This window comes from Thalia democratica, chromosome 5, assembly GCF_965202585.1.
Source record: "Thalia democratica chromosome 5, ktThaDemo2.hap1.1, whole genome shotgun sequence".
In the NCBI taxonomy this organism is placed as follows: Eukaryota; Metazoa; Chordata; class Thaliacea; order Salpida; family Salpidae; genus Thalia; species Thalia democratica.
Genome location: NC_139169.1, coordinates 56,147,074 through 56,219,162, shown reverse-complemented (window position 1 = coordinate 56,219,162; position 72,089 = coordinate 56,147,074). Strand labels below are relative to the sequence as shown.

Here is a 72,089-nt window from a genome sequence, read left to right as displayed (position 1 = left end):
TTGAAACTTAGTAAACGATACGAAAGTTAGTTGTTTTTTGTATTATAAATAAATATACAAGTATACATATAGTTTTATAAATTGACATATTTTTTTACATATGATTAACAATTTATATTTTTTTGTTTTAAATTGTTCATTATATAACATGTTTTTATCAAAAAATTAATTTATTTACTTTCTATAAACAAAAGTATTACTGATGATCAAATTTAATCAAAAAACTCAAACTGTGAAACATATGTAAAAAATGTATTTTTTCGTTAACTAGATATTTATCTCAAATTTTAGTCCAGCACTATTAACTAAAATGTTTCTAAAACTACAAATACGAGTTTATTGTTTAGTATAAGGTTTCACTTGCTTAAAATAATCTGAATATTTAATTGTAAAGGCTACTTAATTAAAAACAGCTGTCTTCTTATTAAAAGTTTTAAAAAGTTGAAAAATCGTTTTTATAACTTTTGCTTCCTCTTTAAAACTAAAAAAGAATCATAAACACTAAGAATACTCAAATCTCTGAGATTAACTTTAAAAAATATATAATATTTGTTTTTATAAATTGTTGTACTTATACCAGTGTTGACAGAATACTTTTTAATAACATTATTATGTTATCAAAACCTATTTGCTAATCATAGTATTACTTAATTGGTATTAATTTAGTAATAGGTATACTTAACTACACTTCTTAAATCACATGAGTTTAATACTGCTTTGTAAATAATAAAACATTATTAAAGGAGTAGCTACTTTTAAAAAAGTATAATAATTACAGTAATATCTACGTAAAAAAAAATAAGAAACTAACTGTAAATATATTATAAAATAATTTGTTTAAGTATTCTTAAACGAATTGACAGTTCTAAAAATCAATACTACAAATAGGTATACCAAAACACGTCAGTAATGCTATTGTTCTGTAGTGCTGACTTTAGTATTTTTTCAAAAATAACTTGCATGACTCTTTTTCAAATTTATTAGTGATGTGCTAATCATATTTAAAATTTAAGTTTGTACTTTATTAGTTTTGTGATAAATTGAATTTTAATATAAAACACTTTAAAACCGACATTTAAAATATGAAACTTACAAACAATTAAAAGACTTATTATGAACAATAATTTTTAAATATTGTTGTTTTTTAAGTTCAAGTAATTTAAGTTTCCTATTTAGTTACTCTTTAAAATATTTCCAAATTTAATTGAAACATCATTTCAATAATATTTTGCTATAAAACTATTTATAATTGCATAGTCCAAACACTTGATACTTTTTGAAAGAAATCGAATCATATTTTTCTATGATTTAAGGATCTAAGCAATTTAAAAAAAGGTATTGATCACTTTTTAAGAAACTTATGTTTTATACTAGAAAATTTTTGCATTAACTTGGCAAAATCATCCGATTTTGCAAAAATTGATTTAAGTTGGTCTTTTAATTTTGTTATAGTCATACTATACAGCAATATAGCATTTAAAGTGTAATGTACACACATATGTGTGAAAAAAAAAATTCAATTGAACACAGAAGTTTTAAAAAGTTTTAAAGATTTTTTAATCAGTTATTTTTCCACTTAATATTTGCTGTTTTGTAGCTTTAAACAGGTATCAAAATACTATGTAGTATTTAAAAAAAAATTGTTACAGCAGTTTTTTATTAGTTATAGTACTCAACTATTATATAGTATATCGGAGATTTTTTATAATATTAGAAGTTTAGTATTAGTTTATTTATACATAATTTACAGTTTAATTGTAAACGTTTTATATTTTATTACTTTTAGTAAACAAAAAAAAAAAAACAATTTTAAAAACTCAAAAAAGCGCTTAACTGTCTTGATTTTGTTTTTTAAGACATAACTTTAAAACTAGATCAAAAGTAGTTTACATTTGTAAACAATCAAATAATTTTAAGCACACATTATATTCTATTTATTAGTATTGTGTATTTTCAATGTTTTTATAAAAGTAAATGCAGTATACAACTGAATAGAATAATGTAATTTTACAAACATGCATATCTTCTACAAAGAGTTAAATTAAAATTATGAAATTATTCAAGACAATTTAAACTATCGTTTTAGTTTCGAAACTAATTATCTAAAATATAAAGTACAAACGAAAATTTCATATGTTTTGTAATTAATCTAATATAAGTTTCAAAGGAATGGTAACTCAATATGCAATTAAAAAAAAAGTTACGTCATCAAAACTTATAACTTAATTGTATAAGAGCTAAAAAAAGTCCTTTAAATTAAAATAAAACTATTTTTTTAAAACTTAAGGTTAAAAAGGACTGTTTTTTTTTTACTGTTGGCCTATCTGTTTTTCAAAAAACTGTGGTTAAAACTCTTTTTTTTAAAGTAGTAGCAAGCCAAGTCTAGGAAAATATGATATAACGTAACAGAGAAAACTAGTACGTCATAGCGTCACGCGGTATAATTACTTTAAGGAGTGAATAAGGCTAATGCATGATCTATGACGACTTAAGTTTTCCTATGCTAAGATAATAAGAGATTTTTTAGTTTATTTAATTTTTGTTTCATAATATTTGCTTTAAAGTTAAATAGGTTCAATTTTAGGATTTTTTATGTTATCTTAATCTTGTATTTTATTTTAGCATTAAGTTTTGTAGATAACTAAAAAATAGCTAAACTTTTGCTCATTCAACTCTTTTTTTTAGTCTTTTCTAGAGCTCCAGTTAATATTTTTTTTTGCTAAATAAACGAGTATTTAATTAATGTGTTTAAAAATTAGTCAACAAACATTAAATTATTAATTTTTAAAATTGTTATGAATTATTTTGATGAGGTTTTCTAAAACTTAAAATAAGTTTATCAGTTTTTAAAAGCTTATCTGACATTTTTTTATGATAAAGTTAAGTTCTTAGTTATCTTTATAAAATGTAAAAAATAAGATTATCTAAAGTTTATTTGATAATGCGATAATCATCCACAAAATCTGAAGTTTTTTTTTTGTTAGATATTTTTTTAAATTAGTGTGTACAGTTTAAAGTATATTATAAAACAACATAAGTATTGAATATACAGTTTTGAAAGCTGTTTGCTATTAGCGAGGCGTGGCTCAACATCAGCCAATTGCAAACACAGCATGTAGTTTTCAAACAATTTTTGTACAATTAAAAAGAACAATTGTATAAGGTATTGAAAAATAAGTTCTAATGTTTTGATAATTATTTACTTCAGTTGGTGTTGTTACACATCTGCATTATTTGAACTACCTAATAAAAATTTAATAGACGTATAAGTTTTTGAGTATACTTGTAGTGTGCAAAAGTTTAAGCTTGAATCAAATCAAAACTATAAGTGCAATTTGTTTGTTCTAAAAACTATTAAAAGCTAGTATTGTAATCATTAAAATAATATAATTTTTTATTAAAGAACAAAATGAAAACAAACTAGTATTAGTATGTGTTAATATGGGTCACAGCAAAATTTTATTTTCAATCTGACAAGTGTTCATCAAAAATTATATTTTCATGGTTTTAGCAATTAGTTTATTGACTAATTTTATCACTTAGTTATATTTCCAAAACTTTCAACATAATTTTTTGTAAATTTTCATCATCAAAAAGTAGTCAACTAAACTTCAAAATAGAGCAAATAGTTTACTTTAAAACTGTTAATTAAGATCAAGTAAAAATTAACCTAAATGGCATTAGGTTTTATTTTTAGATTTCTCATAACTTTTTTTATTTAAATGATAAATAAAAACTTGAACTCACCCAAATTTGTTTTACTATCTATCTTTCTTTTTTTGCAAGTCCAACATTTTTAATGTCTTTAAATTTATAATAATTAATATGTAGTCAGTTAACTTTAATAGAAAAAATCGAATACTTAAATAAATGAATTCAAAAATATAAATTCAAAAGAGTAAAATTGTTAATCAAGAACCTTTTTAGCTGCAAAATAAAATTTATTGACCTTTGCAGTGCGTCTGTTGCGTCACTAAACGCTTGCACTTATAAAAAATTCATGAATCTTCTCATGATGCTTGAAAGTCAACCAAACAAATTTGTTTATTTTCTTAGCTTACTTGAAATATTAAAAAGCTTCTAAAGGTGTGACGTAGTTTTTGTAATTATAAAAAAAAATTGTAGTGGTATAAAATCTAAAAACACTGCAATATTTTTTTATCTTTTGCAACACTTTGTAAATCAACTTAAAACAGAGGTTTCATAATCACCTCAGATTTATACTATGATATGAATAAACCTATTTTTAACAAAACATTCTAGTAAGAAGAGTTAATTATGACCCATTCAACATGCTATACAGTTTTTTTTCGTACTGAAAGTTATTTTCGTAAGCATAAAAAAAAAACTAATATTTTAGATAAGATCTGTTAAAAAATAATAAAATTTTTTGTTATTAACTACAACTAACAACATAGAGATAATAATTATTTTAAAACGTTTCACACATACAGGTGTATCAGTTTAAAGTTTTTTTTTAGTTTTAACTAAAAGAGTAAGACTAAACTTAAAAGATAAATAAAACTACAACTAGATTTGAATTCCTAGTACTATATAGTAGTTCGTAGTATAACTATATGTTATATGTGATATTTCTTAATTCTTTATTTAACTGACTTAATTTTCTTATCAAACACCTTTACGTAATAAAAAAAGTTTAAGAAACTAGTTTCACATAATTAAACACACATGTTTAAAATAAAAAGTATATATTTACTACTTAAACTGGTTTAAATGTCAAAACTATGACAGACCATCGTTTGAATTATCTTAATAGGTGAAGGGTATTGATTAATTTCTCAAAAAGTGTATTTAAAATGTAATAATAAATTGATTTGTAAATAAATAAAAACAGTTTTTTACAAAAGTTTTTTATTGGTTAAAAACAAGTTGATGGCAGACAATAATGTTTGAACGCCTGTTTCGCAGGGCGTAGTTTGCCGAACTTCTTAAACAAGAAGTTTCTAAACTCATTGACATTAGCAGTAATACTTGAGACATTAGCAGTAATAGTAAACTTGTCAATATTAAAACATCACTAAGAATGATGTTTTAAAGTAGAACGTTTTAACAACTCTCAAGCTATACTCTGAGGTAGTATCAGTTTATTTCTGCCTCAAAAGTTCAATATAAGTTCTTATTCTAAACGCTACTTATCAGGACCATGCTTAAGAAACTTTAGGCATAACCGTAGTACTAATTTTATTTTTATATTTGTACAAAGCACAAATCAAGATCATTTTGCTTTGCAATACAGTAAAAAAACATCTATAAAGTACGCATCTTGAATCCAAGCCTTTGACCTACAAATTAGTTTCTGGTATCTACACTACATAACCGAACACGACCTAAAAAGACTTTGAATGCATTAAAAACACAAGGTTTTAAACTTTAATCAACCATCTTAAGATCATGTTTTTGTTCACTTAATTTTATTCGTTTAACAAAGAGTACAATTTTATAAAACTCATTAATCCCATTCATTTGCAAGATGCGTGCTTTATGCGATAGCGTACCTTGTCGGTGTTCCTGCTGTAATTCATAACGTTTTTTTTTCTGAAATCAGGTGATCAAGTTAATGAGTAGAATCATTTAGCTGAGTGGTAATTATATTATAAAAAAAACGCTTATAACATGTTCGAGTTATGTTTGGTCTATTATATTTTATCCTCTAAAAAATAGTCAACAGCTTTTCACAAAGTATCGGGCCAAAATTACTAGAAAATGTTTTTGCAGACCGAATTTGTTGAAAAAAGTAATTATTTAGATTTTTTTTAAATAAATAGATAAATCAAAATTTACAAAAACAAAGTGTTAATAATATAAATCAATTAAAAAAAAATTCAAAAAATTATTCTAAAACAGCTCAGTTGTTTAGCAAAAGTTTTTTTATTGGTAAAAAACAAGTTGATGGCAGAAAATAATGTTTGAATGCCTGTTTCACAGGGCGTAGTTTGCCGAACTTCTTAAACAAGAATTTTCTAAACTCTTTGATATACACAATTTGAAGATTGTAAATTTTTTACTTACGTAAAGTTTTTCACTAACAAATATTTTCAGACAGGTTGTATCTATGATTCTCCTTATATAAGATAATTGAGTCAAAAATTACTTTAGTGAGGAAAATTTTTTAGGTATCTTAAATGTGGTTGTTGAAGATTTCAGAAAAGTTTTAAAAACAAGTAGAAACTGTTATATTATGCAAAAAATAATATTTGTATAGTATTTAGTAGAAAAAAGTCCTCAAATGAAAGTCTTTGATCGTAATTTGTCATTTTTATTGAAAAGTTCGATTAAAAAAGATTAAATTTAAATATTACTGAATTTTTGTTATAAACTCCCTTTTAAATTTTATAAAGAAACGTTTAATGATAACAGATAACCTTAACTGATAAAACCTAAAATTGCTTTTATGAAAAAGAACTTAATCAAATATGTTATTGATAATTAAAACAAGATAAAGTTGTTGACGTTTTATAAGAGTTTACTTAAATTATTAAATCTAAAATATGAAAATACTAAACTTTCTAAGACATTGCGAAAGCTCGATGAAAAAACGTTATTATACACACCAGGTCTTTTGACCAAAGTTTTGAGTCTTTTCATTTTTTATTTGTTCAATAAATGTTGACAAAAACTTGAAAAAGTAATATTAGTTTAAAGAAAAACTCACAGTTAGCTTTAAAATATTGGCATTTTATTTTTAGGCAGTACAGAAATCTCCAAATTATTTAAGTATGTATTGACCTTCTTTCAAAATTTATATAGATTTAATTTTTAACGTTAGACTTGAAAAATTCTGTTTCAAAATTATATACCTGAAGACTTTACATGCAACATTAAAAAAGGTTGTTTAAAGGCATTTATAAGCTACATAGCAACAAGTTCGCGTTGCTATGGGATAAGCGAAATGTTTATAAACTTGGTTACTGAGGTTTGTAAAAGTGCATATGACAAACTTCAAGTGGCATTTAGCGTTATGAAATGGAAAGCTAGACTGTGAAAAATTCAAGCGGTTGTTTATTTACAAGCCTGTGTCACATGAGTGGTGACAACAAGTCACATGTGCAACATGGAAAAAAAGCGGAAAGGAGTCAAGTGCTCAGCATCCGCTGGTTGGGCCTTTTTTTGTGCTTGCAGCACGTTTGCCGTTCTTGTTCGAAATGAAAGTTTGGTTAAAGTTTACCAGTGCTACGCAAGCAAAAATTTTATACGATTCACCTAGTTCTATTTTCAAGTTTTTCACGTAAGTTGCAAACAAACATTATTTAAATGATCTTTGAGAAATATATTTTACAAGATTAAATTTTATTTTAGTTAAGATGCGTTTGCTTGTGTTTTGATAAGCATTTTAACTTCAGTGTCATAACAGTTTTAGATCATTTAGTTACTTACTTATTTTTTGAAGTTTTACTCCTTCCTCTGTCCACTAATACTTTCCCTTACGCTGAAGTTTTCTAGTTTGTAGTTTTTAGCTGTCTTTTTATTTATCAAAGCATTTAGTTCAGTGAAATCAAACGTACTTTTAAGCCACATAAGTAATCTCAAACTAATATAAATTCAACTTACTAAGTCCACAACTCGCTTACATAAATACTAGTCAAACTTAAAACATCACTATTTAGTTTATATTTGTTTATTTAAAAGCTTAGTTACAACTGCACAAAGTTGTTGTTGAAGTACTTTTATGTAACTTTTTGAAGCAGAACTAATCAATATAAACCAAGTACAATTATAGTAAAATTTGTAAAATATCATTTTAAATATATAAAATGTTTTTAATTAAGTAGAGTACTTTGAATTAAGTAATTCTAATGTTTGTGAATAAAAAAAAGTATATAATGTTTTAAATAAATAACTTTTGTTTTAACAGCTTTGTTAAGAAAACGATACTAAAGTTTGTTACGTTTTTTTTATGTGACACTGTGAGCTGTATCTAAAAGTTTTTCTAATATTTTTTGACTAATTATTTATCTACAATTGTTACTAAATTTTATAACTTGTTTTTTTTTTTTTTAAATATGTATATACTAGTTTTGACTGTAAAATATCGGTCAATTTACTAAATAACAGCTTATCTAAATAATATACGTGCTAGTTTTCTATTTTATTTCTCACCGATACTAGTCAAAAACTAAATAATAAATTAGCACGTACACAATTGGAAAAAATAAAACTATCTACACATAAGTAAGAATGTGACTACTTTATTGTCAGTTTGCCTGAACTTATTTTTCATGTTGTATCGCTCTATAGAAAGTGGGCTTAATACAAACTTTGACGTAAAACACTATTCAAAACATACTTTTTTTTACATCTTTAAATTAAAAGTTTTCGCAAAGTTAGAATTCTTCTAGTTTAATAATATTTTTGCAAATTAATTCTTTATTAATGTATAATATTCTTTATTCTTTTACTCTTAATTAATTTTTAGTTGTTGAAATTTTTACTTAAAAGTATTGCAAAAACAACATCTTATTTAAATAAATCGACGATAATTGAATCTTTAGCACATTTTTGTTTAAGTTACGAAAAAAATACTTTTAAAGTACAAAAAATATAAAATTTTTCATAGTATAACTTTAACATATCTAAACATTAAAATGAAATATATCTATTAGGAAGAAAGTTTAAATGTAAGAAAAACAATAGAAGCTATCAGGTTCGAAGCGTGTAGTGGAAAGTTGGAGCTGTTGTTTCACCTAGTCTCCCACAGATAACCGGAAGGTTCTTCGTGCGCCAGGTCCTAGGACCAAATATTTTGAGTGTTTTTTTATCGTTTAATAAACTATAATAATAATCATAATAAAATAAATAAAAATATTTTTACTTATAACTTCTTTTTTTTTGTTTGTATTATTGAATTTATTTCATTAATTTGTTTATTGTCTAGTGTACAAGTTAATACATTCAATCTTCAAATATTTGGTATGTCAGAGCTGCAAGCTCAATCTTTGGCAGCTGCATCTTAAACATATATAAACTTTCAATACAATTTTTTTTAAATAGCCCAAATGCTGGGTCTGATTGAACTGCTGTACCATGTGAATTAAAAACCATGATCTTGCGTCGTTGAATATTCATTACAACGTGAGAACAATAAAACAGGTAGTGACAAATTGAGCCTGAGCCCGGGTGATTCAAGCAGGAGCAAATCAAGCAGGACCGGAATAGTTTTTATTTAATAAATAGTAGATACTATTACTAATAAATTAAAACTTTTGCATTTAACAGTTTTATTTTAGTTTTTTAAGAAAACAAATATACATTAACGAATTTATTTATTTTCAATATAAAAAGGTCTTGAAGTACTTCAAAATGAAAACCAAAGTAAGTGAAAATAACTATTAAATGCAAATTTTCTCAAGTTATTTTTGTCATTTCTGCGCACCCCTTACAAAAATACAAATTAACGCCACTGGAAGCCTTCAATAGACTCATATTGTAAACATTTTAGGTCTATTAGTAGAAAGTAAAAAAATAGTTATTACTTTCTATTTTTTAAAACTTTAGTAATTTAAACTATGTTTACGCTAGCTTTTAAATTTTTATGTATTTTTGTATTGATGTACAAATTTAAAAGTTAGCTGCTAACGTAAAAGCTAAAATTTGTTATTACTTTTTTGAAAACCCTTGTAACTTTTTATCAAACGACTATAAACTTATATTTAATCATAAAACACGCTTTAAAGCATATTTATGATTTAATAAAAAAGTCAGTATAAAGTTATATAACTTTTTTACAAGAAGTTTACCTCCAATTAAGTTTTAATTGGAAACTTTAAACTGCTATTCTAGATCTATAAATGTTTTCTTAATTATTATTATTATTGGAGTTTATTGTGCAAAGATGGACTCGGGAATTAAAACCTGAGCCGCTCAAACAATACACACGAAAATAGAAACAAACAAATTACATTCAATTAAAATTAAAAAACTAAACATAACATAGTAAAAAATTACAAACAAATAGTCCGGTATGATCAATTATAATTTTTTATGCACAAAAACAAAACGAAATAAATTTTCATATAAAAACTTATGCATTGACTATAAAAGATTACACATTTACAAAAATTATATATAACAACTTATAATCTGTAATCTGTACTTTATAATGTAAACAACGCAGTAAGCTGTATCTTTATATATTCTTTTTTAGTAACTTAAAGAATATGATGAAACACTTTATGCGTATAAGAAATTACAAAGTATAACAGTAAATAAAAAATTCCTGCTTGATTGGTATAATATCCTTTGTAGTTTTTTGATATTTGGTTAGTAAACGACTTGAGTCATTCTGGTTAGATAAACTATTATAACACATGTTTAGAGAAAATCCGGGTTCTGTTTTAGAAGTCAGAGTATGGTATTAAAAGTTATATATCAGTATATTTCTTTAACAAGTTTAAATGGTAGAAATACTTTTTTTTAAATGTTATAAAACCACGTATAGGAAGTATACATTTAAATTCATGATAAAACTACTATATTTAATACTTGCATTCTTTGTTGTTTGAAAAGAATCATTGTTATAAATTTCTCCATGATGTTAAATGTAACAAAGGCTTTTTTAATTTAGAAATAGTAGTCAAACAGTTAGTTGAATTCTAATCAAAACCGATCGAAGTTTATTAACCATTATGATCTAAAAAATTTAACTCACAAATAGTTGTTTAAAAACAACCATTTTAACCGCTTTTTCATAAAATTTATATTGCAAATTAAATTAAAGGCTTTTAATAAAACTAAGCAATTTGTTTAAAGGTACTAAAGGTCCACTTTTCAAAATCAATTAATAAAGCCTTAAATTTAGTTGACTTGTGTTTATTTTTGTGTTTATTTTAGTTATTAAATGTTGCTTTTTGTTTGGAATTCGAAGTATGCAGAAGAAACTGCAGCTTTGTTTTCTTACTTATTTTTTAACAATGAAGTGTTTACAGTTGACTGAACAACTTTGTCAAAGCCGTCAAATAAGTTCCTTTATTGAACAGAGCCAAAAAACGACTTATCACCTCTATATTTATTGTAGTATCAAAGTGTCCTATCCGTTACAATTACAATCATGAATGTATCAAACATCAAAAATTTGTTTCTTGAGCTTTAGAAATATATAGACAGATCCAAACCCATCAGCTGCTATTCGGTATCCCCTGCACACATGTTAAAGAGAATTTGTAGTAAGAAAAAATTTAGACTATTTCTAACTTTTCAACTATTCATGAGACTTCTGACTGTGATGATAATTTTAATGTCCTGTTAAAGCTAATAACAATCAAAGTTTTACCGAGTAACAATAAATTAAGAATTTTAAGACTATCATACTGTTAAAATTTTTTTTTACAAACAGAATATTTTTTATTTAATTTTTTTTAAATCTTATGAAAATAAACGATTCTAAAAGTTATAACTGTTTTAATGCTTGCCTTTGAAAACTCACAACAACTGATTTAATAAATAAATTTAGTGAGAAACATAAAGCTAAAGTGATTAAATAGTAAGTTAAACACTAAACAAAATGTTTTAATTAACAGTATTTATTTGTGAGTATAGAATTTCTCAAAGACTTTAAAAAAAAACATTTAATGATATACAAGATAAGTTTTTTTTTTAATATATGTCAGCTAGCTTGAGTTTTCTACGGTTTGTGATCCTATTTTATTATCGTAAACTTTTATAATAAAAACTAAGATCTGTGCAAAGTTATTTCTTGTGACTATTTAAATATCTTACTAGTAGTAAATAAACGCTTTAAAAGTAATAAAAATCCAAAAAGACTCATTTTATCTACTATGATTCTATAAAGCTCAGGTTGATCATGTTAGCCCATCAGCTTGTAAAATATTTTTCTGTACACAAAACGTAGCTCTATAAAGTAAACTTTAAAGACATTTAAAAATTACTACAAAAATACTATTTTTATGCCATAGAACTGATATATTTTTAAGTTAAAAAAAAACTATTTTGAAATGATCATTTAAATAGCATAACTTTGTACCAGGGGCGAATCGTGATGTAAGACGCAGTTGCCCTACTCAAATAAATGAAAGATAAAATATGCTTTAAGAAGTCCTCGACAAGACATTAAAAGGTATCCGTGGTGTGCGACTCGATAACCGAAAGGTTTTTTTGTGCACCAGGTCTTAGGACAAAATAATTTGAGCGCTTTTTTGTCGTTCAATAAACGATATATATAACGTTTTAGTTTTTTTAGTGAAATAACTTTCATATAAAACTTCAAATTAAATTATGACCATTTTGCTCATAACATTGGCGAGTTTTCTGTACAGCTCAATTAATTTGGAAAAAAAAAGTATCAATGCAGAATTACAATAATTATGTGCGCATTAATTTAGGTTGCGACTTTAAAATTTCCCTACAACAGTACAAGTATAAGAATCATTTTACAACCTAATGTAAACATGTTATGAAAACATAACTTTTGTTAAAATAACTAATAATATTAACTCTGTGAAATACTCTATTCGACTGCAAAGAAATTATAAATTTTAAATAGATACAAAAAAATATTAAAGAATAGCAAACTAAATTTTTATCAAAGTAAAAAATGTACACTTATAACAATAAAAGTGAATGCTAGCTTCAGCATATTTAATTCACTACAAACTTTAACCACCTAAGCTACTCAAGCTACTCAGACTAGTTTATTATTAAAAAAACTCAAAGTAGTTTCTATATTTTTGAAATCCATCCTTTCTTATAAATTTTGATTACTATGATTCTTTTAAGTAATTAAGCTTGATTTATAGTTAACTTTTTAAGTTTTAACCTCTCACTACTTTTGTTTCAATTACTTTACATAATAAGGCTGACTCAGGGAAGCTTGACATAGCTCAGGCTGTTCATGGTCATCAGGCCTGGGTTTTGTTGAAAAAAGTGTCATATTATTGAATAACATTTTTGTTATCTTAAGTTTTTGTTTATACTAGATAATTGCAGGCAAACTAGTATTTTTGAAAATCAAGACAGTTTTTTTAAAAACAAATTTCCATAGATGGTGATGGCGAGTGTTTTATTTTGAAACACATTTATCCTATTGATAATTTTTCTATTAACCTGTGTCATAATTATCCAGCTTTTTAAACATGCTTGTAAGCTTAAGTATAACAAAGGAAATAGTATATCCAGTCAAGCGATTGAAAGTTTAATTAAGTCTTAATATAACAAAAAAGTCACTCAGATACAGTGTTAAAGCATTTATGATTTTCTAAAGACTTTGATCCATTAATTTTAACTAATTAAAAAAAACAACAACAAAATTTAAAAAGAGGGTATCAAATTTTTTGATACTTAATTGTACTTAATTTTAGACAATTTTTTAGTACGCAAATGCTTTATTGACTGAAGACTATTCACTGCTTATAAAATATGAAAAATTCAACAGAGTCAAAGTTCCAAAGTATGTACCTGTTAGCTTAATTTATTAATTTTCTTAATACAAATAATAATTGTTTTTATTTAAAGTTATTAAAATATAATGCACAAATACCAAATTACTTTTTCAGTTTTTACAGTTTTAACTGATAAAATAATATCAGATTTAATTTAAACTAATAGTATAAAAAAGTGTTTCGGCATTAAATTTGACACAAAAAAATACATTGTTGAACGTTAAAAAGTTAAAATAAATTAAAATGTTTAAAATTAAGGTTATGTTAAACTAATAATAGGTTAACTTGAACTTTTTTTTTATCTCTAGTTTAAAAACTTCAGTACTATACTAATTTATTTTTAGTACGAAATTGTAATGTAGTTTATTAAACTCAAGAGAATTGTATTTTTGAGCTTTTTACGTTTCTAATATCTACAATGTATATTTTCTACTTAAACAGAAATTAATTTACTTTAACTTACTCCAAACTTTCTACTTCAAAGTTTTTAAAAGTGTCATTATTATTAGCTTAAATAACTAATTCAAAAAGTTATTTTACAAAAAGTTATTCTACATGTCCTTATAACGAATGTATTAGAGAAAATTTTTGAATTTCAAAAAAAAAATTGAGAACTACAATATTTTTAACATATACTTATATTTGATAATACATTTAATATTACAATGCCTATTTTACCTTAAAAGGTGTTTAAGCATTTCAAAAAAGTTATTTAACAACCTAAGTATTACGTTTTTGTCGTTTGTTAAAAATTGTAGTTCCAGTAATTTATATTTTAGATGTTAAAATGTTTGCAACAACAGTATCATCTACCTAAATTTGAACTAAATATTGTTAGTAAAATGTTTGATTAATGTAGTAAGATTTTTTTAACATGTAAGTTGCAGACTATGGCAGTTATGCTAATGTTTTTTTTGTGTTATACTATGTTACTTGGGACTAAATAAAATGTAAAACTTTAGGTCCTAACAGGTGAACTAAAAAGTACACCTAAGGACTTAAAATTTAAAAACGTAAATGTTATAAATGAATAAAAATTAGCATAGATACCTTCGTTGATTTTTTTTACTTTGAAGCTCTATGGCAACTTTAAGTTTTATAAAAACTTTTTATATAAGTCTTTGAAATTAAATCATATTTTAAGTAAAAGTAAGAAGGATATTTTTTATTTATTTTTTTGTAACTATAAAATATTAACAATGAACCTTGCTAGTTTCTACTAAGAACCTGACCAAAACTAAACACTAAAGTGTTTCTAAAATTTAATTGTTTTTTTTTTATCCTAGTTTGTAAGAAAACCCTGATTTATTCAAATTAGCTAGAAGAAGTTAGTTAATTGGTAACATTTATAAGGATACATTTATTTTAATGATTCTCAGTTTTAATTAAATTTTAAACCACTTCATTTTAAAAATTTACTAAAGTTAAACTTTTATTATCAACTCTTTAAACTTTTAAAATATTGAATTTTTTAAATCAAATAAAAAGTATTTCTTATTAGGAATTGTATTCTGACTAATTATAAGTTTTGTTTACATTTAAAAATGTTAACTAGTTAATCAAATAACTAGAATATGATCGGTACTAACTTTTAAAAATTTGTGTAATAGAAAAATGTCTTAGATTTTTGTTTTCTTTTTTTTTGTATTTCAATCCGTATAACTATTCAAGAAATAATTGATATTTATACTATTTTTAAATTAGAGCGATTTTATTTTGAACAAATATACGTAGAGACAAAATTAACAAAATGAAAACAAAATAAAAACACAAGCTAGTACTTTAAGCTTTAAAAGACGCCTATCATAGGTTTATTACATGAGTAATAAAACTTATAAATTGTATTTAACAATAAAATTAAGTGCATTTAAGTATTAAATAGTGACTGTTGTGGTGTATTTTTTGGCGATAGCTATAAAAATTTGTCGTGATGTTCACTGCTAAGAAAGCTTATCTTCAACACTTTTACACAGATACTGGTGTGTGTTTCATGAAGTTGACCCATTCTGTAATAATTTAATTTTTTATTCTAGTTAAAGCTTTTTATATCTTTTAGTGATACTTTCAATATAAAAATCAAAAAAAAAGTTTTTAAAATTCTCAGTTACTAAAAGTAAGTTTATTTTATCCTTTTTTTTTTTGAATTGATTAATAAATGTCAAAACCGCTCAATAAAATTTTGTAAAAATCAACAGTTGGTTTACATCTATTCGAACTGGTAGTTTAAAATATACAAATATATTCTTTAATTTTTAGCTATGACTTTCAAAAAAAATTACTGGTTTAATATTAATTAAATACAGAAGAATAAATTTTAGATTTTTACAAAACAAAAGTAAGTGAACTTGAAAACATATTTTAAGTATCATATCAGGGATATTAGACTAGGGTGGGGCACCGTACAGTCTGCGAGTCAGATCCGACCCGTAAATTCTTAGAAAATTTAAGTGGAATTAAACCTTTAGAAGGAAGAACTTTTGCCCGCGAGCATGTAAATTCGGTCCGCTAAACCACATTTTAAAACTCACTCTGTTATTCTTGAACTCGAAATGAACAGCAAACTTACATTAGATATAGGAAAAAAGGTCACATAGAATTAGTATTTTGTTGAAATTAGTTGGATAATTGATTAAGTTTTGTGAATTAAGTGAAATTTAAACGCTCCTTCAATCAAAAGACTAAACTGTTCTACATCTGGCCCGCCAACTAAAAACGTTGCCGTTTTTTTTTTTACAAAACTAATCTTCTTTATTTAAAGGAATTAATCTACAAGAATTTTATATATTTTTCAAAAAACTAAAAAAAATTCGACGTAAGGCTGAAATAAATTTTAAAACTCCTGAAATATGGCTATTTATAGTAGTTATTAATTTTCTTTTTTTTATCACTCTAGTTCAATTAGTTAAACATTAACGTATATTTTTTTTTCAGTTTTAAGCTATAAGAAAGTATAAACACTATATGTTAAGTATAATTTGGATATTTTAAACTATGGAAAAAATGTCTTGTAATTTAAGCAGAACTTCTATAGGTATAAGCTTTTAAAACCGGTCTGTAGAATATTATTGTTTAAATGTCCGATTGCATAATTGCTTTAAATACCTTTTTTATTAGTAAAATAAGAGTTTTATTTTTTGTTAAGCTTACTGTCAACTACGATATTATACTAAAGCTTATGTGAAAATATTCCTCTTTTTATTTTTGTCCTTTGATAGAAATCGATTTAAGTAATTCTACTCTGTGATACTTTTTCACCGTCAAGTTCACCACTCTTAACTAATTGTCAATTTTAAACCTTCGTAGTCGAGAAATCCGTCTTGGTTCTTGTCTCCATCATGCATCATCTCATCAATCTCCCATTTTTCAACATTTTCTCCTGTTCCTACAAGAGCTTCCTGGGAAAATAAGTTAAATTTCAAAACTTGTTTTTAATATTGTTTCAAAAAAAAGGAGACGTTTTAAATATCATATTTAATTATTGTTTGGGTATTTTACTATGTCGGTATAAAATACGGTTTTATATAAAGTTTGTACTTTGTTCACCTTTTTTAATTTATAAACAAATACATCAATTTGATTTATTTTTAATGTGTTATAATAAAATATTTTAAATTAAATAAAAAAATAAATAGCCAAGGTAAAAACACAACTAATTTATTTTTTAATTACTACTTCCCTGTTAATTTAAAACTTCTAGAACAAGCACTAATAAAAGTCACTAGCATTTATCAAAAATTTAACAGTCACCTTTTTTAAATTTATCATTAACATTACGAGCTGAAAAGAAACAGATTAACTTGTGTTTTTTGAAATATATCATGTACCTAAAAATAAAATAAAAATTCAGATAATTTAATTTTATTAATAATCCCATACTAAATCGTAAAAAAAGAATTTGAATTGTTTAAGTTAGTATTATTATACATATACATAACTTTTTGATTGTATGAGCAGACTTTTAATAGAGCAAAATTATGGTAAAAGTAGTAAACAAATTCGTTCTCACTTTAAGCTCATCCCAGTCAATGTATCCATCCCGGTTGAGATCAAACAAACGAAAAGCCTCAGCAAGTTCTTTCTCGTCCCTCTCAGGCACCTGATTTTCTTGCTCATTATCAGCTTGCAACTGCCTAAACATCATGATACAGAACTCATCAAAGTCTATTGTACCACTATCTGTAGAATTGCAGTTGATAAAGTCATTAAAGTAATTAAAAACAATGTTTTTTCTAACCAAGTAAAACAATTACATATGAGGTTTAACATTTGTTCTTCAGTTTTATTTTAACTATTTTTGTGAAACATACAAAAAAATTCTTAAAACACTTTCATATTTAATTAAAAAATTTAAAGAAATAAAAATGTTGTAAATAACTGTGTTTTTGTAAAGCATAAAACTAGATTAATTTAATTACTTAACATAAACCAACCGTATTAGAAAGCAAAAATTCAATTGTTATACTTCAATAATTTAAAAGCAAAAAATCTAAAACAATAATGAAAAAAGTTATAAATCAAGCTGGCTTGAGATGATATATTTGTTACATGAATAGAGTTAGGTACATCTAGGCTGAAAAGTTGGATGGAAACTATAACTTACTGAATACAAGTTTCAGTAACTAAGGTACGGTATGCGTAAATACATTTAAAAAGTTGAAAAAAAACTTCTTTAAGCTTTAAAGCATTGTAACATATAATTTTTATATTTCTAAAAAAATTAATTTTTTAAAAAACTGTTACAACTAAAATTAAATGTAATGAATGGATAATCAAAATTGAACGCACCGTACCTCTTTGTGTCGTAATGCTACATATACTTCGTTTTTTCATTTTATTTATTACTTTATATTTAATTTATAATTAAACACATTTGCAACCACTCAAAAATGACCTATTTTTTGTCGAACAAAAAATTCAAAAGTTTAAACTTTAATAAACAATTAAAAGTACTAAATTTAAAAACAACAAAAATTTTCTTTAACAGAGAATACCGAAAAATGATTTGTTTTGTACGCGATAAAAATATTAATTTTTTTTTAAATTTACTAAGTACTGCAAAAAAGTTTCTAGCCCTCTCTAACTCGTTAAATAAAAACACCGCAGAAGGGTTAATAAAGCCTAATATTAGCCATCCTGCTATTTTTTTAACCTCCTTCAGTTGGAAGAGCGGCCTGTATTTGTTCTGGCATCTGAATGGGGTTGCCTGTTAATCAAGGTAATAGAAAAAGCAAATATTGTGTGTTTTGTACAATAATTTTTTAATTTTTCACAGGGTGGCCACTCGTTGAAAAATGGTTCAAGAAGTTTGTTACTTTTCAAAGTAATTAAATTATTAGTTTTCTGCTTTAGACTAAAAAAAATAGTTAGTTTAGAGTAAGAAAATGTTGTTTGAACGATAAAAATAACTAACTTTTATAGCTAAGGTTCCCACAAGGTTTTATTTATCTTAAAAACAATAATTTTTCGTATTGTTCCTTGGATATGCTTTTTTGTTGCATTATTTTAGCACATTGGTATGTTTTTAGCTAATCAAAAGTTTAAAACTTAAATAAGGTCCAACCTTGTTTTTTTACGATTCAGTTCACTTTGTGTATTTCTACCCAAGTCATTTTACACTTATTTTATTGCAACTTAAATTTTTTTTAAGTAAACTTTAAGACGTAACTGATCATAATTTTTGAGTGTAAGTGGTTTATTAAAAAGAAGATCAAACTAAATAGGTAACAAAAATAGTATAAACGTTTTCAGTTTTTAAGCAACCTTCTTAAACTTTTTCAAAGATAAAGTGAACTTGTTTTTTAATCTAAATAAATATAACTGTGAAAAATCCCATTACTTATGTGTACTGTTTATTGAAAAATAAAATAAAATACCATTTAAAACCTAGTTTTTAAACATGTGATGAATATATTATATGTTGTTTTTCAAAACTTACGCTGAAAAATTGTTTTTTACAAGTTATGATAAAACTATTACCAAAATAAGCTATACCTATAAAAATTAAATGAAGTTTTTATATAATCTAAAAAGATATTTAAAGCTAAGAATAAAATTTACTTATAAAAACTTTTTTTTATACTTTGACAGCTTTTTATGACCTTATAACATATTTAATTTAAAGTTTGTAATAGTTCAAAGATTAATCAAGCATTCAGGCATTAAGCTAAGCTAAACTTTTAAACAGCCAGTTTTGTTATAAAAATCAATAAATATATAATTGAAAAACATTAAAGTTAAACTTCGTTTAATTTTTATAGTATTTATAAACCTAATGGTATAATATTTACTGTGTAATATTTTGTTTACACTTAATTTTATTCTTTTTGGTATTAAAAAAAGAGATTTTCAAACTTTTATTTTACTTTTATTGCTTAAGGGTAAAGCTATTAAAAATTTTTTCTTAGCACTAAAGTTTCTACTCAACCATAAAATCAAAATAATTTAACTGCATATGAATTTAAATTCTGTTTACAGAAAGCTATTATCAATAATTGTTATCAAAACTTAAACTTTTTATTAAACATTAAATGAATACTAAACAAAATGTTAACTAGTTTTTTCCTAAATACACCAATCTTCAAGAAGTTGTGCTAGATTTTAGTATTTCATCTAAGAAAAAAAAAAATTTTGTGGTGATTAAAATTTAAATACCTAAATATATAGTGGCCACTCTGCATTTAAAAGTTGGCTTTAAAAAAAAATAAAAAAAGATAAGTAATCTAATTTAAAAACTTTTTTTAAGTGTAGATCGTTTTCAAAACTTTTCAAACGTATTTATTTAGTGAAGCTTTTCCAGACTGTTCAGCCATTTATTTATTAGAAATTGTTTAGTAGCTACTCCTCGGAAATAAACTGTCAACAAAAGCTCTTTTTCAAGAGCTATACAGTTAATTTTATGTTAACCAAGACTTTAAGGAAGTCTTTTGCATCAAAACTTCAGAAAAAAAGAAGCCAAAACTACATTAATCAGTAAACTAACCGTCTTCATCAACTTCTTCAATCATCTCCCTGAGCTCAGTCTCATTTGGAGCTTGCCCCAGCATTCGCATAACTTTTCCCAGCTCTTTGGTTGTAATTGTACCATCTTCAGAATCAGTCACGAAAATGTCAAAAGCAGCTTTGAACTCTGAATATTTGGTAATTATTTTTATTTTATTTAGTAATAATCTTCTATTTTCTAGTCTATGAACGACAAAAATACGCTCAAAGTATTTGATCTTAGGACCTGATGCGCAAAAAACTTTTTTGTTATTTTTTGAAACAACCCATAACTAAATGATTGTACAATTAAAGCTTTCACTGCTTTTGCATGTAAACATCTTTTTACAATAATATGACTTTTAATTGAATCTTAATATTTTTTCTTATACTATTGATAGTTTTAAGGATAAATTTATTAAATTAACTTAATTTAATAATTGTTGAATTGATTTTAAATAATGTTATCAAACTCAACTTATACAAATTATAAACAAATAAACATAGTTCAAATCTACTATCAAAATTTCAATAAAACCATTAAAAAACAAATTTCTAACAAACTCATTATATTAATTGTTTTTTTTAAATATGAAGTTGCGTATGTAGTAAATACTATCTTTTTAATAAGGATGTGTATAAAAAAGCTTATTGTTTAATTTTGTAAAACTATATTGAAGTAAACTTTTGTTAGATTGATTTTATTATAACTATTATAATTATAATTATAGCTGATATAACAACAACTACATTGAGAAATTTAAAAAAAATCTAAAAACAATAAGACACTACTAACTGGTAAGTAGTATTTATGTTATGAAGTATATATATTTTGTTATATTGTTTACATGCTTAAACTATATTTTGCTAAAAGTCTACGAGAGTGTCTTAAAATAGTAAGCTGTTTTATTTTAAATTTTGAAGCAGTAGTGTAAAAATACTTGTAAATATTAACATTAAACTAGTAAGCTAGTAGTATCATATGCACTTTTGTCTTTTATGTTATAAAATACATAGTAGATGTTTAATTATTGTCCTAACATTAATGAATAATTTTTAGGCAAAAGTTGTTTACTAAATAAAACTTCTTTTTTAAAATACATGTTTTTGCATGCAGCCAATAAACATCGTTCTTATATACTTATATGCCTACGTATAACAAATCAAAATATTTTATCTTAAAAAATCTAAAAAGTAGTTCTTTAAACTTTAAAAATGCTTTTAAGTAAAATCTCCTCGTAAGCAAAGTTTAATTTAAAAAAAAACAAGAATCTTTTGATTTATCATTCAAAACAGTTTTTTAGGATAAAAATAAACTGACTACGTCCTAAATTGATTTTTTTAATTACATTTTGTTAATGTTTACATAAACTTCTGAACTAAAAGACTTACAACATGTATTTTTATAGACGGTATACAAAATAACAAAGGTAAACTAGCGACACTTAGAAAACAAACAATTGGTATGTAACAAGTTTTATCTATTCCTTTTAATGTGGTTTTCATATTTTTATTTTTTAAAGTAAAAAATTGACACAAGCTAGTTTTTACATAGAAATTTGTTTTTTAGTTTTGTAGAAAATTTACACATCTTTACAAGCAGTAGACATGAAGATTACACTGCGCGCAGCTGCAAGTTATTAATAACGCTTTTTAATTGTGACGTAACATTAGATAGTTAAACGGGCGACATACAAGGCGAACATATTTATTAATGTTTCGTAAAGTATTGTTTGTTAACAGATAATTATGTTTTGATTGATACCTATAAAACTAAAAAAATGTATCTTCTAAACTTAAGAAATTATTTTTGTATAATAACCTGAAAACATATATCTGAAACTAAAAACTTAGTTTAAATAATATATTGATTTAATAAACGAAAGAGGGTTAGGTTAAAATAAAACTATTTAAAAAATAAAGTTAACTGAAACCATATAATAATCACATTTTACTACCAAGTACATACGTTTTCATAAATTTTAGTGTACAAACATACTAGCTCAAGCATTATTACAAAAATTTAGTTGAACGAAGACCTTATACAAAATATCAAACAACTCTGTAAATTTAGTAAGTAAATAAAATCAATAAGCTATGTTAAAAAAGCCTAAATAATAAACTCTTCATAAACTTAATTATATTATATTGTATATATAATATATATAATAAATAGAAAGTATTTCTAAAGCATTTATTTTAAAGTCAGGTTAACTTTTCACCAAAAGAAAAAAAAGAATATTTTGCAGACTGTAATAATTGAAAATCTCAAATACTGTCAAATATTAACTAAACTTAATTAATCTTAAAATAAATGCTTTAAGTTTTTATTTAAAGATGTACTTTATAAAAACTACAATACTTTTTACATATGTTATAGTTATTTTGATGTACATTATTTTTTAAACAAGTATGTGTTCAGTGTGATAAAATGTTTCTTTTTATTATGGTTTTTTTTTTTAACTTTTACAAAAACTTATAGTCAACTTTTGCTGCGCAAAGTTTGTAGGAATATGCTTAAGTATCACAGCTTTGATAAAACTTATTTCTATAAACTATATAATCGTTAAAATTTCAAGCAACTGGTATAATACTTTTTTGAATTTATATAAACAAAACTATGTTTTACCAAAACGAGTATATTTTTACAAATTTCATCAAAAATATACAATTAATTACACCCTGAGAAAATTGTGGAACTATATTTGTGTAAAAATACGTTGTTTTACTTATAGTTATTATGAACTTATTTATCGCAGTAAATTGTTTTGTTTCTTTTTTTATTCAAGTTCAAAACTAGTACTTACATAATTACTTATTAGTATGAATTTCTTATAGGTTTTTGTTTTTCAAATCTTTAAAAGTTTTCATATAAAATCTAAATGAATATTTGTATAAGGAAAAACAACCTTTAAAATAACTTTAAAGTTTATAATTTATTTTTAATTTCAAATACTCAAAGAGCCTAAATCATTTAAAATTTCTTAATCTTAATTAAGTTTAAGCTTCTTTTTAAGTAATGTTTCTAAACTATATAATTTACTTAGAAACTGCAAAGTACTAAAGTACTAACGAACTAATATATAACCTTTTATTCTCAAAGTGTACTAAAACAAAAGTTAAAACCCAGGCATTACTAATATGAATTTTATACAATGTTAAATTTCTAGTCTTATTATTTTTTAAGTACCTATTTTATTTAACATTACTTAAAAAAAAATCACATTTAAAACCAAAATTATATTGTTTTCATTAAAATATATTGAAAAAAATATATAAGCTTAATAATCTCCTTGAGCTTGTTTTTCATTCAAGTAGTTAATAATATACTACAAAGATTAAGAATATATATTTTTTCTAACTGTAATTATCTATTTTAGTTTGCGATAAAACTTATTGAAATATATGCACTAATATTTTTTGTTTACAGTTTAGAATAAATGTAAGCTATTTAGCTCTAAAACTAATAACAACAAGCAAATATTACAGTTTTATAATTGGTTAAATTGACAAAAAACAGTTAGTAAGTTATTGGCATAACCGCTTTAATGATTTAAACTGTTTCAACAAGATTTATAAAACAATAAAACAAACAGCATATGGCAAATATAAAAAAGTACCTCACTTAAGAAAAAATAAATTATTTTTGATTTATTTCATTTGTGATACATTAAGAACTTATTACTAAAAAAATGAACTTGTTTAATTTTAAGTATATTTTCAACCAATGAATCAACTTATTTAGTTTTCAACTGTTAAACTTGTGTTTGAATTATAGTAATCTAAAAGGTATCATAGTAATAATTTGATTGCTCTTTTTTTTTTTGGTTTTTCAATTTTTTTGATATGCTTTAAATTTCAACCCATTTCACAAAATTATACTTAGCAAAAAAATAAATTGTATATAGATAGTTTTTGTGTAAATAATTCTTTACAACTTTTATCAAAAACTAGACGGATAACTTTGCAAAAAAAATGAATGAGAGTTTCTGAATTCATTGATTTATCAGTTTTTAGACTATTTTAAATCATTTATATTTTTTTATTCAAAAATGAACAAATCTGACAGTTTTTTTACTTTTTTAACTGTTCGTATTCTAATTGATTTGTAAATTTCCAACACTTAAGTCTGATGACGCAAATACTTATCGTATTTTCTACTTTGAGGTCAATGAAGTCATCTACTAAAATTACAAATAATATAGTGTGCCAATCATACATCTAAATGATTTGATAATTAGTTTTGTTTTCAATTTGCCTTCATAACTAACATAAACAAATATGTAATTACTTTAAAATATTAAACATTTTTTACACGATTTGTATTTATATGACAACATCATACTCAGCGATGAAAAAATGTGAAAACTTTTTTTTCTGTATAGGTTTTATCTATTTACTATTAAATACTACTTATTTAAAAGTAAAATTAATATTTATTTTAAGCAGACAAAACTTGATTAAATGGAAAATTTTTATAAAGTTGTTTGAACAAAACAAACTTTTTTTATTAATTATTTTAAAACTTAAACTAGTCTTTTTTTACTAGCTTAGAGGTAAAAACTTTTAGTTAAACTCAAATAGACATACCTGCTCTCTGTTCCTCTGTTAGATTGATATCCTACAAAATAATATACACATAGTAAAAAGAAACTTTTATCTATTAAACAAACTTAAAAAGAAACATTACTTCAATCGGCATGACTTTCTTTGTGTATTGCTACTTATTCTTAAACTATTCTTGAGAGGTTCAACCAAGGCAGTAACAAGTTGATGCTATCTTCATGGTGCATAAAGATGAACAGTTTCAGTCTGCCTTTTTCTTTTTATGACGTAAGAACAAACAGGCTCTCTGTGTTACCATACCTCGCGTTTTGCTATCATTCACAAGCAACATATCCTTTTTTAATCATGACGTAAATATCTATCAAATTAATATAATAAATACAAAACTAGTACTTATTTTATAATCTGAAAACGTAAAGTGTTACTTATGTATTTGCCTTTATTATTACTTACTTTAAAAACGTACTTACCGTTATTAAACTTCTCTATAAAGTTTTAGATAACTAATTAAAAAGAAGGTTTTAAAAACTGAAGCGAAAACTTATCTTTTATCTTAGTGAAATTAAATTGTAGTTATCATTCATTGAAGTCATGTACAATGTTGGTACTGTATTCTGCACACTTTTTTAAATGCCTTTGTTTCTTTCTATGAGGAGTTTAATTATTAAAGTACTTAAAAACGGGTAAATCTTTTTTATAACTAAAGATTAAAAACAAATTTACAACAGTAAAACTACTTATTCTTTTTTTAATCAAAATCTAACAAACTATTTTAATAAAAAATAAATAATGTATTACTAAATTATCTTAAAGTTTTTAGAAATAACAAAGTTTAAAATACAAATTTAGTATAGTTTATTGAACGACAAAAAATACTATCAAATGGTTTGGTCCAAGGACCTAGTGTACAAAAAACCCTTCGTTTATCGAGTCATACACCAGAACAGTTTAACGTCATGCCCAGGACATATATATAAATATCACTTTACTAACATAAAAAAAAGACTAATTGTTTAAAATTATTTGTATAGATCTAAAAATATTTACTACTACTACTATTTTTTTGATTTCTCAAAGTTTTAGGCATAGACTTTATTTTCAATTATTTGTTCAAGTTTTTGTGTACGTTTTGATTACAACTTTTCCAAATAAATCCAATATTTAATTAGTTGTTGTTTAATTTTACTATTATTGTTTATATTTTTGTTGAAATTTCAAACTTTAAATTTTGAAAAAGAAATTATTAGCTCGTAAGAGATAGTAAAAGCATGTGGTGTTTGACTCAATAGCCGAAAAGTTTTCTCGTACACCTGATCCTAAGACCAAACTTTATGGGCGATTTTCTTTTGAAGTTGAATAAAAAGTCAGTCTAAATAGTCAAATATATTATCTTAAATACCGCAGTTTTACTTAACATAAACTCTACGATAAAAATTTTGTTTTTTAGGTGTAAAAGCGCTATTAAACCCAGCGTAGAAATATTCTTAGTTTGTTAATACATTGTACGTTCAACCATATTTTTGAGTAACGAAGAAATGAATAAATATATATATGTATATATAAACGAAAACTCAGGTTGATTTAACTATTTTAAGATCTAAGCCTTATAAAAATCTTTAGTTTAACAATATGTAAAAAATAGTGTTTTGTAAGTTAAAGTCACTTACTATAAAACTCAATAATACTGTGATTGTTATTTCAGCATATACTTTTCTTCTTAGAGTTGGTTTCTATGATAAGACTATTACAAACTTTATCTCTGCTTTCTTTTTAACTTTTTTAAAACTTTAAAGGTGAAAAACTTTTAAACAGTTGTTTGACTATTAAATTAAGTCTACTTTTGTATAAACTATTTTCCTTAGAGCTTTCTTTTTCATATGTAATTCTGTTACATGAAAATTTAAATTCCAACAACTTAAATAAATTTACACATTATTAAGGGAGGGCCATATCTCATAAAACTAACTTGATAATCATTGAGAATGAAACTTACCAGAAAGTCTAATTAATATTCAAAAGATAATGAATATTTATATAACATATTAAACATATCCATGTTTTATCAGTAAAACAAAAAAAAAAGAAACTTATGAAAATATGAATGTACCTTATGATTAAATTGACAGACATTATGAAACTAATAAACTACTGTTTACAAAAAAAAACTATGAAAAGAGATTATTCACAATAACTTAGAGTTTAAAATGTAGGATTTCGAACTATCAGAGTAAGCGGAGTTTTATAAATATTTTTTTAAATATACTCCCACATTAAAATATTAAACTTTTTTCAAACTATCCTTTTTGATATTTTTTTATAGTTTAACTAATAAACTTTTACTTATATTATTGTTTATTGAACGACAAAAAAACGCTCAAAACATTTGGTCCTGTGACCTGGTGAACGAAGAACCTTTTAATTATCAAGTCGAACACCACAGATACCTTTTACGTCTGGTCCAGGACATTCCTTCGTCCGTTTTTTTCACAAACTTAATACAAAAGTATAATCTTGATGATAATTTATTTTTAAGTGCTCTCAATAAAAATTATAGTTTATAAAACACAGTGGTTATTTTCAGTTACTATAAAAGATATCTATAAGGAAAAAAAATCTATGTAAATATATTTAAAAGAAAATTAAACTTTATAAGAAAACTAAGGACATAAAATTTTTATTTTTAAATTTTACCAGTAAGGTACAAGACTTAAAAAAATCTTTACTGCAATGCACTATAAACTGTAAACAGTTTAAGTGAATTCAAATTTGAAACAGCTTAAACTTCTATCAATTATAACCCATTGAGTATCATATTATTTATAAGACGATCTAATAATAACTTTAAAAGAATTAAATTTGTGCATCAAATACCGATGTTTGTTATACGCAAGTAAAATTTGTTTGTTCAAAATTTAACACAACAAGTGTAAAATAAAGTAAAACATAAGATAAATAAGTTTTAATTAATAATTTCTATATGTTTGTTAAAAGCAAAACAAAGTCTACTTATGCTAACTGATCGGTATTTTACGAAGTCCTTTAGTTTTTAAGTACTTTTTTCTTAGTTCAAACTTTAATGATGTAGTATCTATATTCTTGTTATGAATGTTTGTCTCTATTTAAGAAGCAAATTATAAAAGGAGTGTTTAAAGGAATTTTTAGGTTTAAATTAGTGAAATACCAAATCTGAAATAATTTTCAAACTACGATTTGGCTGGATCCAGATCCACTAAATTTAGATTAAAAAAAACTTTTAAAGTGAACTTTACTACTTAATTTTGTTTTAATCATTTGAAATATATATTAAGTTAGATGAAACTTATTTAGTCGACGAGTCATATTTATCAAAAAACTTTTTCCGGGCCAGACATACTAATAAAACTTTTAACTTAAAATTTCACTAAAAAAATAATTTCTTAGTACTACTATGTCCGAAAATCTGATTAAAAGCACACTTGTTTAGAGGAGGCTAAATGTTAGTTGCTTCGTACAAGTTTGTTCTCAAGATGAAAGCTACGCACCGCAGTAAAAATTTCTGCTTTCTGGATTGAGCTCAGCCAATGGGTCGTACGTTGCCCGTTCCTAATGTATGGTTATGTTCTAATTTAGGGGTGGTCAACGTACGGCCAACGGGAAAACTAGACCCGCTAAACCAAATTTAGAAATTTACACTAGATAGTTTGGGGTTTGAAATGAAGAGAATAAAAAGGTCTTTTTTACAATTTATTTGGGATTTGAAACTAACACTGGATATAGTAAGAAAACATAACATATAATTAGCACTTTGTGAAAATAAATTTAATATTTGAGTAGTTTAGGTGAATTAATTTAAATTAAAATGCTCTTGAACGCCAACATTTTTTTATTTTCTCACCGAAAGTTTTATACTGAAAACGTCGCCCACCCCTATTTTAGTTACTCATTAAGTGAAGTTAGATAAACATGTTCTGGTTTAACAATTTTCAGTTTAATCAACTTTGTTATATTTGTTTAGTTCAAACTGTTGTCTTTGCAAATATAGCCGCAAGCTGAATTTTAACTGCAGGTCGTATGTTGTCGATCTTTATTCTGTAACAATATTAATTGAATATAGATTTAGAATCATTAGTGGTTAAGCCAATATAAAATTTTAATACTATTAGTTATCTTAAAAATTATTAAAAAATTTTAAGCTTACAATCTCTAAAAATCCCTGCAAAATTATTTCCGATTTTATTAAAAATATTCAGACAATTTCAAAGTATAAGTAGGTCAAAGCATAGTAATTTAGGCCACCTGTCAATAAACACGATAAAAATATTGAAACTACTTGTCGTTATGAATCGAAACATTATCATGACTGTGTAGAACGAGTTTAAGAACTCTAGTTTACTATCATGTTTTAATTTTGGATTTTACAAGGTTTAAAATGTTTTCAATTCTATAAGTAAGATACGATAAAATATTGTCAAAATGTTTTGTCAAGTAGTTATTAAATATAATTGTTTAATATTAGTGTTCTAGCTAGTGATCTACCGGATCCGCAAATTTCACAGATATTTCAAAACTAAGATACAGCTGGATTTGGTAAATTACTAGTTTAATTTTTATTTTAAGTTTTAGCAGGTGTCTATCAGTTTATAAACAATATTTGTGACTTAATGTATAACGGTTAAAGTTAATTTAAGATCAGTGTTCAACAGTAATATTACCTTAGACTAAAAACAAATTAATATTATAAACTTTTAAGTCTTTTGTTTTACATAAAAATATTTTGGGTATCATTTCTTGTAAACAAAAACATTATAAATTAAGTATTTTATAATTTGTTATAAAATTGACTTACGAAGAGTTTACTGTTATTCAAAGTATGCAAAAGTTAACAATCTTTGAAACAAAATAGGATATATAAATTTATTTTTTAATTTTAGTAAGACTAGCATAATTTACCAATTGCTTAGACTTTTATAGTCCTACAACTTAAAAAATTACGAAGAGCATGGCTGTAAATTCGTATAAAAATGTTTATGCAGAATTGGCAGTAAGCATAAAAACTATACGATACTAATAACTTATTAAAAAAACGACGTTGAATATTATTCTGTGAAATAGAAAAAAGTATAATTTAAATTACAATACAATCAGCTACAGCAACTGTGTAACAATGAACTTAACTTTAAAAAACTATCAGTTGTCAATATAAACTCTGTTTTAAAGACTCAATTAAAATGTTTTATAAACCAGAGTTAGCTACAATGGTTTACGCTTACAATAAAAGTTAAATCGTAGAGCAGAAATTGATTAGAAATAATGTTTTTTAAACTAATTCAACTTATCTCAATTAAGTTTTTTAAACTAGCTCTATTTTTTCAAAAAGTAATCAAACTAGCCTAATTTTTAAATACAACCTTAAACTAGTCTTAGTTGGCTTGTGTTTTACCAATTTTCAAACTTCCTTGAGTGTGATGAAACCCTGGTATACGTAACAGCTCATATATGTCATTTCAGTTTTTATAAACTGATTTCCTTGTAAAATTTATACCATATACTTTAATCGAAAAACTTATTCTTTAACAGCATGTTTGTCTAATTAGATGTTAACGTACTACATCTAAATGTACACTACTTTTGTTTAATTTTCAATGTTTAAGTGCTAGTTGTTGACTACAATGTAAAATTATTCAATATTAAAGAATAAATTAAATGTAATCTTCGACAGCTATAAAAAAAATTAGTAAATATATTTTTGTATCGAAAGCAAAATAAAAGTTTATATCCAAACCGATTGTAAAATTGACTTTATTATACTTATTACATTTTATGTCGTCAATCAATGCATTTGGTTTGTCATTCTTTAATCACAAACCAAAGTTATTTCCTAAAAATAAAAACTTTCCAGTTTAAATTAGCTTTACCGCAAGATCAACAACAACAGCATCCGAGACAATCCTACGACCGGTTTCGTCCTTATTAGGACTCATCAGGCAGGAATAGTCGCGAGAAACCGCTATTGTGATCTTAAACAAGCGGGCTTAAGTACGAAGTACTGAAGCGATCGTTTGTGGGTAAAGTTGAAAAAATGACACAGCTAAATCATTCACAGCCCAACGTCTCAGACATTGTCAGCTTGTAGTCTGCGCTCGTTTGATCAGTTTTAGCCAGTATTTATTTCGGCCATCATCAACGAAGTTGAGATGTTTTATGCAATCGATAATAAACAATGAACTTTACCGCAAGATCAACAACAACAGCATCCGAGACAATCCTACGACCGGTTTCGTCCTTATTAGGACTCATCAGGCAGGAATAGTCGCGAGAAACCGCTATTGTGATCTTAAACAAGCGGGCTTAAGTACGAAGTACTGAAGCGATCGTTTGTGGGTAAAGTTGAAAAAATGACACAGTTAAATCATTCACAGCCCAACGTCTCAGACATTGTCAGCTTGTTGTGAGATTGTAGTCTGCGCTCGTTTGATCAGTTTTAGCCAGTATTTATTTCGGCCATCATCAACAAAGTTGAGATGTTTTATGCAATCGATAATAAACAATGAACTTTACCGCAAGATCAACAACAACAGCATCCGAGACAACAAGCTGACAATGTCTGAGACGTTGGGCTGTGAATGATTTAGCTGTGTCATTTTTTCAACTTTACCCACAAACGATCGCTTCAGTACTTCGTACTTAAGCCCGCTTGTTTAAGATCACAATAGTGGTTTCTCGCGACTATTCCTGCCTGATGAGTCCTAATAAGGACGAAACCGGTCGTAGGATTGTCTCGGATGCTGTTGTTGTTGATCTTGCGGTAAAGTTCATTGTTTATTATCGATTGCATAAAACATCTCAACTTCGTTGATGATGGCCGAAATAAATACTGGCTAAAACAGTTTAAATTAGAACAGCCAAGTTATAAAATAAAACCTACGTTATGCAGTGTGAAACTACTTTAAAATTAATCTATCAAGTATTTTTTTTCTAAGTTTAGTCGTAAAGCATTGTGATTATATAATTAATGAAAGCCAAGGTAAGTTAGTCATTCAAAAAATTGAGTGACTTAAGACCAGCACTGTGACCATAAATGTTGTTCTGAAATAAAAAACATTTTGTAAAATATACAGTTTATTAAAGAAATTATAAGTTTAGTATAAAAATCGTGTTAGTTAGTAGTAGTTTTAATAAAAAACTTAGATTAATTTTATATAAAGCTAAAACTAAACTAGTAAAAATATTTTATCACTCTTATTTATAATTATTACTAACCTTTTTTGGTGTTTAAATCTTGCAGTAAGCTTTAATATAATTATATCACTTAAACAACAAAAATTGAACTTTTTTACGAAATATACTTAATTGCTTCCAATAATCTATTAAGTTAAACTAAGCTTATAAATGATAAATACTTATACGACTTGTCAGTTTTCAGAGTAAGTTAATCAGCAAATCGACACTACGTTTTTAAATTTTATTTACAAAGTAAAAAGCGAGCTTAACTGAAAAATTACAAAGATTGATTTGCATTAATCATTATAAAAATCTTAGAATAACCTTAAAAAGCACTTGCAAATTTTAATGGGCAGTGTGAAGAAAAACATTATGAGACATGTGGAAACAGAATGCTACAGACAAATTCTCTTGAGTATGACTTTGTGTAAACACGATTCTGAAGTCAAATTAATGAAGGTGCATAGCTCTTCAGAGGTTCGTTTTGGTTCAAGTTTTCACAACTGTTCATAATCTTCACGTGAAATTTGCGAATTTCTCATGCAAAACAGAGCACTATCAAACAAATTAAATTAAACACTTGTTTGCATAACTTAAAATAAAAAAAACTATTGATTTCTACTATAAAACTAAAACAACAATAATAGAGTTTTTACTCAATTTCTACATTTTTAGCTTTTGATGCTTTTACGTTAAGTTATTTGCTTTAATTTTTTATCTTAAGATTTGAAAAAAATAATTTAATTTTGAGATAAAAAAAGAGAAAAAGTATAGAATTTAGATATTACTACACTTTTTGTAAAAAAAATTTAAGTTTTAAACATTAAACAATCAAGAAACTTTATTATATAGATATTATAAAACTGAAAAAAAAAGTTTTGATATAAACTGTATTTCATTTTGAGAAAACGAAGAGAGATAACTATCTAAAGTTAGAAAAGTACTTTAATTAATATTGTAATGAAAATATATTGGTGGTTTTATTAACATATAAGCTTAACAGCCTTTATACAAAGCAAGTTATTCGTAAAAAAAAAACTGTAGATATTCATATAAAAAGTAAATTTAGATCTACAATATTAAATTAAAAATGTTCATTGTTTTATTAATACATTCAAATTTATTTATCAACTAAGTTACTAAGTTTTAAAAGTCTTGTTGTGTAGTGTAGCTAGATATTAATCAATAATTTATTTTCTTAAACAATAGATTAAATAAAACTTTAGAAATTATTATTATAAAAGTTTTTTTGTTTACTTTTGTGCTACTTAAAAGATAAAAAGTTTTGTTTAGTTACGTTTTTTTTTGTGTTTTTTGTTGCATATAAAGTTTCTCAAACTATTTAAAAACTTTTGTACTATCATTAACCTATTAAACTTTTTTATGATTAATTATCTCTGCTGAAGTGTTTTGCTAACTTATACCATTACAAAGGAGATTTCCTAGATATTATGGTAAAATAAAGCAAAAACTTAAGATAGTTTTTTAAAGTTTCAATTTAAATAAAGATGTGAAAATTAAATATTTTATTTACTACCAGGTTTCGGTGGCAAAAAATTGCACCTTTTTAAGTATATTAAAGTAGTTAGCTGCACATAATTTTATGTGCAATTTAATACTTATTTTATTATACTTGAAAAATTCACAATTTTTTGCCACCGAACCTGGTAGCAAATAAAATATTTAATCTTCACATCTTTATTTAATGAGGCTCTTTACATTTCAGTAAATTGAGTAATTTTTTTAGTTTAGACAAATAACTATAATTTTCAATTTATAAACAGTAATTAAATAAAATGCTTTGTTACTTAAAAGTTTGCAGTACAACAGAACCACATGAAAAAACTACAGCTCGACTTTAATTAAGTAACTAGAAAATACATAAATATGTATATATACATTTAGTATCAAAAGTATTATATGTACAAAAACAGCTTTTAAATATAATGTTTTAAATATTAATAGGAAAACATGACAAAGAAGTAACCAATTAACTACTATAGCTTTTAATAAGATGTTTTACACATTTTTTTAAATATCAATTTTACTTATTTTCTAAAGTTTTTAATTTAAAGATAAACATTAAAATGTATGTTATAAAAGTTATAGATAAACAAAAATCATAAAAAAAATTATAATTTTCTCTGCCTATAAAAATTCTAAATTAACTAATTATGTTACTTGATAAAAAGTTTTATAGTTAAACTACTTGTGTTATGACTTACATAATATATTTAAAATTTAGTATACACACTGTACACAGTTTTGTACAACAATACTTATCACTAACAAATACCTCAAAAACTAAACAAAAACTACGAGGTATTTGTTTGTGAAAAGTATTGTTGTACAAAACTGTGTTTTATTTACTTTTAATTGTTAGAAAAAAAATTGCAATGCAAACATTGGTATTTGCTCCCTCCTTACGTTTATTCAAGACTGTTGTTTTTTTTCAATGTTTGTCTTGCATTTTTCCAGAGAGCAAAATTTGTAAGCGTTGATAATTTTTTTAATTTGTATTTTTCTTACAAATTTCTATTTATAATTGCATTATATTCGTGCCATGCATACGAAATTTTTCAGTGTTTTATCTGTTTTAAAGCTTGTTCTTATTCCGTCCGTAAGTGTCCTTAAATTTTTTTATGCAGGCAGCTATACTGTAGGTAGTGGCTTAACTAACTGTTTTCTAAAAAACTATACTTACCAGTGTTGTTGTTAGTTGCGTTAAAAAATTTGTCTTAATTTTTCGTTTATGTAATGACATAAAAATATATACTTAATAGTTTATCAAAATCTTGAAAATTTAACAAAAACTAAATTTACACAAAAAAAATTGTGCTTACTCTGTACAAGTACAACTAAGCAACTATCTCTTTAATAAAGAACGGTAGTTTGCTGAGTCTTTGATTAAGTTTCTTAACTCTTTAGGTAGTTAAGTTAAAAGTTTGAGACTCTAATTTTTAAAGTTAAACTTTTTTTTAAATTTATATTATGTACTTGTTTAGAAAATGATTACCAACATTATTAAAGCAATAATCTTTAAAATTATAATACTTTAAATTCAAGTTTAACTATATTTCTATAATTTAAATGTAACTAAAAGTAAAAAGAAACAAGTGAAGAATAGAATTATGTTTCGTCATAATTATCCAAAAAAAGTATTGTTTAACAAACGGAGTATTTTCATTCAATATAACTAACAAGTAAACTTAATTTAAGACAGTCAAAAACCTACAATGAGTAACAACTGCTAAACAAATTAAAAACAAAAATTAATAAAAGATATTCCATATCATCATATTTACCTAGCAAGACAAATAAACCGAAAATTTGTAGGAAATTATGTACAACTGGTTTATAAGTCTAACTTCTACAAATTATTGTTGGATTTTTCCTTAGTTTCTATAAAGTTTTTTTATTGTTTATATTTAGTTTATCAATTATTTAATCATTGTAATTTAATTGACTGACTTAAGTTTAGATTACTTGTTACTACCACTGATTAAGTATACTCTTATTTTAAGTTTATAATAATATTTCAATATTTAATTTTTGTTTTAACAATTATAACGTAAGTTCACTTGTTAATATTTACTTTTAAATTTAGTCTCGGGGTTGGCAAACTGCATTCCACAAGCCAAAAAGCGGAACCGCAAAACCCAATTCATGGGCTTTTATCTAAAACCATATACCTTTTTAAAACAAATTTTAAAAGACTAAGTAAAAACTTACAATTAAACTCTTAACTTGATAACTTTAAATTACAAGTGCTTTACCATTGCTTATTTTGTTGAATTCATTGTACAAGCCTCTCGCCTCTTTACGCACTCTCGTTTAGTTACGCATTTTAGAATTCAAAAAAAAAAAAATAATAATTTTTTAGTATTGCTCAAATTAGGTTTATTGTATATTTTTAATTTAAAACATAATTTTAAATGCCAACTCTACTCTCTATATCTTTAGACTTTGTTAACTTATGTTCCTTGACTAGTTGATGATCATTTAGTTATACCTCAGTATATCAGAAATTTTGTTAACTATAAGAGATTAAATTTAAGTTTATCCTTATGTGGAAAAAGGTCAAGTTAAAAAAATTTGTAGTAATATAAATAGTTTTTATTAAACATTTTCTTATACCTTATATATTTTTGTTCAAAAGAAGAAATCCATTACAGCACCAAATGCATATTTTTGTAAAAGACAGTTTTAGAAACAGATTTTAATATAGACATCACATCATTTCTTAATTGTAAACAAATGCCTTATTATAAATTGAATTTGCTAAGTACAATAAAATATAAATGTTAAGTATAAAATAAGTCACATATAAATAAATATTAAGATAAAACCTACTTGTTATTAAAATTAAAAAGATTTTTTACAAGTACTATTGTTTTATATAAATTTAAATCCGTTTTTTAATAGATGTATAGTTTTATCTTTTGTTTTCATAGTTATAAATAAAGTAAACAAATTCTTAACAGTGGTAAAGTTCCCAGTCTGCTTTTACCTAGAAGCAATATCAAAAAACAACCATTATAGTAAGTTTATTTGGTACCTCTCGTATCTTTACGATCTCTCGTATCTTTACGCTCTTTTTCTGTGGACACAATGTGCGTAAATAAGCGAGAGATTACTGTAGTATATTTTTATTAATTACTACAATTTAATTTAAACTTTGGCCCATAGAAGATGTTTTTTTATAAAACGTGGAACGTCAGCTAATTTTTTAGATAAATTTACCAGCGATTAATAAAAGCTTGCCGACCCCTGTTTTAACTACTAATGTACGTAAAATATTTCTACTATAAAAATTTCCTTGGAAAATTATGACTTTGACATTAACTAACTTTTTTCAAAAAATTAATATTTAATCGTTAAGTATCATAGCAATCAATTTGTAAAACCAACGTGATGAGGAGCAAGTTGAACAATTGAATAAAGACAACAGATAAGTAAACGAAGCCGAACCACCAAGACAAGGTAGCAGTGAAGATGCTGTTTTTCAGAACAGCACCAACGAAGTAGCCGAGGCTCTCTAAAAGTGCGATTATAGCAAAGTAGGAGCCTTGATCTCTTGAGCTGACTCTTCGCGATACCATACTCCTTAACACTGTTACAATCGTCCCCATGAATAACGCAACCACTGTAGCTGTATGAAAAAATAGTTATATATACTTTTTTTATAAGCTTTATAGAGTAGAACACTTAAGATTTTTTATTAAAATTAAGCTGACCAGAAAATTTTTTGATCAGTAACATAACATTTATAATTTTAAAGTAAAATACTTATAATATATATAAAATATAAGTAAAGAATTAAAATTTTATTCAAACCTAAAATAGTCTTATAAGATATTTTAAATTGTTTATAATATTTATATACCAGTAAAAAAAAATTTTATCTAAGAAAATATGCATTAAATTCACAGCATTAATAACTTTCTTCAAATAGAAAATTGGTATTTGTTTTCCTTTTCATGTTGTTACAAACACAATATCTAAGTGAATACAAATTAACATTTAATACAATTAATTAAAAACCTACATTACATTTTACAGGGTTCGTTCGCGAAATTTTTTTCATTTAGCCTGACTGAGAACATTTTAGCCTGACATTTTTTCAAAGTAAGGAAAATCCCCTTTAGAAGTCAATTTAGGTATTGGTAACTACTTGATTACTACTATTGTTGTCTCTGACTTCAACCAGCTTTATCTCAAAAATATTTTGAGCATTAAAAATCTGCAAAAAGCAACTCATAGCTTAATTACAACTCAATAAAATAAGAGTAAATTGTAAAAAAGGTGATTTGACCCCCTTATACCTCGTGCATTGTCGTGTTTTATTAAAATTTAAAATGAAACGCTTACACGAGTATTAAGTATTAAAATAAGCAAAAATGTTTATTATAGTATTTTGACTAATACTTAAAGTGATACATAATTATAGATCCTAGAATCTAAATAAATACAGTGATTGTTGACGTCGTATCGGACTTAAAAAGCTTACACTTAAATAAAAAAAACCCTTAATGTTTTGTTCTTGTAAAGAAAAATTAATTATACCTAAAATTTGTAATCCCACAAAACTTAGTACTTATATCTTTAAGCTAAGTTTTAGTGTTGTGAATATCTCTTATAACTTTAAACAAACAGTAAAACAAATGAATAAACTGCTAAGAGTTTTAATCTAAAAAGTATTTGGTATAGTGCCTTTAAATTAGAAATTAAAACAGTGCAACTAACTAAGCTCTGAAAAACATAGCTGACGTAAACAAATTCAAACAAACAGCTAAGTTGTTGAACTAAATTGTAATGTTAAACTGTATTTTTTTTTATGAAGTTTCATAATTATGACGTATATAATCTACTCAAAACTAAATAATGAAAATTCTTAAAAACTTTTTAGATATTCAACAAAAGGTCTTAAGCATTTATATTTACAAATATTGACTGATTTTGTCTTTAATAACTAAATCTTTGTTTAGAAATATATTCACATTTCAATTTGATCTTAAAAAGATTTCTCAATTTTTTCTAATCAAAAATTTTCAAGCATCTGAACTGAGAAAAACTGGGATTTTCAAACTTTAAAATAAAAAAACTGATTTAGCCTGACGTTTTTCAACTTTTTTCAAAAAAACTGATTTAGCCTGACTTAGCCTGATTTAGCCTGACGCGCACGAACCCTGATTTTATTTTTTTTGTTAAGTTTTAAATTTTAATTCTTATTGGCTATTATCAGAAGATAAAAATAATACATATTTTGTCAAAATTCTGGCAGGAAAAACTAAAAATAGGAAAACTTTTAATAAAGGCAACCAAATCGTATGTAACAAACACAATTAAAACTGTGATAAAGTTCTTAGATTAAGTACTTTACTGATTTACTCAATGGGTAACCTAGAGCAAACGGTTAAAACAAAGTTTTTTGAATGTAGCAGCTAAATTAATACGACTATTTTTATTAAACATTAAGTTTCTTTATAAATTGCTAAACATTATTATTTAAATCTTTTAAGGTTCCAAAAGACTACGTCTAACTGAGAGCTTCTGTAGAAATTTAACCAGCCTTATCCTAACTAATATCTGTCAGAAAGCTTGAATTTAAAAAACCAAAATGATCAAGTTTTAAACACAGCACGTGATGTCTAAAAACAACAAAGCAGTGCTTTCGGTTTTTTAAGTTTTACTTGCGTTTTTGTTATTATTTGAAAAGCCAACTTCCAAAATATCTAAAAACTAAAAACATATTTCTGTGAATAATGTCTATTTGTTTTGAGGTTTTTAGAAGGTGTCTGTTTATTTATAATAAAAAAGGAATTCGGAATTATCTTATAAATAACTTATTTTAACTTTACAAATAATAAAAAACTTAAATATTTTTTAGCTTTAGTTGGAAGCATATTTATGTTTAAAATTATAGTAATCAAAAACCAGTAAACTGTAATTTATATCTTAATTCTACTAAAATTCAGTAAAAACGTTAAATATTTTATAACACAATGATTTATATAAGGAGACTTTTAACTTTAGTTTTTATTTTGTATACAGAAAAATAACCTATAGAAAACTTACCAATACAATGTTATATCGTTATTAGTAACAAACTTTACCTGCAATCAAATGCCAAGTTTTTGTTGCAAAGGCCTGTATCAAATTATTACTAATATATGAAAATACTGATATGTAGATCAGTCCAAAGTCACCAATGCATTCTTTTGTTGTTTTAATAAGTAGCAATGAAAAGAAAAATGACAGTGAACTGAGTGATGAAACCGTTCTAGAAATAGTTATAACTTTTATAAGAAAAAAAAAGTTTATAGACATTAATTTGACCTAAAAAACTTTAAAACTTGTACTTAAACTTCTAAAAGTCGAAAGCGATTAATTTCAAAAATTTTAAACTTATCAATACTTTTTATAATAAAACAATTAACTTGTATCATTATAACTTTTTTTAAAGTTTGGTTTTTTAATTCCTGAAACTATATCAAGTTAAAATCAAATTTCAAATGTACTTAAAAATTGTCAAAACTTTTAATTTGAAATGAAATTTTATTAAACTTAAACCCTATTAGTTGCGGAGACCAACAAAATGGACTGCTCTCTCTGTAAATTGTGTCTACAGATCCACCCATGCAAACAAATTGAATAAGCATTATAATCATCATTAGCCATACTTCTTTAGAATGACAATTAGTTATAGATTCATAGATTTTAGTGAAAGGAATTTTTGAAAACAGGGGTCTGAAATTTTTGAATTTTTAGGTTTATTAAGTCAAAAGTAGTCATTCTTAATTTATTAAAACCAAACTTCAAACTTTAATTGTGACATACAAAATATATGAAAGTTCTATTTATAAATTTTTTTTCTAATTATATTTTAATGTCAAAATAAATTACAGAATTACACGGTCAAATAAAAGATAAAACACGTTTAAAAATAGTATAACTTCATTTTAAAAATTAAATAACCAATTAAGAAGCAAATTAAAATCGTAACTTAAAATTTTTTAAAGGTTAAACATACAAGTACAAGTTTTTAAACACAGAATTAATTAAATCAGTGTTTATAACTACTATTCAACTAGCTTTTTAATTGTAGTAATAACTTTCTCACTTAAAACTAAATAGCTATAAGTTTGTTTTATTGTTGAAATAATTATTAAAAGTACAAACATGTATGCACTTCTTAGTTGTTTAATCGAAACTAGTTTAATAACTATAAGTTAACTATGTGAATTAGTCTTTTGTAAAATAAAAAAATAAGACTAAAAACAACTTTACTGACGAAAAAATATTTGGAAAAGTGATTCCTTCCGTTTCAAAACTATTTGCTGTTCTATGGTCTTCTTTCTCTAAAACTTTTTCAGAAATTTCAGAAGCATCTTTTAAAATAAATTTTATGTATAATAGTGAAATGATGTTTAGTCCTAATGATATCCAAAGTGGAGCAGCAAATCCCTTTTTTTGTGTTTTATTTTAAAATATCTTAAACGTTTGTTTAAAAAATATATAAAATTAAAAGTCATTACTAGGTTGATTCATAATTAACTTATATTGTAAACTTTTATTTTCATTTTTTGAAAATACAAGAAAATAAAAAAGTACTTAACTTACTGACTGTATCAAGGTTGTTAAAGTTATCTTTTTTAATCTAAATCTGTATAATTAAGTTAAAAGCTTAAACTTTATATTGTGAGACCTAGCTGAAAACAAATATTTAAAAGCTTGAAACATGATAGTTTTATAAATGAATAGGGTATAATATGCAATAAAAAACAAATCACAAGTTTCAATAATACAATATAAAGCAGTGCTTCTGAACCTTTTTCTAGTGGCGGAACCCTTTTACAAAGTTCAACTTTTCCGTGGAACCCCTAATTTAATTTTACATAAAATGTTTAATATAATATTTCCTGCAAAAGCAAAAGAATTTCAGTGAAAAACGATTTTTTTAGCAAAACTATATCATTGTTAGAAATCATACCAATTGTAATAGTATTAAGCCGAGTCAAACTCAAAGTGCGCCAGAGGCAATAGGTATTTTATGATTCTATAATAAATAAACGAAAACAAACATGATTAATCGCAACGTCATAAAAATCTTTCCTTGCATAATAAAAACAAAATGAGAGCTACAAACAACAACGAAATGAACATAAACCTAATCAAGTTCACAGATTACCTAATAAACGGGTAAGATACTTAACGAAAAATAAATAAAAAACATTTAGTGCGAAACTTGAACTTGTCTCTTAGCAACAAGCATGACAATGCGCTGCTGGATTTTGGATAGACTGAGACGGAGACAGGCAGATAAGGTTGGAGTCAGCATACAGTTCCTTTGCTATGTTTTAATGTTTCTTACATGCGAAAAGCCGGAATCGCAAAGATTAATGATAAAAGAAATTTTATTGCACGCTTTGCTAAGACGGGGTACTCTGAAATTGCACATATCCAAAAATCTAAAAGCTTCTTCCCTTTGAAACTCAATTTTAAATTTCTATCTTCAGATAGTTGCAGCAATTCGTTTTCTGTATTTGTAGGAAGATTCACTTCTTCTGAAGCAATATCACACATAAAAGGATTCAAAATCCATAAATTTCCGATGCGAACATCTTCAGGAAAATAATGTTGAAACCTTATAGACAAAAGATCAAGGTGGTTGTATATTTCGTCAGAGAAGTTGAATTTTATGCATTTTTCTTGGGCCTCATCAAACCGGTGAAACATCGCAAAATTACCATTGCTAACCTTTTTCTTCCAAAAATTATTTCTATTTTTTAACGCCTCATTCTTGTCTGTCATGGCAAAACTGGAATTTTGCTTCCCTTGCATGCTTAAGTTCAAAGCGTTCAATTCTTCGAAAATATCGGTGAGATAAGCTAGCCTGGCCAAAAAAAAACATCATCTTCAAAGAACTTCACTAATTCTGAGCCTTAATCTTTAAGAAATATGAACACCTGCTTCTTTAATTCAACAAGACGAACCAGTGTCCGCCTCTTCGACAGCCAGCGATCTTCGTTGTGATTAAGAAGTCGCAGATGGTCAGCATCTAAACTTTCTTATAGGTCTTTGAGACATCTGGCCTTTGTGTCACTTTTATTTATAAAATTAACGACGCTGAGAGAACTTCTTGTAAACAAGAAGGAAGATGTTTTGTTGCCAAATTTTCTATATGTAAAAAACAATGTATTTATTTAGCTTCAACTGCTTTATCCTTCATTTTCCTCACTACACCATTTTTGGACCCAGTCATAGACGCTGCACCGTCAGTACAAATGCCGACACATTTATTCCACTCTAAACCCTTGCTGATGAAATAATTTTCGATACATTTTATTACTTCAACAGAAGTTTTTTTTATAAATGATAATCAAAAAATATATCATCGAGTTATAATAATTAAACAGAAAAAGCAATTACTTAAATAACAAACTTTAAAACTTTGCTAACACACAGACATTTAAACATTTTTATTATGTAAATTTAAAAAATTGTTTCAAATTCAATTTCTGTTAAAATTTTAAAGACCTGGCCAGAACTTTTAAAAATTAGAGTATCATTTTTTATCATGTAAGTTTAAAAAAAACTATTTAAAATTCAATTTCTGTTAAAATTTTATAGGCCTGGCCAGATTTTTTTAAAATTATAGTAGCATTTTTTAAGTAAAAAGTAAGCTTTTATACATATTAAATTTTAAATCAAGGTAATAGACATCTTTTTAAACATTTTTACAGCATTTGGAAAAATATAATATACCAGAAATAAGTTTCTAAAAAAGATTTGTTATTTAGTTTTGTTGTGTAAACATTTAGAATTTGTTTTGTTTGCTCCTACATTGTTTGCTTTAGTGATAATACCAGTATTTTCATGACTTCACTAAAAATAGAAATTCAAAAAATTTGGGCAACCAGGACACCTATTAATAATGAATACCCATTAAAAGTCCCACCGCTAGATAGACACTAAGCAGATCAATGAATGCTATAATTATATATGTTTTCCATTTTATGTGTTCCATTGTTTTTGAAGTTTTATGATTTATGTTTTTTTTCTTTCTTTTTAATTTCGAAAGGCTTTGCGGAACCCCTGAGAGGCGTCGCGGAACCCTAGGGTTCCGCGGAACCCCATTTCAGAAGCACTGATATAAAGTATAAACAGAAATATAATTACACAAACAACTATAAACTAATTATTCTTTTTAAAATTTATCATCTTTATTGGCCATAGTAAAAAACTGGTAAAAAACAAGCTATAGAATTTTTAAATTAGTCCAAAAATTTTAAATTTCAGGCTATCTTTTTAAGTTTTAACCTAGTACTTTTTAAGGTTTACTTTCTAATCATAAACTGAAGTAGACAACTACTTAATTATTTATTGTCTTAAAATAAAGCTTTCTATAAAACAAAAACTTTAGCTTACTTTATGTTGAATTAAAACACCCGTACTAAAACCAGTTATGAGCATACCAGCTCCAATGAAAGTCTCACCAATAGCAATCCTTATTGTTCTAGTTTCATTTGTAGATACATCTGCTATGTACGCAAAACAATTTGATAGAACAGATGCGTAACCTGTTGAAAACATAAATTAGTTTAAGAGAAAGTCTCAAAGGTTAACGCTTATCAAGTGGTATTATTTTACATATCTTATTATTAAAATAAACAACAGTATGAAGCTAGAAGTAAGAGTCTTGTTAATTTATTATAAGTAAAATTTTGAGTTCAAAATGTTCAAAAATATTTTTATCTAACTTTAATTATGTTTGAGTTTCATGTCTAACTTTTTTTTCTATTGAGATTGAGTTAGACTCTGATCCAGGTAATTTAAAATTTACAAAGCTCTTAGTGCTAAATTGTCTTTGAATATAGTTGATTATTTGATATTACTTATATTAGTGGAGCAAAAAGATTCTAGTGTTGGCTAGATTTTTCAGAGAGTTCTTTTGCCGGCTAAACATATTCTAATACAAATCTTCACATGCAACGTAATTTCTAATAAATATACAACAGTTGTAACCTTAAGAAAATTGTATTAAAAAGATTATTAATGAGTACTATTGTGCATTATTGCCATAATTTTGTAATAATCATGTATATCAATCAAAACAAATATACATAAACATTTGTTTATTTAAAACTAAATTGTCATGCTTAAGTAAATATGTGTCTCTACAATATTCTTTCCAGCTAAAAAGTATGTTGCAAGCAAGAGGTATTGGTTTACAGAATGTTTTTTTCCCATTTCTTTAACTGTATCATAGTTAGTAATTAAAATGTTAAGGTAAAAACGTTATTGTTACTGGTTTTCAAATCATTTAACTTAATCAAAGTGTAGCTGTTACTAATTTCATAATTATAAAACAAGTACTAAACAAAGATACCAAAAAATGTTTTGATAAAAATTTAGAAATATATATAATATAGAAAAAATTGAAGTAAACTGTGGTACTAATATAATAGTTTTATTATAATGTGGTACCTAATTTTAGTATTGTTTTATAAATGTAAAACCACACTTTGAAACTTGTTTTAAATAATTCCGGCCCCCTCTGTACAAGAGGTTGCCACATCTGGGCCACTAACTAGAGAAATTGTCCAACCCTTAACAGAAAATTTATAAAACTGTAATCAAATTCATTAATTTGTGATTTTAATAAGTAATTGAATTTGAAACACTACAGAAAAGAAAATATTGACATAAAAAGAAACAAGAAAAATGGATAAAGAACCAATTTAGAAGTATTCAATTAATCCAGTTAGGGATTTAAAAACTTAAAGCTTAAAATAAACCTTTGAGTTTTTAATCATATATTTTTGATTATATGTATGAAAGACTTATAAACATTTGTAAAAGTACAGTATATACTAATTAAAATTTTTTAAACTATCTAATACTGTGGATTTTGTTATTGATAATGCCATGGTCTATTTGTATAATTTAGGGAGATTTGAGTTATAATTTCTTATTTTATTAAATACTTTATTTAGTGCAGGCGTTTTATTTCTACAAAATATATCTTGTACATCTTTTTAACTAATTCAATCATAATCTTAGCAAAAATAAGGATTAAATTGGATATGAATTTAAAGTTGTTACATAAAAAACACACAAGTGTAGAAAGCTCTAGTAATTGTTTTTATAAGCTCAACCTTAGATTGAGAAAAGAGTACAAAGTGTTTTGGAATTCAACTTAAACTTAGACAAATGTTTACAAATTTTGAAGTGAAGCATAATAACAAACTATTAAAAAACAAACTTTCATACAGAAAAAAATTATAACTGCAGAACCTATTCATGTCCATTATACAAAAACTATTTAGCATTTTATCAAATTTACAGAAAAATTGTTAAAAAAATCATTACAATAAGAATAGACATCATATCTAAAAAAATGGTACTTAAAAAAGGAGAAATCACAAACCTAGGTTTGATATAACAATAAAATGACACAATCATGGTTGCCACTGATCAAGCTGAGAAAAATTTCCTTACTTTTTCCTGACTTTTTACCAAAATTTTCCTGACTTTTCTTATCCAAACTCTTAAATTAAACTTACTCAAAAATACATATTCTAACACTTGAAACTATATAAAGCTTTCAATCTATTTTTATTACAGGTTAAAAACATCATTTTTTTTTTGCTGAATTCCATCATCAAACTTCCAGTACATCACTTAAACCATCTGTGTATGATTGATGTTTGTAATAAACAGCTCTATCAGCAAAATACTTGTATTATTACCTTATAAACACAGCTTGTCTGAAAAAACACACAATTTTTTAGCATTTCCTAGCATAAATGTATCTAGATAAACAAACGACATCAACATATAAAAAACTTTCACAACTAAAATCTTAAAACAATAACAAATTTTTACAGTTGAAACCTTAAAACAATAAAGAACACAATTTTTCTAGAATTTCCTAGCATAAATGTATCTAAATAAACAAAAAAACATATAAGTAACTTTTACAATTAAAACCTTAAATCAATAAGGAACTTTCCCAACTCAAACCTTAAAACAATAACGAACTTTTACAGTTAAAACATTAAAACAATAAAGAACTTAATCAAATACTGTTTTTTTAAATGATGCACTAAAATTCATTTTCTCCATTTTTTTATTAGCACTTCAACCTCTTCATCTATTTCATCTGGTTTCCTTCATCTGAACTGCATTCCGTTTCATTTTTTTTGCAGTTAAAATCATTTGCCTCATTTTATTTAAATCGCTCTCATCTGCTGCCCCTACACTTGTTGAAGAGAATCTTTTCTCTAAATCAAGCCACAACTTGTGGACTTCATTTCTTTTCTTTAGGCACTCATTTATTTTTACTTTCATTTATAAAATATTTCCTCTTATCATTTTGTATAAAATTTGTAACAAATAAATATACTCTTATTTACTTTAAAAACTTAAGTTACTCTACAAAAAATACAAATAATAAGTAAACTTAATCTTGGCATATACTTCTCTTATAACTTATTTTATAAATTTAAACAACTTTGAAAAAATTATTAAGAGGTAAAGTATACACATTAACTTGTTACATAAAATACTAAACTTACTGCTTAGTTATAAAGAACTCTATTATTTACTTAAACAAAAAACACTTTGATTCTAAAATTATGCTAGATAAACTTTTGTGTATATATCACAGTTTCACTATGAATGTGTCCTTGCTACAGATCATCAATACTGAAAAGCTTACAAAATCTGCTTGTTCAAGAAGGGTACTTGTTCAATATGTTAATAGAAAATTTTTGCAGTTTTTTAAAGGATATTTTACTAATCCATACTAGATGAAGGCATTGGAAACTAAATAATTTTGTAAATTTCTAGGAAAATTTTGCAATTTTTTTCTGACTTTAAAGGACTTTTAATTAATTTTTACCATTTGAAGGGTTTGGAAAACAAGAAATTTTGTAAATTTAAAGTGACAAAATCTGACTTTTTTTTTTAGTTTTATCAAATTTCCTGACTTTTCCTGACTTTTTTTCAAAATCCCCTATTTTTTCCTGACTTTTGTCATTTTTTTAAATTTTTCCTGACTTTTCCTGATTTCCTGACTTTTCCTGACCGAATGGCAACCCTGCACAATACAAAATTATCTTATTATAAATTGAAGCTAAAAACTCAAATACCTATTAATATAGGAAATAATTTAAATAAATTAATCCGAACATTAACATTAGTTGTATAGTTTGCAGATTAAAGAAAAAATAATAACAATAAAATAAAATTAATTATTAAAATTAATTGATAAAACTAATCAATTATTTTAAACAAAAGTTAGCTAAAGACAACTACAATAAATAACAAAAAAAAATATAAAATTATTTTGTATAGAGTGTTTGGAACTAGATTTAATTTAAAACTATATTTATCAAACAAAGTACATGAAAAACACTTCAATGAGTATATAGTTTACTTTATATGTTTTTAATTTATAGTGAGATAAATTTATTAAAATTTAGTTCTTAATTTAAAATGAAATTTTTGAAGAATTTTATCAACAAAATATAAATAAAAGAAGTAAAGACTTATTTATAAAACTTTTTAAGTCTTTGCTCAGTAGTATAGATATAGCATTCTAATATTAACGTTAAATAATTAAAACATTATATTATATTAAACATAAAAAAACAAATAAACAGTTTAAAATTACATAAAAATAGATACTGTACACTTTTAGTTTTTTTCAAGAGGAACAATCTAAGTTCTTAATTTGCATTAAAAGAAAACATTTAAAATTTATTGGTATCTGAATTTACTCATAAAACAATATTTCAGTTAATTAATAAAATTAGTGAGATCCTCAGTTACAATAAAGATCTGAAATTCATAATAAACATTTTAGGAAGTCTTTAAGACTACAGCTTGCATATTCTTTAAAAAATATATATAGTTTTGTTTTGATATATATATATATAAATATAAAACAAAATCATAACATTCTAAGGAAACTTTCATTTCTACACTAGTAAAAATAATATTTTAATAATGTAAGATTAAGATTAAAGTTCAATAAAACTAATTAAAAATTAAATAAATAATAAAAAATCTAATAATTATAATTTTTTAATGAAAGTTTGTAAACAAACCAACTACTAAATTTATTGTGTTCGAAACTTATTTAAAGTCTTTATTTTATTTTTCAACTACTGATTTTTTTTAAATTTTATGTAAAGCTTATACTAAAAAAATTTGCAAAAAAACTAAGCCAGAAGCGTTTACCATTTCATTTAAATAAATCTTCTTCTAACTTTGCCACTTAGTTTTTTCTTTGCTAAATATATGTATGCTAACCTCCAAAGCTACCGTTTATAATTGCACCAATAACAAGAAGGTAGAGTGGAAGATTTAATTGAATGGTTATTGCAGTTATTATGTTCTCGATAACAAAGCCAGAAAATGTAAGCATGAGAGGATACCTCCTTCCAACATAATCACCCCATGAACTTACAGCAAGAGTTGTTACTACTGATGGAAGTAAACCTTAAAAAAAACAATTATTTAACTAAACAGCTTTAATATGTAAAAGATAATGTAATGTGATTTTAAACACTAATAATTAAGACAAGCAAAGACTATAAGAACACGAATACAAATATTTTTTCAACAAATACATTACTTAACTTACAATGTTTCACTGTTTGCTATATTAGAACAGAGCTATGGGGTCAAAAATTTAAGTAGTGACAATATTTATACTTTTAGTAACAATACTCAGATTTTTTAGACTTTGTTAACTGATCATCTTTATACGACATAAAACGTTTTTTGGTAAAAAAATAAAGTATTTCCATATAAAAACTAGTTCTTCTAAGCTTATATCAAAGAACTGTTTTTGTAGTTTTAAAAAAACAAATTATCAAGAAATATGGATGAAAAACATTAACTAAAACTAATTACATAAACAAATTCCTTTTCAAATTTTAAAGCAGATGCAAACACTTTATTTTATAAAAACAATTATTGTATTACATTTAATTTAAAAAAAATATTTTGAATACTTATAATCTAAATATATGTTTATAGTTTTATTACTTGAAACTGAAAGGTACATCATCCACACTGATGTTTTGGCAGCTACCTTGTCTTCCAAAGTTATACTATTAGATTTAAGATTTGCAGTAAAATTTGATGAACAAGAAGAATTAATTGAGTCGGTAGTATTGCTAGACAAATTGAATTCTTTTGCAAATCTTTGAAAAAAGTATTGAGGCTTTACAGTTTCATACAAACCCAAATATATAATTCCAAACCAAATTAATGGTTCCACAGTTAGCTTCATTTTAGTGTTGGTTAAGTTAAGACGTAAGTTTAAAAGTTATAGAAGTTTGCAGTAAACTATTTGTATTCATAACACATCTGTTTAGAAATTTAAAATAAGCTTCTTAATGAACTTGTAAGTAATTATTATATATAGCATTAAATCATACTTCACTTTTATTAAACTAGTTATTTTCTAAAACTAGAAAGACTTGTGACATATAATTATGATATTTATATAAATGAAAAATTGCTATATGTTTTCCAAATTTAACGTTTCCAAAGCAAAATCTTTTTTATAACTATTTTAATCTTCTTACCTGTAAATTTAATCAAAGGATTTCAGATAAATTATTTTAATTGACAATGTAAACACTTTTCTAAAAATTACATTTTTTGTGCATGTTTTGAGTCAATAGTTGGTATGTATAGTCAGTCAAGTAGTGGGTTTACTACCAATTGTTGAAATTGCCCTTACAATTATTGCATTTTTAAATGTATTCATTAATAATGTAACAATATACTACTCACCCCTACTAAATAAATACTCACACACAAATTGAATGAAGTCCATGAGTAGTAATATAATTAGTAAGTTGTTCACTTTAGTCAAAGTTTTACATTATAACTACAAAATGTGATTATTTTACTGAAAAAAAAATCATAACTTACCTTTATAGTATTACCTTTATAGTATTCCCTTTTGAGTGATTAACACTATGCAAAAGTAATACGACAAGCTTAATTACATACTTTTTTTTCCTTTTTAATTATTAAAACTTAATTATCAAAAAGTTGTAAAAAGCTAAAGTTTTATAATTAAAGAAACCCTTCATAGCATGTAATTTGGTGTCATTCACAAGGTTAAAATCTCACAAAAAGCTCTTTTTGATGCGAAAATGGCTGAATCAAATTTTGCCAGATCCTATTTTTGCAGATAGATCACTAATTTTGGCAAATGAGTCAAAAAAATACACTAGGTGTTCTGGATTTGGTGAAGAAGAGCACCAAAAATTTTCAGGCATGTTTGCAGGACTTATGAAACTTATTCTAGATAGTCTATAAATTACAATAAATGTTTCAGGAAAGTAACTGGAGATTTTCCCACACTTTGTGGTCTTTATTGTTGAGTTGTGAACTACCAAATCCAGATCAAAAGTTCAAAAAAAAGAACTGAATATAGTAGATCAAAATATTCAAAACCACCGAGTGTGAGAAAATCCTGAAGCTTAACTCCTCAAGTGAGTATCTAGTCTTTACCAATTTTTTTTAATTGAAAAGAACAATCAAACTGTGTAATCACTGCCACCAAAGTGGACTGACAATTATCTATTACACTTAAATAAACTGATAAAATACACAAGTCGTTGTTTAGAAACAATAACTGTTTTTTATAACAGTGCATTATACTTTTGCTGATATGATCAATAACTTGAAATCACTTTGTAGTTGTCCTGAACAAGATCTTAAACTACATCCAAGAAGGTGTACAATTTAAAAACTTAGGTTTTTAAGTAATTATCTAGCATGATGTGCCAATATGGAGCTGAAATTATATTTTGACTTATACTTATATTTTAATTTGATGTCTTTTTTGCAACTAATGAAACATTTTATCAACTAATGAAATTAATAGGTGCGACATCATGCAAAGTTTTTTCATACACAAGGTCCTAGGACCAACTATCTTGAGCACTTTTTTCTTGATTGGCAGTGATCACATGATTGGATTGTTGGTGTGATTTTTTTGTTGTAGCGCCAGTGAACACTTACTTGGGGATTTGAGCTTCATGATTTTCCCACACTTTGTGGTTTTTAGTGTTGAGATTTTAGCCTTGTGAGTGTTCTCCAAATGGCGTGTCACCAAGGGTTTTTTTTATTTGTTTAAAAGATAGTTTTTTTGTTTATTTTATTTTTGGATAGTTAAAGTTAAATATTAATGGGGCAGGTAAAATTACATATGATGTAACACACTCACTTTTCCCCAGAAAACGTTTATCGTTGCAAAGGGTAGATTTTGAGACTGATGTTTTTTTACCATAAAAAAATAAAAAGTAATAATAAAAAATAATAATAAATTTTCAAAAACAAAATCCTATAAGTTTTTAGGAATAGTTTGCAGAAAATATAATTATACTATTTATAAACGTCACATGTTCAATATTTAATGTATATATACAATGTAAACTAAAAGAAAAAAAACTTTGGGGGCTGATGTTATTCATAGACTTTAGCCTAAGTATAAATTGCAATCAAATTGTTAAATAGTAGTTTTATCCACAATCAGCTGTGGTGGTTTCTATCACCTGATTGTAAAAATGCCCTAGTAAAGAACAAAAATATTTACAGGCAGGGATTTTGACGTTTTTTAAAAAGCAGAATTTAGAAGAACTTTCTAAAAAAAGCAATAGTTTTAAATTATTGACATCATATGCTTTAATATGAATATTTTTTTATAAAAAATGTCAATAAAAACAATAGTTTTTGTTTATAGCACAAAAATATTTGTTAAACAAGTAGAACAAATATATTTAATAAGGTTTTCTTTCCTAGTAATAAAATTTAAGTATTTCGTAAAAAGATACTAAATAGTTATTGAAACTAATTACAAATGTAAAAGGTATGTTTTTAATTTAAAAACTATATACTAAAACTATATTTTAATTTTATCTAAACAGAGAGCTAAATGTAGGCTCAAATTTTACTGCTTTCGAAGAAAAACTTACAAAATTAAAAAATTAATACTAACTAACAAATATCCACAAAGGATTATAGAGTCAAATGTTAGAAAAAATCTTTAAATCGAAAACTCAACATTTAAACAAGTCAAAAGATTAAAACGAAAAATGAAAAAAAAAACAGACATCAACATTTCTCTTATTTTACAAAAGTTAACGTTAATAATTGTTCATTAGAATTCTAAAAACAAACAGTATCTATATATCAAAGATACAAAATTTTAATTAAACCGACCTACAAAATAAAAAAAAGTCTCTGACTACTAAAGCAACAAAAGTAAATGATCGGAAATACTTTACGCGAATGTCATTTGTAGAATCTACAATTGTAAGTACAACATTACAGAGTAGAATCTACAGAGTTTAAACAAAGTATTATTCTAAAAACGTTGTTGTATTTTTTTATATAAAAGTTTATAGTTTCTAATCATTATGTTTTAAAGTAGTTGCTATAAAAATTATTATTATTCTTAATCTAAAGTATAAAAAAGTAAATATTTATATTTTCTTAAGAGTAATTTTCTAGTTATATTTCAGCATAAATTTTTTTAAAATCAAAAATAATTTATTTTGGATAGGCCTGGTCTTTTTATAAAGCTATTTAAAATATTTCTTATATTAAGTTAAAGTAGTAATTAAGTCTTACTACGTTAAGTCAAGTGAAATAAGTATTTCCAACGAATGATTTAAAATAATACTGATAATTACTTTATGACTAAGGATAACCCTTACTGAGTATGTTAATTTGAATCTATTAAGATTAGTTAAGTTAAGACTAGATTATAATAATTACTTTTTTTTTAAGACTGATAGTAAGAAATTAGTAGTTTTTTTTGTCTAAGTAAATTCACTTAGTACTTATTACTTTATTTTTTATAAAAAATTTATTGGTATAATCCTAATTGGTATATTATAAAATTTAATGTTTTAAGTATCTAAGTAAACTTTCATGTTTAATGTAACTTATTAATTGGTTAAAAGTGTTTTGATTTAAATGTAAATTAGTTTAATAGTTTTTTTTTAAACCATAAAGATAAAAATAGTATCAACATTATGATAAGGTCATAACTAAAAAGTTTTAATTCTTAAACAACACTACTAAGCTGCTTACTTGCGACTTAATTTTTTATTTTTATTTCTTGAAGATCACACAAGTTACATTTATCAAAAATTGAGAGTTTGTAGAGAAACCAGAATAACGATTTTATCTGCAAATCCTGCATGACCTTCAGGATACGCTAAGTGGAAGTGATAAACAAATGTTTCAAAACGTGTAGTTTTTAGTAAAAGTATTTTTCAAGATTCTAACTCAGTCTATATCTTTTTGTGTTGATTTTCAACTAAGTTTTTTTTTTTTAAACTCTTATCTTTACGGTTAGAATCTATTAACGACATAATCAGTAGTTGGATACATTAGTTTTGTTTTAAAATTGATGTTACTAGATTAGAATGATTCTTTTTTTAGCTTGCTAGCTTTGCTAAATATATTTAAAAGTACTAAGATACCTTATAGTTATATTGTTTATCAAACGATAAAAAAAACCGCTTAAAAACTTTTTTCTAAGGACCTGGTGTACGAAAAAACTTTTCGGTTATCGAGTCGTAACCTCTAGAATCTAGATAAACTTAATCATATCATTTTATAGCTTATGTTACGTTTTTCTGTAAACTATCCAGTTGAAAAAAATTAATGTTTAATACTAAAAAACTACTTTGGTATTTATAGTCATTAATCATTTCTAATATTATTTTTTTGTAGTTTGTACAACTCTGTAGAACAAGCTGCTACTCATTACCTAAACCCCTGTTCAAAAAAAATAAATATATTAAAATTGGAGTTTAAAGTTTTAGTATTTAAAAACTGTTGTGCACTCATTTTTTACACAAAATTTCACTTTTAAGTAAGTAAAAATAAAGTATAGAAACTTAAAACCAAGCTGTTTATATCTCCATTTTTTAACAATAATTTGTTTTTTTTTAATAATTTCTTAACTTTACAACGTTTCTGGTTTATTTTTTTAATTTTTAAAATTTTTTACATTCCAACAATAAAATTTTAAAAGGATAATTGTTTAATAGTAGTTGTAATAATTTTTTCTACGTTATTTATATAAATTCTAACTATTAACATCCGATATACATTTTTAACCTGAAGGAAATTGTTAAAATACATTAAAAATTAAATTATTTTATTTTATATAGATAATAATTTAAACACTCAACTTTTTAAATACTTGCACAAGCTTGGAAACTTTTTATAAAAAAACATACAGAACAATTTTTTTTCTTTATATTATTTACTAATTTTACATTTTTAACAACAGTTTTAGTTTTAGTTTGCAACAATCTAAACTTTTTGAGATCGTTTAAGACACCTTTTATTTAAAAAATTATGACTTGTTTTCTTATATGACATATATATTATGTGGAAACAACTATCGACATATTTGAAAATATTTAAAAACTAATGAACTTACTTAATTTTTTCTTATTAGTATTAGTAAAACTCATTTTAAGTTTTATAGAAAAACTAAGAAAAATAAAAACTGCTTTAAAAAGAGTTTTAAATCATTTAAGCAGACAATTAATGCTCACATTTGTTTATAAACATTTTTTCACTTTAAAACTAAAGTCATAATCTAGTGACTATTTAATATTTAAAGAAATTTTGGCAAATCTAGTTTTGTTCTTATTCATATAATCACTTTTTTAGCGATAAGATTTTCACATGTGTATAGTCTTTATTTTTGTGTTGTCATAACTAAATTTATACGTTTTTCTCTGTAAATTCAATTTTAATCAAACATTTTTATATAGAGAATAAATATATACCAATTTATTGAAACATTAAGCTATTTTTAAGTACATAATTTTGCAGTACGTAATTTTTTTTGTTTCAAATAAAAAGTATTTTAACTAAATATAAACCTGACTCAATAAGAGTTACCTCTACTTAACATATGACTCAGGTAGTGAGAACCTAAAAATATAAAAATTTGCGTTAAAACTTGCGTTTCATCTCACCTTAATAACTATTAATAGTATAAACATATATTTTCGTCTTGAAATAGTTCTAAAATTTTATTTAAGTTAGTTTTTACTTCTTTTGATTTGTAGTACTTTAAATGTGACATGACTACCTGTATAAAAAGTTCTATTTTTAATTTCGAACGCATTTTCTCCTGAGTTCTCAAATGATCGTACTGTATAAATAAATGCTTCACTTTTTTTAAGCAATCTAAAGTTTTTTGAAGTATATTACAAGTGAGGTTAAAATTTATAAATAAATAATTAACTTTAGAAATTTAATTATTTCTGAAGCAAACTTTATTATTAAACTTTTTATTAAAAATTTGCGATAACTATCTTAATAATCAAAAGCTTCTTTTCTAAAGTAATTTAATTAATCTAAATAATAACAACTATACTTAATTCAAAATTATATTTTTAGTTTAATTGCCTTTTGACAATTAGATTTGACATTTTAAAGTTTTTTTTTCATAAAATCATATTTTAGTTCAAAATTGTTTCGAAATATACAAATTTTATGTATTAGAAATTATTTTATAAAATACTTTAACAGCTTTGATAGCGCATATACCGAGATATGTATATATATATATATTGATAAAGCACTTTTTATTGCCTAAGTTTTAAGTTTATTTTACATTAACTTTAAAAAAATGTGTTTGTTAAACTGTTTTTTAGTACAAAGGTGAAATTTATTTCTTCACATTTGTGCATAATTCAAAATTTAATCAAACCGGTAGTTATGACTTGACTCATAAAAGTTGTTTTCGGCGGAAAATATAAACTTTCAACTTCAGTATTAAACTTTAAACGCAAAAAAAATTGAATTGATTAGAAACATTTTTTACTGAAGGTCATATATTTTGTTCAATACATATAAAGTAGAGCTTTCTTTATTTTTACAGCTAAAGCTTTTTTGTATAAACTACACAAGAAAGGGTTGTTTATTTAGCGAAAAAAAAAAAGCTTCATTGTACTAAATATTTTAACTTTTGTTTTACATTAAAAATCGAATAATATTTCAGATATAGTTTGTATTTAAAGAAAAAATAGTATAATGTTTCAAACGTCATTAATCAAACTTAGTTACGTATTGGCAACTGCACTTGTTTTCTTACAATCAGTTCAACCAGCTCCTTTAAAACTTATAGTCAGAAGGACCTTGAAAAATAATGATGACGAGATAAGAAAATTTCTCGAAGTTTTAGAAAAATCGCCCTGTCAAGGTAACAAAAGGGTTTGGTTTCCATTTGAAGGAAGAAATATTGTTTTTAAAAGAAACGGCAATCATGTCATTCCGTTAAAGAAGAAAATTCAAGAAGTTCCCAAACCTTTAAAGCACCAAATTACTAACTGGACTGTTTTCAAAACATTTTATGATCCCAGCTTGCTTATGCTTGGAGTTCGTACAGAAACAAAAGGTGAATACAAGTTTTTGTATTGGGAAAACGGTAGTCTTCATATGAGCAGTTCCCAATGTGTAAACTCGCAAGCCAGCAAAAAAGTTTTTATTTTAAAAGAAGAAACTCTAGTACACGCTATCACTAAGGGAGTTCCATTTTGTAATAGAAAATCATGTGGTATCAGAGATGCAAGAAGGGTAGTAATCAAATAAATTTTGAGTAATCTTCAACTTTTAAGCTCTGTTACATCTCATAACATTCTATTTATTTATAGATTAATTAATTTAGCTTCTTTTTGAGTATTTTTAAAAGTTTAATTTAACTTTTTGCTATGCAATTTTCAGTTACTTTATGTGCAATAAATACGATTTCGTTTCAACAAATAATTGTATTAATTAACAATAAAATTTCTACGATTATGTGTGAAGGAATAAAACGAAAAATTTAAAATATCATAGTATTTGACTTAAATCAATTATATTAAATTTTTAAGTGTCTGTTTATTATAGTTTTAAAAGAACTTGATAGATAGAGGGTTTATGGTATATAACTTCTCCTTAGCTTAAATACAAATTTTAAACACTTTTATTGATAATTCTTTTTTAAGTTTTCAAATTTTGACGCACTCTATTTTGTTACAAGTCTTTTCTTTCTTAGAAGTAAAAGAAAGCTGAACTTGAACTTAATTAAGGTACTATATACAGAAAAGTTTGTAAAAACAAAGTTTTTGAATATTTTGTCAAACAACTTATAAGGATGTCTAAAATTTGAGAAAAACTGTATTCAGGTAAATTAATACAACTGTAAAAAAAGTATATTTTTCTAGAAACTTTTCTGTATTAATGATATAGTATTTTTTTAAGATAGTAAACAAAAATTTAAAAAAGGTGAATTTTATTACGTATTTTTGAATAAAAATTAAAAAAATGTTTAGACATCTGTAACTTTTAATCAGTAGTATATAACCTTTGCTACTAGAATCAGATAAACAACAAATATTTTTACTAACTTATAGTATGGTTAGTCTTTAAATTCCGCTTTCATATTCTTTCGATCCAAAAAATTGCTTAAAGTTATTTCTAACTTTAAATACTTGTTTTTAATTTTGTAAGCAATATTAAAAAAATTATTATCAAAATTATAAACATTGTTCATTAAACGACAAAAAAAGCACTCAAAATATTTGGTCCTAGGACTTGGTGCCCATAAAAACGTTTCGGTTATCGAGTCGCACACCATTTGGATACCTTTTAACGTCTTGTCCAGGATAAGAAATATTATAAGATTTTTGTATAATTTTATGATTTTATGATATTTTATAAACATATTATGAAATGTTGTTGATAAAATATTAGAAAAGTTAAAAGAGTTTCATATAAAGGTATATTTTTTGATGTAACTTTTTAATCAAAAATAAATTATATTTGTTACATAAATCTTACTTAAGCAGACTTTTTTATACGACTTTGTGCCAAATGACATGACTTCAGTTTTAAATGCACTTTTACAGTTTTTTTTTAAGTTCTAAATTAACAAGATACAAGATTATCTGATCAACACTCCTGAAATGATTTTATTTTTTTAAAGTTTCGGATTTATTGTGTGATGTGTATTTAGACTGTTTCTTGTTTGTACTTACTTTTATTTAATTAAAATTTGAATAACTTAAAATTGATTTGATAGATAGTAGTTATGAAGTAAATATTTTTCAAATACAACGAACAAAAACTATTTACAATAATCAGCTTTTAGAGCTAACTCTTTTGAGCAAAGGTTTAGTGTTTAAATGTTGTGTTTCATTGTTTTTTTATATATCTAAATAAAAATACGTAATAAAATGCACCTTTTTTGAGTTTGTTATATTAAATGCAGATACAGGATAAAAGTATAGAGTTAGTACAAAAATGATAAGGAAACTAAATATATTTTTCAATACTTAAAACTTCTAATGTTAGTGAAACCTATTTTTACATTAATAAAGTTTTTTATAATATGTGTGAAAATTTAAAACAAGATGTGTTAAAATGCTAACAAACTAGCAAAATTAAATATTAAATTTAGTATAGTCTAAATCAGCTATTCTTAATCTGGGGTAAATTCCCTTGTTTTAGGGAGTAGTTTTTCTTTATTGCAAGTTATGTAAAATGATGTTTATTAACTTTCTTTTAAATTTAAAAGTTACTATCTAACTGTACTTTTTTATAAGTAAAAAAAAACTCTTTAAGTTTTACGACTTTTATATTTAATAGGCTTTTAGTTCAAAAAATCTAGTTTTTACCTTAAAACTAACCACTGTTTTGTATTTTAGGGGTAAATTTGGAAATTACTTTCCAAAAAGGAGTAAAACATGAAAAAAAGGTTAAGAACCGTTGGGCTAGATTAAACTGACGCGCATAAAAATATGTGTTATACAGTGAAGATTGTAAGTTTGCATTTGCACATTTCCGCTATTTTAGAAGTGTAACTCAAGCAGTAGTTTGATTTTACTAGTACAGTACATACAACTTTAAAGAAATCTTACAACTATAAAAGTTAAGTTAACTCGTTCCCTTCAACTAAAACGACCACTGTAACTAACGTTTACTATGAGCTAATGCTAGATTTTAAAAATAATAATCTGGATTACTCATCACTAAAAATTATACAGCGTACATTTAAAATACAGTTTAGTAACAAAAAATGAACTAGACGGTATTCAAGTTTATCTAAAATATAAGGTGGGAGGAATTTTTGATTTAAATAGTTGTAATAAACATACCAGTTTCAATGATAGTTTTAAATAGTTTCCTCAATCGTTAAATTTGAGCAAGCATTCTACCTGCTCATTAGAACTATAGAATTAAAAACTTCTAACTAGAAGTTTCAGAAAAAGTTTTTAGTCAACAAGAAATCAAGTTGTTTAAAAAATTTTTTGTACCTAGTGACAAACCTAGAAATCTATTTTTCATAATTAAAAACGAATAATGAAAACTTATACATGAAAACAAAATGAAGAAATATAAAAACTAACTACATGGACTGGACACCATAAATGAAAAGTCTCAGAAAATGATAACTGACCGCAAAAACAGTAGAAACTTAAAAAGATGAAAATAGCATCTGATTTATTACTTTAAATTTAAAGGGTCATATTTTTGTATTTTCTAATAAATTATAATACAGACTATTAAATCCTAACAAGTCTGATATCTGAACGTAATCAAACTAGTTTTTAGAGATTAAAAACAGCATAAAACAAGAACATAATGTAGCCTATTTTAAATAATAAGAAAAACCTAAAATTTAAGATATATAAACTATACCCATCCGTCCTATACCATGGGAAACAAAGCACTTAACTTGCAGAAAGTTACTCCAAGTTTACTTGAAATGACGTAAGTTTAATAAAGCACTTATTCAAAAGCATTTTAAGTAATATAAAGGGGATTAGTCAAACAGAAACAGGTAACAACATGTTTAATCTTATTATAGATAACTATATGGGAACCAAAGTCAAATAGGGTCTTTTTTACTATCTCACCTTAAAAAAATATTTAAACGTAACTTTTACGGTATTTACAATGATGACGAAATAAAATTTCAATAAAAAGCTTCCGAAATAAATACGAACTGAAGTGAGTATCAAAAAACATCAAAAAATACTTCGGGACCATGGCTTTGATATGTTCAAATCTAAATTCATAGATATTTATTAGTATACTTAAAGCAAAATAAATATAAACCCTACAGTTGAATCTAACATACTAACAGTTGAATCTTGTATTTTTATAATTTATATAACCATTTAAAAAATTAGAATTAAAGCAATTAGTCCAATTATCCAAAGTCGCCTTTGGTAATTAACTAATCACAAACACACAATTGTTCTAAAAAAACATATAACGATGTTTCAATTAAAAGTAGCCACAAAATATTAAATTAGTTTAAATATCATAAACAGCGCATAAATAAAAATCATAAAAACAGAATATTAATATATTTAGTTTTCCTTTCTGCAATTATGTTACACTAAAGTTAATAAAGAGTTTTATTTACTATTAAAACTTTATTCTTTAATTCTTTCAGATTTTGTAAGATACTAACAAAAGTATCATTAAACTCACATACAGTTCTAAAACCACTTTAAAAAGTGTTGTTCAATAATTCAATCACAAATTGCTTAGCAGATCTAATTTACTGAAAGTTTATTAAACTACAAAATGTTACTCTCGACTCTTCAAATGAAAATACCTGCTAGATAAGATTAAGGAAAAAATGTAACCATAGAGTACAGTCTCTCAGCAGGATTTTCCTTTAGAACAAATTAAAATAATTTGAAGTCAAACAAATGTCTCATGCAAACTAAACTCAAAGTACCACTAAAAAACATTAAATATGAAAAATTGAAAGAACAGTTATTGCCGAAGCCAATAAAAACATACAAGTTTAAGAAATGAAATATTGTCATTATGTATGCCGATCAATTTATGTTAATTTAAACTTTAATACTATTTTAAATCCATGTAATAGACTATTCGTGATATTTTAATACTCATTAAAGTTATATGTTTTAAAACAAAAAAATAATAATAGTTATTGTGATTAACATATTTAGTTACTTTGGCTTTGACTACATTTATACGTTACTTGTTAAAAATCTATAAATAATACAGTTGCTTTCAAACTATACATATATATATATATATATTTACACGTGATGAGCTGTTTGTTACGAATATCAAAAAATGTTGTAGGAGTGTTGGCAGACTCTTGTTATAGCGTTTATAAAATGCTATTAATAAACAAATTAATCCGAAAAACAAACTCTTTTTAAAGCTTAATTTGCTAGAACTAATAACATTGAAATATTTGTTTTAGTTATTTAAAAGTTAAAAGTAGATAATAATATAAGATTCTGAAAAAAAATACACCACTTTCACTTATTAAAACATAATATATTATAAAACCATTTGCCTATCAAAAAAAGTCTTTTCGATACAACTCCGTAGCCAAATTCAAATTTGTTGTGACAGCTGTAAATCTCTTTTTTTTGCAATTTATTTGTCAAACGAGACGCATTAAGATCCAAAGGTAAAAAAAAAATAAACTTTCAGTAAAATTATAGTACATGATAGTGCTTGCTCATTTATTGATTACAGTCACCTCTTGGGAATCTACGCACTCGTTTGGTCACTCGCTTTCGTTTAGTTACGTGTTTTATAATTTAAAAAAATTAAAAATTTTAGTTTGAAAATTATTTAATATCGCTTTTAATTTCAGGTTAGTCCAAGGTTTTATAGAATTCCAAGTTTTTTGGCAACAATAATGGATAGAACATTTCAAGAAAGTTTAAAGAAAAAAAATTGAAAAATATATTAGATAGATTTTTAATAAAATTTTTATTTTTGCACTCTCAGATTGTACCTTCTATAAAAAATCTATTGAACTCTAAATCTTTATTTTTAGGTCATTTATTCCCTCTTGTATTTTTAAATCAAACAATGTACAAAGTTCAATTTCTCACAAGGTTTTAGCATAATGTTTAATTTTAAATCATAAATTTATTATTTTTGGCTAATTTGTTTCTTGCCCACCTAAGTTTAAACTTGTCTTAAATGGTATTAGAGAAACATCTTTATCCTGTACCCATACCATGCAAGGTAAATTTAAAAAAAAAAATTGTTCAAATATATGCGAAACTTGAATGAGAACTATTTTTGTAAACTAAAAAAGTGGGCAAGCCGAATCTAAACTGTATTTAGTCGAATGCATTATGAGAGTAGAGTTGTTATAGTAGGCATATTTACTACCTCTCGTTTAGTAAGGCACTTTTGCTGTGGACACAACATAAGTATATTGGCGAGAGATGGCTGTACTTCAATATAAGATTTATAAAAAAAATCCAAAACAAGGCGGTAAATAATAATTTTTTAGGGAAACCTGACAGGTTAACAGTAATGCTGCCTTCTACTATAATAGAAAATAAAAAAAAGGTATCAAACACTTTCAATCGTTTTTAGCATTTTAAGTTTAAATTACATAGATGTTGGTTAAAAACAGAGGATACTATTTTAATCATACAGGTTTTGTTGTTAATTGCACTGTTTGTTAATTTCTTAGGTATCTATATTTTTTAACTAAAGTTTTTAACATGTTTTGGTTTAAACCAACAGATATGTAAATTGCAACGCTCGTTATTCTAGTTGACTTTCAGAAGAATATAATATTTGAGTTTTAGTAGTTTTTAACGTATGCTTTATTTTTCATTACTCTTATTAAGTACAAAAAATGGGTCAAATTAATCAGTACAAGTTTGTATTTTAGTCATAACTTATTTTTTGCTTAAAGGTGCGTACCTAACTGTAATTAAAATATTTTCTTATTTCACTTAACTAGAGTAGCCTTAAAATCAAACAAAAAAAAAAATTACAAATAACTTTAAAAATAAGAAAAACGTGTCTTTACAATTCACACAAAATATTTATAAACCTATCAAAAAATTTACGTGATAACTGTAATAGCAAAATTTAAAACATATCTGTTATATCTTCTTTAAACTTAAACCTAAAACTAGAAGCTTATTTTTTAAGATGAATGTTGATAATTAACAATACCAAACACTATTTTTTAGTTACCTAGTTTAAACATAACACAGAAGTATTTTAGAAATAACAAATTAAACAATTAAATATTTCTTTATGTGTGTATAAAAATCAAAAAATACTACTTTAACGGCAAAACATATGTTAAACGTAATTAAACTGTTATAATAAGATAGTTTTAATATCTCCTGCAACTTTTGAAATTGATTTTAACTTTTTTAAAGAATAGTATCTAGATGCATAAAGCTACTTTAACAAGTTATTGTTTAACACTGAATTATATTCAGTACTTGTGGTTGAACTATCAGATCAATTAAAATGTTAATATACAGTTTTGAAAACTAAAAATTTACTTTAATTACTTATAGTTTTACTTTTTTTAAATCAAACACCCTTATTAACATAGCTAAGATTTTAAAGCAAAGTACAAAACATAAAACTTTATCAATTTATTGTTATAACTTGCATGAAATAAATTAAAATCTTATATACTATTCGTTATAGTAAAAACATTTAAAGCTTCACCATGCTATAACATAAATTTTAAACTTTAAAATATCTTAGTCAGATAATCAAGTAAAAACATAAGAAAAGAATAAATAAATGCTACTATTGTTTTAACGTTTCGTTTGTCCAATTCCAGCAATATTAAGAAGTGTGGTGAGCCCGACTGAGCCTACTTTTTCAAATGCTTCTGGAACGGTTGACAGTTTTCGTGATACTTGACCCATTATTTTAATGTCGTCCAGCCTAAAAAGTTTTCTTTCTAATTTTTATAAAACTATATAAAAAAGAAGTGCTATGAAAACTATTTCTTTTACTTTTTAAATCGAAAATTATTAAAAAAATAGGCTTAACTTAAGTAATTTTTTTAAATGCATTATGTGACTATTATAACTTCTTATAAATTAAATTTGTTTTTTAATCAAGAAACAGGTATAACTTTCTGCGTTTATAAACAACAAGAAAATTATTTCAGACTCAGTAAACTAGACAGTTTAAATTTAAAAAATGTTTGCAGCTTCATTCTATTTGATTAGATCTAGAACAGGGGTAAGCATCTGCGGCCTCAAAAGCAAAATGTTTGATGCGTGGTAAACTATTTATTAAAAAACAACATTCTTTTTAAAATAAAGTGTTTGTGGTGAAACACAGAATCAGGTTCTTTTAATAATTACTTATTCTTTAATAATACTTATTTTATGACATTTTGTTTAATATAGCTAATCTTAATGATTACTACAAGTATGGCAACTTTAAATAGGACTGACATAGAAAAATTGGCCCCCGAATTATAAAAGACTACCGACATCTTGAAGATTGTTTGTCAGCTATTATGAAATTATGTAGAACTATTGATGTAAGTTGAATAATATATTTCTTTATACAAAATACTATTTAAAAATCTTTAACAATAAGTCGACTTCTTACTTATTTTAGAACTTAATTTATAAGTTTTATTTCCTTACTACAAGCATATCTTAAACCTAAACGTTTTTTTAATAATTCGATTCGAAACAAAAAAAAATTATTTAGGTACTTAATTTTTCTGGGTAACAGAAAATAATAATAAAAGGTAACCAATTTCTGAAGCAAATAATTGCAATTTGAATATACTATTTAAAGAATCAAAAAAAATCAATAATGACTGGTTGAATTTTTTTAGCCATGCACTATTAATCAAAGTATATGACATATATTCAGATTATCTCTTCAACAGAATCAAACACAACATTCGTAATAAGAAGTAAAATTATAATAAAGTGATCTTTAACAACCTTCGATCCAAAAAGTCCCAGGTATCTTTAAAATCCGGAGAACTATCATTAAGCATTGCCAATTGAGTGCTGAAGTATAGTTTGGCTAGCATGCCACGCTTTGTGTACCAGCTGATGTCTGTGGACCTGTCTCCAGCGTAATACCAGATATCATCTACCATCTTAGTACTGACAGCTACAGTGTCTTTGATTACTGTTGGCGAGTGTAGCTTTGCAAGACCTTGGGGCCATACTTCAAGAACAGGAATAAGTAATCGTAACCTAACAAGTAAATTGGAAAAATTATAACTTATGTGTTTTAAAAACATGTCTTAGAACAGAATTTTAGTTTTTCTACACAAAAAACTTCATATGCTATGAAAATTGTAATATTTAGACATATTAGGTTTAAAAAATCTAACCAATGAAATACACACAAAAAAATAATTATAAAAAACTGACCTGAACTCAATAGCATTTCTAATGAATTCAGGTACAGGAAACTTGGTTTCAGGGTTTTCTTGAATAAGTGCAAGTTCCTTGAGGTAAGCAACAAGCTCTTCATTACAATTTTTTATAAACTCAACTGCTAGCCCTTCACCTCCCTTAAAAAGTCCTTCAGCTTCACCTGCATAACCAGCATTCACAGCTGCAAGCTTCAATGTCTGTCTAGTCCAGCCATGCTCGCATACCAACTTCATAGCTTCATCATAAATCAACTTCTTTACTTCTGTGTCTGTGCACTTTTTCTCAGAATGAACCTCCTCTGACTCTGCTTCTTCGAGACAAAAAGTACTCAAGGTCAAGTTTCTTTGGATAGGTATTAGTTCTATGTTGAAATTTTGATTAAGAAGTGCTTTCTGGTTATTTGCACTATTTTTCAATGCCACTAGTTTATGCAAACTACGAAACTGCCAAGATTTTGATGATAACCTTGCTAATGGGTATAATAGTATACTTTTACTTATATTGTTCATTTTTTAAGTTTAAAATATTCTAAAATTTAACTAAATTTAATATATTTTTACTTTAAATAAAAGAATACAATCGTAACATTATTTAATTTTTAAGAAGTTTGCACGACATTTAGTTCTTAAAATTAAACTATCAGGATAATGTTTTAAACTTTTGAGCTAAAAAGTTTACAAATTACATCAAAAAAAAAAAAAAATTTAATTAACTAATCTATAGTATTAAGGAACTTATTTTTAAGATGGAACCAAGTTAAAGGTCTTGAGTACTTTCAAGAGACCAGTGTTTGGACAATTTTTTGAAACATAGTATTAGAGTTTCATTTAGTAAACTGCCATCACTAATACAACAAACTTAAAAATAATAGATAACTTCTTTTCGGTACTAACTTTAAATAAAAATTTGAGACAGGAATTCATTTTGTGGTTTATTTTATTTTTTGTGAATTTAAAATTTTTCAATCTACCCTTTTCAGAAGTTCTTGTAGATAACTAAATAGACTTTGGTAAAATAGTAAACTTAATAAAATTGTAAGATTATGCGTCATAATAGGTAAATAAAATTATATGTACTATGCAATGCTATTATAAAGTTGTTTAACAAAATTTAAAGTATAAAGCTTAAGTACTAGAAATTAAAAGCATTAAAAGCAATTTTAATAAGAGGGAACAGACTTATTTAGACTTTCTTTAAAATAAAATTAAACAACAAAAACGAAACTTAGTAGCAAATTTACAATAATTTAAAGAAATTAGAATTATAAACATTTTTTTGTTTTCATAAACTTGGCTTATTAGTTTTTTTAAACATAGATTCTAAAACATTTAAATGATACATGTTACGTCCTTTACAAACAATTGAAAACATATTATGTTATAGTTTTTTGCGCATTCTAAATTATTTAACAAATGTTCACCTATTGCCGATTGACTTTTTATTGGCTTGTTTGTCCCATAGATTATCCAGTTTCTTAAGGCGTTGGTCACATGTTGGTCCCTTCTTATGTGGAATCATTGCGAAGTTCTCCCAATATACTCACTATCACAGTGGCATTTGTACTTACAGATTATGTTGCATTTTTCTGGATCAGAAGTGAGATTTTTAACAATCCCGTTAAGGGCTTTTTTGATGGAATGAGTTATTCTTAAATTTACTGCACCAAAAGTGTTATCTACGGTTTCTAAAACTTGGTTTCCAAAAAGCTTAGCTTCCTTTCCTAAATATGGAAGTCTTAAATATACTGCACATTTATTTGGGCCGTGTTTTGTAGGGCTGACAAGTTTTGCTGTAGTCCTATTAATTGTTTTTTCAATAACTTCTAAAAGGTAACCTGAGGAGCCAAAAACACTTTTAATGTTATTGGAATTTAAATTAATTTAAATTTTTCAAATTTTAACTAAACAAATTTTTATTTAAAACTAATAGACAATTTTTTTAATATTTTACATCATCACAGGTATTACTAAAAGCCCCTTGTTTAACAAACTAAAACATTGTGTTTTATTTTAATGCATACTAATTCGTATACGAAGTTTAATAAACTCCAATGTAAGCTTTTATCATTATTTTTGTTTCTACTTTAACTTAGTCAAAATAAAGTAAAAACATTTAATTAAAACTAAAAACATAAATTACAATAACTAAAAATAGTAAACAAATTTTGTTTCAGTCTACAATTTGATTTTTTTACTAGAGAATGTTTGAAATTTAACTTTTTTAAGATTATATGTCAACAAAATGTTTTAAAAAACAAAAAGTTTTTAAAAATAAAACATATAAACAACTTTTAGTTAGAATGTTACGTTTTTCTTCTGTATAACAACTGTTTGTGGTAACTAACTTTTAACCTTGAAATTTTTACAAGTCTTATTAAAGTATAGTTCATAATGTTCTGGTGTAAAGTCAAGGCCTAAGGGTAGCAAACATATACTGAGCCATGACATTACATAGTTAGTTGATTTATTAACTGGTTCCATGAAATCAGCAGTATGACAGGGATGTAGCTGGTACAATGGATAGTTTGATACAGGGTGCATTGCTTGAGTTATAAAAGACCAATCAAGTTTCTTGTTATTACACAAACTTTGAAATGAGTTAGTTAAATTCCAACACTCTTCAATATCTAACATTTCTCCACTTGATTTGCAAGGTTGAAAATAAAGAACAGGATTTGAGTATGCATCACTATAAAATACTTGACACTGAACCGTTAAAAAATCACAACACTGATTTTCATATGAAGGATTTTCATCAAACTCAGGAAATTCAATATTAGAAAATATATTGAGTTCATCTGGTGCAGCGGTTTTACTTGAGTTTTCATTTTTTAAACTAAATGTTTTTTCTAATATTGGAAATTGATAATTAGATAATTTGTTCAAAGACCATCCATCATGTAGATACTTTGATGCTTCAATAAAACTAGTACAAGCCTGTGTGAAACTTATTCCATCTAGTTTTACCATGTTTGTTTGAATATTTAAACACTCTCAAACAAAACTTAACAATTAATGGTGTTTGATTCTTTTTATTTTTTAGGAGCACTTTTTTAAACTATTCTATAAACAAAAATATAAATTTTTAATTACTTTTTCAAATTTCACAATGAAGATTTTAAAATAAAATAATAATGATACATCAGACTTTAATTGTAATTTATTTAAATGAAATAAAAATATATAAAAACTTTTTCTGAAAAATTCATTAGCTTAATACAAATGTACTTGGTAAACATATTTCTTTTTAGAAATGTAATTTATAAGTCTTAATGTCAGTAGAGTTATACTCGCTTTTATGAATACTTATTTGATTAGTTAAAAGGTTTTAAGATCTTTTAATAAATAAACTCTGAATAATATATCAAACTTTTCTGTAAATAGTAGTTTTTTTTTTCTTATACACTTTAAACTTTATTAACTTACATACAAAAACTGTTCACAAGGGTTATAAAACATCAAAACAACAAAATTATTTTTAAATATCAAAATAATAACAAAAGGACATGTAAAAAACATAAAATGTAAAAAAAAAACAATAAGACTAAACTGAGATCTAAAAATATCAAAACTAGCCTGAGATTGAAGAAAAAAATTAAAGTATCTGAGTTATCCTGATCTTGGCCACTTCTTTCAGGTTTTTCTGATTTTCTTCCTAGTTTAAAAAAAAAAATGTTTTCTGGTATACCTTTAATTATTTTATAAACCTCAGAGAAAAAACTGTCATAAGTAGTAAAAAAATATATAAAAATTACTAAAAAGAGGTTGTAAATATTTTTTAGATTAGATAAAACTTTAAATAATAGAAAAAATGTTGATAATAGATATTTTTTTTCATATCTAAATTTTATTATTTTTCACACAGAAATTTTTCAAAATTCTAGGTTTTTTAAAACTTTTAATTCCTAAACTTTCAAATTTAAAGCTTTTCCAGGACTTTTAGTCAAAATCCACACTATTCTGAGTAATTGAAGTGTGTAGCAACTCAAAACTAAACTTAAAACGTAGGAATTTCATATAATTAGATATTCAATGGTCCTGAATAAACAGCTAGGAAGAAAATACTTCAAATGTAATTTATTATTGTTGTTTTTCATTGTGTAACTTGGTACTCAAGCATAAAACTGGAGATTCTTAAACAGATGACATACAAAGAGTAAAACCAAAAGCAAACAATAAAAAAACCAACAAAATTTTAAGTTATAAGTATATAGAAAATAAAACTTAATGAATAAATAAAACTAATCAAAATAGTTTGAAAATAAAAACAATGCAAATAAAGTGAAACTTATTGCTTAAACTTTTTTAATTTTTCTACTTTTTGTTTCTTTTACTGACCAATTTAACATTTGCATTAAAATCAGTTGTAAAGCATAAAAGGCTTTAGGTATTGTGATAGCTTAGGAGTCCAATAATTATTTCCTATTAATTAAGTCCTAAACCAATAATAAGTGGTCCTAATGGCTTAAATAACTTAAAAGTTGTAGATAAAAGATCAAAACCAGCACACAACACATATAAAAAAAAATTCAGATGTTAAATACCTCAAATGACTCTAAGAATAGTTAAAAAAGATCTTAAAAGAAATTTATAAAACTATCTACAAAATATAATATTATTATTTTTAGACATAGATCGATGTAAATAACACTTTGTTTATTATAAGTGGTTATAACATAAACAACAAACACAAGATGTATTCTTTAAATAACATGGTTGCCACTCTTAGAGTCCAAAAACCTGTCAAGAGTGACCAAAAACTGCCTTTAGTCATCCTGTTTGTTTTTCAAATCCTTTAATTTTTTTTGCCTGTGGTGCAAACTACTTATACCTCATGTTAATTTTCTTCTTAATAATTAAAAGGAAGGTTGTATGTGTATGCTTCTGCATTAATTGCTCACTAAACTTAGGAGAAATATTGTTTTAGAAGTTTACAAGATTAAAGTTTAAATCAATTGAGATTGAAAAACAAAATTTGTGGATAACTTTTTGTGATCATGATAATTAACTTTATATATAAAAGAAAATATTTTGAACTTGTTTTTGACATTTTAATTGACTAACTTTAATTAAAAAACAAAAAGTACTCACTTGAATGCATACTTTTTAGCTTCTATGTTAACTTCAATTTTAATTAAACATATTTAATTTTAATACATGCAAATATCATTTCAACAATGTTGGTTAGAAAAATTCTTTTTTCTATCATTTGGTAAAAATGTGGAACAAACTTCCAAATGAACTAGTTTCTTGCAAAAATCTTGAACATTTTTGATTAAAGTTAAAAAAAATTGATCTAAAGAAAACATTTACCAGTAAAATTTATAAGTAATTAGTTTTGTCACCTCTTTAACCATTAATTTGGTCTGTAGTTTATTGGTAGTTTGATTTGTAAGCAACACCTTCCCCTTATAGATCTTAAGTACTTTTTAATTTTGATTTTTTGACGGTCTTTTTTTAATGTGCTTGGGGCTTAAGATTCTAAAATTATTGGATGCTCAGTTGATTTGTAAGCTAGGTTTGTGAATTGTTGCTGCCACATTTTTGAAGTGATTTTGACTGAATTTGCAGTGGTGAAACTTTGAAAACATGATGAATGGTGAATAGTTGTTGAGATCAATGTTCTGCAAGATGAAGATTTCTGTCTAAAGTTGAATATGAATGCCATTTTGAAATTTCTTGTTTGATGAAGAATGGTTGACTTATGTATCAAGACGATCCTAGAGTTTTGAGCCAGGTTCTGAAGAATTTTGACAAGAGATGTTTTGGAATGTATCAATGGAGATTGGTGGCTTTGAAATCTTTGAATATTTTGGTTGTGAAAGTTTGAGTTTTTTCAGTTTGTACCTTTTATGGGTTTTATGTTTGTTTTAACACTGTAATTTGTCTTTTCTTTTTATGTTAGTGTCTTTCAGTTTAAGTGACTTGGGTTTTAATGCCTAGATCCCTCATTTAAGGCCATAGGACGGGGTAGAAGCCATTTTTTGACCAAAAATAACATATAGACTTATATTATAGTAAATTTCATAATCTTTCAGATGCTTTTTTTAGATTTTAAAAATATTAAGTAACTTTTTTTTTATGACCGGTTATATAAAGGGTTGTCTTAATAAAGGGTATATAAAGGGTAACTTTAAAGCCGTTTTTCTCGAGTTTTTAAAAACGGG

At 25.0% G+C, this 72,089-nt stretch overlaps 3 protein-coding genes across 4 annotated transcripts; all 3 read right to left on the bottom strand.

Annotated features, from left to right (window-relative positions):
* Positions 1–15,207: 15,207 nt before the first annotated feature.
* On the bottom strand, positions 15,208–25,207 carry LOC145837129 (troponin C, body wall muscle-like). Of its 2 annotated transcripts, XM_082944896.1 has the most exons (7): positions 25,081–25,207; positions 24,981–25,011; positions 20,392–20,538; positions 18,562–18,615; positions 17,419–17,588; positions 16,708–16,807; positions 15,208–15,418 (listed from the first exon to the last, which is right to left on the bottom strand). In XM_082944896.1, exons 1-7 carry the CDS (start codon positions 25,090–25,092, stop codon positions 15,378–15,380), a joined length of 555 nt encoding a protein of 184 aa, XP_082801022.1. In that variant the 5' UTR covers positions 25,093–25,207; the 3' UTR covers positions 15,208–15,377. The 2 variants fall into 2 exon arrangements, with proteins under 2 accessions (XP_082801022.1, XP_082801023.1); XM_082944897.1 differs by lacking the exon at positions 18,562–18,615.
* A 7,077-nt stretch (positions 25,208–32,284) lies between these two features.
* LOC145837261 (lysosomal proton-coupled steroid conjugate and bile acid symporter SLC46A3-like) lies at positions 32,285–50,496 on the bottom strand. The gene is made up of 9 exons (XM_082945059.1): positions 50,478–50,496; positions 49,722–50,045; positions 48,981–49,169; positions 44,088–44,239; positions 40,951–41,123; positions 40,230–40,406; positions 39,773–39,939; positions 37,068–37,308; positions 32,285–32,711 (listed from the first exon to the last, which is right to left on the bottom strand). Exons 2-9 carry the CDS (start codon positions 49,966–49,968, stop codon positions 32,654–32,656), a joined length of 1,404 nt encoding a protein of 467 aa, XP_082801185.1. The 5' UTR covers positions 49,969–50,045; positions 50,478–50,496; the 3' UTR covers positions 32,285–32,653.
* Positions 50,497–64,132: 13,636 nt separating this feature from the next.
* LOC145837230 (ubiquinone biosynthesis protein COQ9-B, mitochondrial-like) lies at positions 64,133–66,457 on the bottom strand. Its single transcript, XM_082945021.1, has 3 exons — positions 65,918–66,457; positions 65,477–65,737; positions 64,133–64,448 (listed from the first exon to the last, which is right to left on the bottom strand). Exons 1-3 carry the CDS (start codon positions 66,430–66,432, stop codon positions 64,316–64,318), a joined length of 909 nt encoding a protein of 302 aa, XP_082801147.1. The 5' UTR covers positions 66,433–66,457; the 3' UTR covers positions 64,133–64,315.
* Between the last annotated feature and the right edge of the window lie 5,632 nt (positions 66,458–72,089).

What these genes read in the sequence shown, in the direction of transcription:
- LOC145837129 (XM_082944896.1), bottom strand. An exon ending in AACAGAGGAACAGAGAGCAG is followed by an intron (nt 20,539 to 24,980) that starts GTATGTCTATTT and finishes CCAAATATTCAG; the next exon opens with AGTTCAAAGCTGCTTTTGAC. An exon ending in TTGACTGGGATGAGCTTAAA is followed by an intron (nt 16,808 to 17,418) that starts GTGAGAACGAAT and finishes TTATTTTCCCAG; the next exon opens with GAAGCTCTTGTAGGAACAGG.
- LOC145837261 (XM_082945059.1), bottom strand. Translation starts at nt 49,968, where the DNA reads ATGAAGCTAACTGTGGAACCATTAATTTGGTTTGGAATTATATATTTG. An exon ending in ACTTTTCCAAATATTTTTTC is followed by an intron (nt 40,407 to 40,950) that starts GTCAGTAAAGTT and finishes CAAAAATTTCAG; the next exon opens with ACCCCTGTTTTCAAAAATTC. An exon ending in AACTTGGCATTTGATTGCAG is followed by an intron (nt 37,309 to 39,772) that starts GTAAAGTTTGTT and finishes TTTTTCATACAG; the next exon opens with CTACAGTGGTTGCGTTATTC.
- LOC145837230 (XM_082945021.1), bottom strand. Translation starts at nt 66,432, where the DNA reads ATGAACAATATAAGTAAAAGTATACTATTATACCCATTAGCAAGGTTA. An exon ending in AGAAATGCTATTGAGTTCAG is followed by an intron (nt 65,738 to 65,917) that starts GTCAGTTTTTTA and finishes TTTACTTGTTAG; the next exon opens with GTTACGATTACTTATTCCTG. An exon ending in TGGGACTTTTTGGATCGAAG is followed by an intron (nt 64,449 to 65,476) that starts GTTGTTAAAGAT and finishes AAAACTTTTTAG; the next exon opens with GCTGGACGACATTAAAATAA.